Consider the following 60,293-nt stretch of genomic DNA (forward strand, 5'->3'; position numbering starts at 1 on the left):
TTGTGGTAAAATTGCAGGATTCTTGCAGAATTTCATGATAAACCCTTAAAATGCCCCTAAGTGGTTTTGTAACTGATGCATTTCTTTTCAAATTTGTTCATGGGTTATGAGTAGATATAAATGAAACATTGATTCTTTGTAAAATACTTAAGGTTTATATGTATCACAGATATAAGAATGGAGGAAATGTACAGTAGTGAGAAACAGCACATTATGAATAAACAATTAAAACGCATCATTATCAATGATAAATTATGCCGTTAAAATGATGATATAGTTTCCATATTCTGTGGAGCCCATGAATGCTTGTTTTGTCTTAAATTTTGATAAATTCAACATTTCAGATATCTAATGACTCGGGCTGCTAAAAATAAATACAATTTCAGTAACACTAAATAACCCATTGTAATGGATAATTAATATAAAAATTTACTGATTTGTTTCAATATGATATATACATATATACATACATACACACACATATGTATATATATTTATATATATATATACACACACACACACACACATATATATATATATATATATATATATATACACATACATAAACAGAATTGATGCTTATGGCAATACTTATAGCTTAAGGCTTATAACTGTACATATACAAGACAAGTTAAATTATAATCGCTCATTGAAGAGGATAATCGGTTTCTTGGGTAATAGCTGTAACTGGAAATACCAGTGCTTCATGTGTGATTTTTGATTATCTTTTATGTTTTTCCTAGCAGTTAACACATCTGATCAAGATTTTTCTGAAAAACAATGCTCAGGTTTAGATAAAACATCCTTTTCAACTGGGTTTGCCCAGGTTGCTCGTGTATTTCATGTGTTGCTGGGGTAGCTGATAGATTTGGGTTAGGTTTCCCTGTAAGGCTTTGATAATACAAGCTTCAGAGAGGCAAATCTAATACTGAAATCAATGCACTGTGAGACCTCCTTCAGCACAAACAACATTTGAATGTTATTTGATTACGGTCCCGAAGGGCCAGCAGAAAAGAACAATAACCTTTTATGGTTTATCCACCCCTTATTTTAGTTTCATGTCAAAAATAGAGAAAAAAAAATTGTCTATCATCAAACACTCGTTCTCTTCTATAGGAACTACAACATATGCTTTATCAAAGGATTCAGTAGCAGTTTTTTAAAAACCAACTTCTCATTTAAAAAAACAAAAACAAAGTTAAATTTGTTTTTGTCCTGACTTCTGCTGCCCCCGGTCTCACGCGTTGTTTTTTGGGGTGAGCAGGGGCATCCCCTCACAAACATGGAGCCGGGTCTGAGACTCACACTGGCCCCCACGCCTTCCTCACAACACAACACACTGGACTTCCCCTATGAAGGGGCGAATGAACGTCTCCAAGAGCACATGCAAGCCACCCTGTGCGTGATACACAAGCGAGATAGCCCGAGTGCTGAGCTCTGCATGTGTTCGGAGGGAAAGTCCCAGGCGACTGACCTGCACACAGCCGAGTGGCAGACACGTTGCACTTTCCACATTCTGTGCGAACACGCTCGCGCACTCAAATGGAAAATACAGCAGGCCATCTGTGGTGCTCTGTGATGTAATCTCCATAGGTGTCGTTATGTCATGGGTTCCTGCTGTGGGCGGGAAGATGTTTCATGACATCAGAGACCCTTTTTCTTGTGTCTCCTTTAAACACCCACTTCAGATCATTTCCATTTTACTATAAAGACAAAGCTAAAGATAAGTCTTCTTTGATGTCTGAAGATAAGGATGGTGGAGGAGAAACCGTAGTCACTTTAGGTCAGCTTCCCTAGAAGTTTATAGTTAGAAATAATTGTAAATATTTCATAAAAACATTGTGCAAAGACAGTTCCAAGAGTTTGTACACTGTCATTTGAATATTCTCCATATTCAAAGCTGTTTTCCCCACACTTTTAATAACCAACTTGTGGCCTAAATATCTTATTAAAAAAGTACTTTAAACATTAAGCTAAAGATATAGCATTTAGAGGCAAATTACTGAGCAGGTTATTAAGATAGATAACACTTTAAATGGATAGTTCACCCAAAAATTAAAATTCTGTCATGTACTCGCTCTCTTGTTGTTCCAAACCTGTACGACTTTCTTTCTGTCAAACACACAAGACAATACTTTTAACACTTTTTGTCCTTTGAACAAAACAAATAACAGTGGATCAAAAAAATGCTGAGATAATTTTTAGAAATTTAATTTTTTTGTTTCACAGAAGAAAGTAATTGTCACAGGTTTTGAACACATTAGTAAATTGATGAAATAATTTTAATTTGTTGAACTGTCACTTAAATTATATAATATTTGACAGAAATCTAAGCTGATTGAGTAGCTTTGGTCACCGAAAACTGAATTTACCCGCATTTTAAATGGACAACGGTTTTCAGTACTATTTATTTACTTTTGTTTTTATTCATATTTTGATGTTCATTTCATATTTTCAATTTTTTTTATTTTTAGTAATTTAATTTTGTGCTGTTGTCATTTTCATAAATTGAATTAGAAAAATTTTATATATATATATTTTTTTTTTTTTGTAATTTTATTACTTACTGTAAGTGTAGACGTATTTATTACAGAGTATTTCAGTTCATTTCTAATTCACTAGGGTTGCAAAAATGTGGAAACTTTCCCAAAATCCCTGGAATATTCCAAAAAATCCTGGAAAGTTTCCAAAATTTCTGAAATTTACTGGAAATTTTCCAAATTTTTGCAACCCTAGTTAACAATAACAGCACTGAAGGACTGTGGGTCATTTTCAATAATTTCATTCAAGAAATGTAATCACTTTATTTGTCAAAGAAGCCACTTATGAATGCAACAATTCTTCAAATAGTCTTTGAAACGCAGTTTCAATATACACTGAACAAAATTATAAACGCAACACTTTTGTTTTTGCCCCCATTTTTCATGAGCTGACAAAAGTGTTGCGTTTATAATTTTGTTCAGTGTAGTTGCTCATGATTAAAGTAGCAGATGTTGCTGCATGCACTGTTTAGGAGGGTCTGTGAGCCCTGTCAGTGACATTTGGATGATGATGCAGCCCCCAAAACTCTCTTCAAAAAAATTGTTCCTTCACCTGGTCGCTAATACAGCAAGGCACTAATATGGCCCCTTAAGGGGTAGATAAGGTACAAAGATGTACCTTTAAGGAGACCGCCCTATAGTGACAAGCTGTAGCTGTCTTGATGTATACTTTTTACAGTACATTGAGTGCATACTGCCTGTTTACACCACCTGTTGACTTTGGGACATACATAGTTTCGTTATATCGCAAGATCAAATGACTATTGACAAATATTAAGAAAACATGACTGATTAAATCAGGCCTTTTTTAGCAGTTACATCCTTTGTGCAACCTTAGGCTCACTTTCTTGATGTTATCTTAAACCTAAAAACCTTTTTTTAATCTCAGTTTAGTCATCTGAGTCTGCCGCAGTAGAAGGCCATAGCCCAATGTTGGTGGGCAGATGAAGTGCTCACAAGGCATTATTTTGTCTTTATGACATTGCTCCCCAACTTTAGATCATCAGAACAGGAAATCTGGATAAAAATGCACAATCTTTTAGGTCCCACACCTTTAAAGTGATAGTCTGTGCAACATTAAAAATTCTGAGTGAATCATTATTCACCCTCGTGTTATTCCAAACTTTCTTCTGCAGAATGAAAAAGAAGATATTTTGAAGAATGATGGTAACCAAACAATTTTGATTCTATTGACTTCCGATGTACAGACAAACAGAAATCAGTGGGAACTGACACTGTTTGGTAATCATCGTTCCTCAAAATACCTTTGTTACGCAGATAAAAGAGAATCGTTCAACTTTGGAACAGCATGATGGTGACAATATACTTTTTTCGGTGGACTGTCCCTGCCTGTAAGATAATGCTCATTTTATTTAATGTAACACAGGAATAACCTTGTATACTTAACTTGATACTGATTGGGATTATCTTTTAAAATAAGATGAATATTAACTTTTTTTCTTACATTATGCAATATCTTTTAATGTACAGATGTAATGTCACCTAGTAAGTGCAAAAGTAAAAAATAAAAGTGAAAACCGTTTAATGAAACACAAAACAGAACCTTGTAAAATGTTTTTTTAATTTACTTTTCTTTTTTTGGTTTCCTTGTCCCCTCTGAGATGACAGATTTACAAATAATCCCCACCCTTCTAAACCCGACCCCCACATAACCCCGCCCCTGACCACTCCCCCTGGTGGAATGGGATGATATGAGACTAGCGAGTCTGGATCTTAGCGAGTCTGAATTTAAACAAGTCTGATTAAATTAAAAGTCTGGAACGGTACAGTACATGAATACAGATTAATAAGCACATGTAACATACATGTGCAGACACACTCACACGCGCACACACACACACACACACACACACACACACACACACACACTGGGCAGCTCTGTTGAGGACTGGAGTGAAATACCACAGGTTGACTGCAGGTTTGTTCTTTTTTCCCCTCCATGATTCCACTTGCTCGCACTTAAGATCATAATAAACTCAATTTGCTTTCCAACAAAGAGGACCACCAATGTTTTTTCCTACAAAAAAGGGACTTGGGGAGACAAAAACGTAGGGCAAAAAAAAAAAAAAAAAAAATCTTTTTTAATTTAGACTAGACCCACAGAGCACAAACATATTTACAAGCTCCAAAAACAAAAGTAAAAACGCTCCTCTTCATTCCCCACCCCAAAAAAGCTCAGGGGTTCACCTTCTCACTTTTTTTTTAATCTAAAATAAAAATTATGAAAATAGACGTTGCGCAGGCAGCGGCAGTGCCGGGTGGGCACCAGCTGACTTCTGGGTTGGATCTCGATACGGTTGTGACATCACAGCTCGTCCCGGTCCCTGAGGATGGTGTAGCGCGTCTCACTGGGGGCCAATTTCTGGAAGGAACTCTCTGGGGGATTACTGACCAACTCTCCATTCTCGTCCTGCTGGAACACACACACAAACAGGCAAATAAATAATCACAAATCACCTGGATCTGTAAAGTGTCTGTTTACACAGTCATTATTTTGAGAAGCACAGCTAGATGGATGTGTTCCTGTCAACAGATCGCTAAGCACCGAGGCCACCGGGTTCATTCTACTGCATCTCCATTCAAATGTCAGCACGTGCGTTTCATTCAGTCATAGTCTTAATTAATGTATGCCTGCATTAATTAGTCTAGATGAACATGTTCTTTTCAGAGGATTTGGATCAGGAAGTGTCCTGAACTCACAACCTGAGTAAAGTGCCTGTCATAATGGGGTACTTTAATCAGCCGAAAAGTGGACAACACTGATTTTGAGCAAAATGTCATCTCGATATGTACAGGCCAAACAGAAGCTGATTAACTAATATCGCATAATGATGCGGTGTTGTGCGCAATCTGTAATTTGTTAATAATGGAATGTGAAATTACAAGCATTGATACTAAGTGTAGTTTTACACAGTACTATTCAAAAGTTTGAGGTCAGTATTTTTTTAAATTAATAATTAACTTTAATAAGTTTATATATATATATATATATATATATATATATAGCACGCACTTTTCCATAGCTCAAGGATGCTTAAATTAATGCTTTTATTCAGCAAGGATGCATTAAACTGATCTAAAGTGAAGGAAAAGTACTTTAAATTGTTACAAATATTTTCTATTTCACATAAATGTTGTTCTTTTGAACCTTCGATTTATGGAAGAATCCTAAAGAAATGTTTCTTGTGCACCAAATCAGCATATTAAAATAATTTCTGAAGGATTATGTGACACTGAAGACTGGAGTAATGACTGCTGAAAATTCAGCTTTACCATCTCAGGAATAAATCATATTTTAAAGTATAATAAAATAGAAAACAGTGGTTAAAACAGTTGTTGAATTGTTAAAATATTTCACAATATTACTGTTTTTGTCACTTGGTGACCATAAGAGACTTGTTTGCTTGAATACTCAACAGGTCTGAAATTATTTTTTCTGAAATTATTTGTGATTAATCTCACCTAACATTAAAGTTTTTATAAATACTTTTTATATTGCAATAATTTCACATGCAATCTTCAAGTTAATGTTGAAACATAACAGGGATGCAAACGCATCATGGGTGAAAAAGGTGACAAAGACATGCAACCCCCCACAAAAAAAAAACACATTTTTTTAAACACTTATACAATATTTAAAAGCCTTACTATTTTTAACTTTACAGTTGTGCAGTAAAATTCACAAAAAAAAAAAAAAAAAATCACTTTTCATTCATGGAGATGATGAAAAAATGTGCAAAAAAACCTTGTGGAAAACAAAGACTTTTGAGGACGACAATTACATGAAATTACCATTATATCCAGTACATGGCAGCAGAGGATCACTCAACAGCTCAGTTGCCATTTCCATTCCCTAGTTTTCAGGTTTTGATTTTGAATTTATTATAAAATGGTGATTATAACTAATTTTAGTACTGTACTGAAGTAGTATAGCAAGTATAATTAAATAATAATGCATTAAATATTTTTAGATTTATTTTAAAAACAACATTTTTAAAAATATTACCTTAAAAAGGACACATCAAAAAGAGTGTTTTAACTGTAGAAGCTGCTAATTCAGCCAACACAGACTTGTTGCTGTTGTAGTTTTGTTACTCTGAATTTACTCTGCATCACTTAATGCACAGCTCTATTTTTGACATCGGTTTGTCAGATAGATCGTTCCGCCCAGGGCAGTTACAACTGTCAATCATAGCAATGACTGAAGGAACAATTTAGTAGATTCACTCATGTAATTTTTACACTCGCGTTTCTCACTCTTGAAACAGTATACGTGGACGTTCGGTCCTCTTAGACAAACAAAACTTCTTGAAATTGTCAATGGATTGTGTAGAGATTCTAGAGAAACAGCAGGGGCCTGTACCATGAAGCCGGTTTAGCTGGCTAGCCAGGTAAGTTTCAGCTTAGTTTGCACCAACTCTGGGTTTTAGGTACCATGAAAGTGGTTTGGCTTTTAGCAGTGTTCATCGCCATAGTAACTTACACTCCACAGCTAACCTACCTAGAGCAGGTTATGTTCTGGTGTAGAGATCGCAAACCTAAATTTGACCAATCAGCTTCAGGCAAAGTGACACATCTCTGACGCAATACATAGTAAAACATTTTTAAAGATAAAATCATCTGATTTTTAGAGATTTTTTATTATTTATATAATTATTATACCCTTCATCCATTACACAAGCCAGCAGTTTAATAGTAATTATTAAGCTTTTATTTTAAATTAATATAAACATATAGACAATATGCAATATAAATAAGTTTTAGAATCAATAGCTGTAAACATGACTACATATTTGTTTAGATTTTTAAGTGTTGTTATATCTATAAATATATTATAAACTTAACGTTTACTTGCACTTATATGGGTAGATTGTTTCATCTTGCTGTATAAATGTTTAAATTCTTCATATTGTTCAATATTTCAATCTTTGGTAGTGAATCGCACTGACTCTCTCACAAGAAGTGAATCATAGTTTCAAGGCATGTGATTGGCTGCTCATTACTGATGTCACACATCCATGTGCACGCGCTCCATTAACTCAGGATCTAGCCCGAGTTGACAGAGAAAGTTGATGATCAGCTTCATGGTACCAACAAAGCCGAATTGGACTGGTTTGGTTTTGTCAACTCAAAACTAATCCTGTAACCCTGAGTTTGTTCAGCCACCATCATGGTACAGGCCCCAGAGCTCTTATAGCGCAACTGACCGAGCTTACTCATGTGAAAACTCCTGATAAATCAATGACTAACTACACAATCAATCTCTTATCTACATCGTGTGTGTACATTTTGTCTCTCTCATTATATTAGATAAATCTGCAAGCGTCTAGAACTCTGTAAACTTACGAAAACAAAAAATTATTTCAGAGGGGATTCTTCTGATTAACCTACAGAAAACACCTCTGACTGGCCATTGCTTTCAACAGAGATGCATGTGATTGGCTAAAAACTTTTTATGACTGAAGGCAAGTATCACTGATAGCAATACTGATGCCTCTATGAAACTGACCATTGATTATAGCTATTCGACATTAAAGTATAAATGAGAGCTATCAATTTTATAAAGATTTTATAAAGGCACACAATTACAGTGTCCATGATTGATAACAGCCATCACAACCAAGATTTGTGCCTAATTTGATTACAAACTGAAAAAGCATTTTAAAAACGATGGCAGGTCCAACTCAAATCACTCTTATAAATGAAAAGCAATCCCTTGCAGAAGCTGTGGTGAACTCTGACCTGTCCTGGAGTGCTGTCTGTGGGGTCTGGGCCGTGATGGAACTCTCTGTGCAACTTTCCTGAGTGCAGGTCCAAAACAAACTGCCTCAGCTTTCCTGGAACCCTGTTCATACACACAAGGCATCATAAAACAGTCCAAAAAACAAACAACAACACGAGCAGCATCATTGATTTAACGAGTGAACAGATAAGACCTCGAGAGAGCCGACAGTCTCCAAAACCACAGCATTTTAACAAGATAATGACATCATCTGTAATGCCCCAGACGCCACGACCCCCTGGACAATCAGCTGTATCAAAGACTGACGAGAGGCAGGCTGATAAGGCCCTTATTGGATAATAGGATATACAGAGTGCTTAATAAAATAAGGCATGCGCTGAATTATGATGCTTTCTGTCATATACGGCCTCTGGTGTCATAAATAATTATAATGCTGTAATAAAGTAGTAATAACAGTTATAAACCTATGAAAACTAAGCTACTATGTTCACACACATTACAGCTATCATCAGTCAGGTGTTGCTTAATTAACTGGAGTAACAGGCTGAGAGATGAAGCCCAAAGCCGTTCTCTATCACTCTCTCAGTGTGTGTTGCTGTGGCAAAGTCTACAATCGTTGTTTAATGGGTGTCTGGAACAAGAGATAACCTGCAGAAAGGAGGCTGAAGGAATCACTGCAATAAATACACATGGACAAGTCCAATACTTACGCAAGGTCGCTGAATTCTGGGAAGACATACATGTGGCGGAAACTATCGATGGCAATTACAGGGCAGTCGGCAGGGGTCTTCTGAATGTGCAGCAGAGGGTGCCGGAACTTATCGCAATCGGCATGAAGAAAATTGATAGAGCCTGAGAGAAAAGGTAAATTTAGTCTAAAATTTGTGCCTAAAAATGTCTAAACATTATTTTTGGCCATCAAAACTGCATTTGCATCAGGGATGTGAAAAAATTTTAAAAACCGACTTGTTGGTGGGTTAATTATTCAATTTAATAATACATTACAGTTAATTTATTAGTCAATTTTAATGGGTTAGTTCACCCAAAGATGAAAATTCTGTCTGAAAATTAATTACTCACCCTCATGTTATTCTAAACCCGTAAGACCTTCGTTCATCTTTGAAACACAAATTAAGATATTTTTGGTAAAATCCAAGTGCTTTCTAACCCTGCATAGACAGCAACATATCTACCACTTTCAAGGCCCAGAAATATAGCAAGGACACTGTTAAAATAATCCATGTGGCATCAGTGGTTCAATCGTAATTTTATGAAGCTACTAGAATACTTTTTACTTTTACTTATTATTGTTTACTTTGCACACAAAAAAGTATTCTTGTAGCTTCATCAAATTAAGGTTTAACCACATCAGATGGACTATTTTAACAATGTCCTTACTACGTTTCTAGGCCTTGAACGTGGTAGTTCTGTTGCTGTCTATGGAGGGTCAGAAAGTTCCTGGATTTCATCAAAAATACCTTACAAAAAAAATAGTCTTATGGGTTTGGAACAACTTGAGGGTGAGTAATTTTCATTATTGGATGAACTATCCCTTTAAAGGGATTCACTGTCAAGCCATCCCAGATATACATGACTCTTTCTTCAACTGAACACAAATATTTGTATAAAAATAATCCATTTATATATTCCACATAATGGAAGTGTACATGACCTCCGAAGCTGATGCCTTAAAAAAAAAACACATAAAACAAACACAGTGGTAATCCATACGTGATGAATCAATGTTTTTTGAAGTGAAATAAAAGGGTGTGTTTTTAAACTATAAACCATCATTACCGGTCAACTATCTTAAGAGTGTTCACATGATGTAAACAACATTGCATTGTGAAAGTGTTGGTCCTATATGCTTCTTCTCTGTCACTTTCACATCAGCTTACACCATGCTTCACAACATACTGTGGTTATGTCAAGCGAACGGACCTTTGACAGCTGCCCAGAAACCATAGATTGTGGGTTAAAAAGGTCAAACACACTTGTATTATTTAGGCTTACAATACTTTTGGGAGAGGCAGCACTGAACTCAGTACTATAGGGAACTCAGTTCTAGGAACTAGCCAGCATGGTTGTTCCTAGAAAACCAATTTCCCCCTCGGGCCGTTTGCCTGGTTGCATTCACACTGGCAGTCATGACCTAATGGTTAGGGAGTCAGACTTGTAACTCAAAGGTCGAGGGTTCAAGTCAACTGGTGAATGGAGGACGCTGAGATCAGAGCTGTTTTTGTTGTGTGTCTTGGGTTTTGTGATAATCATGGAGATGGAATGTAAATGCACAATTTACACAATTGAAAGAGCATGAAAATCTGACTGAATCTCCTGTGACAACTTAGTCAGTTTAACATATAATTGAGGCTGAGAAAAGAGCGCAATGCTACAGACAACAGGTAGCTAAATGCCATTATCGCCATTTCCCATGTTCGTGGAGTAAATATTTTTAAAAAGGCTGGGGTGTTTCATATGTGTTTGGCCAATCAGCATACACTTACGTCACTGGTAGTTCCTATAGAACTGTTTCACACCCTAGTCTGAAGTATGAGCTAATTAATTTCCACCAAACAGAGCTCCTAGAACTAAATACGTTCCTAGTTCCTGTGCTGCGAACATGCCAAAAAGTGGGTACTTCCGCCAATAGTTCTAGGAACTATGTAAAGGTTCCTCCAGTGAGAAAGCCCCTAATGTCTTGAAAAGCAATGTTGATGGTGTGAGCCGGTAAGAGGAACCCTGCAATACATGACTCTATAGCCAAAGTGAATACATTTAAAGGTGCGAGTTCTATGAGTGGCTTTTATTAATTGTTTTAATTAATAATTTTATTAAAATGATTAAATATTGACCCGCCCATGACCCTTTCCGATCCCTATGCATACCCTTTTCACTGATAAGCTGGCGAGCCACTTCTTGCTGAAATTTCTCCAGACTATTTGTGTCATCCTTCTGATGGAAGAGGATCAGGAACGGGATGCCCTCCTCCGTCAGTTCCTTCACACACACACAAAAACAAATTGTAATCACAGTTGAACACAGACAAGCAGGGCGATACAAACAGTAAAAAGTCCCATTTCTGTTATACAACATATTAGCACTGATGGAACATTGCTCTGATTTGAGGACCAGAAACAAATGCGGTCTAATGAGTTTTGAAAGTGTGTAGGATGTTTGGTTGAAGTGCAGTTAGGCAGAGGTGGGTCAGTGGAGCAGATTGTGGAGAATCTGCTCTATCACCGAGCAACAGAGACCGAAGTTATTCAAAACATGCGGTCAAGTAAATCAAAGAAAAAACCCACACCCACTAAAGGACATGTCATGCAGACGACTTTAAAGCACAAACATACTTGAAACGTACACAGTGAGATGTGCTTGAGTGTGGGAAAAGTACACTGAGGGGGAGGGGACTTTTCTTATGCAAATGATGAATTTGACTGTTAAGATGTACACAAATAACAAATGCGGACAAAAAGTACTCACAAAAAGATATTTTGAGAAAGAAAAGCATACCTCTCCATTTTCAAATGTGATTTCTCGGACTAGCGGCACACACTTGTCCTGTGTCCAGGCGTAGCTGAGGTCAAAATTTGTGAGTGAGCCCATGTAGACCATGTCAGGAGCATTCTCTCCCATTGGCTTATAAATAATATTATCACCACTGAACCGCTCAGGCTTAGAAACTTCCCTGTAAAAAAAGAGAAAGGAATACAAAAACGAGGTAAAATTGAGGTAATCAAGTCGGATTTAAGGCAAGGCAAATATTTTAACTAGTTGACATCACCATATTTCCCCAGTTGACTATTCACAGTACATTAAGAAAACTTTTATATTACAAATTTTCTCTAATGTTATGTGTAAATACGCAAACAATGCATCATCTAATAGAATTTGCATTAATTTGCATAAATCTCAAGTACAAAAATCAGAATCTCAGTGCAGAGGAAAAGATATGTATTGTAACTGAAATCTACATACACAAGTATAGATAAAGTGTACTAAAATTAACACTTAAATGTGTATTTAGGATGTTTTCTTTCCACTAGTCTGAAAGAATACGTGTTATGGAAGCAAAATAGCCCAAAATCTCAAAACTGATCAGTAGTGTCTTGCCATAGAGAAACAGTTCACCCAAAATGAAAATTCTGTCATTATTTATTCTCACACTATACTCAACATTTTTAACCTATATGTTATACAAAAGGACTGACACTATTTAGGAATCATAAAAGTAGTCCATATGATTTTTTGGTCATATTTCAAGTCTTCTGAAGCCATACGGTCACTTACAACTGTACTGTTGATGTATGGAAAAGTGCTGTGTAAAGATTGTTAAAAATGGTCTTTCTGTTCCATTGAAAATATATCTCCACAAAGGTTTGACATAACATGAGGAGGAGTAAATGATGACAGAATCTTTTATATTTTACCACTTTCAAAGCCCAAGGTACTGGGTCGTCCAGTGTTATTTCACTGGAAGTTCGAATTATGACAAATTAATAAAAAATAAAAACATGAACAATTCACCCATGCATATAATAAAATCACTTGAATTATCACGCCATGCTAACTTTAAGTATCTTAAGTGCTTCTCTTACCCAAAAGCTGCCAGGAAAACACAGTCATCTCTCAAGATGTTGGCCACTTTCTCATAAGTATGGTAATTGTCAGAGTCCCTTTTTTCAAAGTAACCAATGATGGTGCGTCTACTCCTCTGAAAGAGAAGGAAGAACATTAAGATGACACAGCGATCATTCTTAGTCACTATACCAAAAAGCACTTTGGATAGACATTTTAAATGTGCTACAAAAATAAAACAGCATTGTGATCGTGAAACACTTACATCTACAGTGCTGATTTCCTCCAGAGTTTCTATTGCTTTTATTGGATCCACTTTCTGCTGGCGGATGAAATCAGCGATGGCGGTCACTGACCTTTGACCTCTGTATTCTCGCTTCATCATCATCCCATTCCTGAACAGTTTCAGTGTGGGGTATTTGCTTATCCTGTAGCGCTGGGATATATCAGCTATCAGTGGAAACATAAAAATAACTCAATAACTCTTTTATATCAGCTAAACTACCATTCAAAGTTTGAGGTTGGTAAGAAGTTTATTAAAGCAGATTCTTATGCTCATATAGTCTGCATCATTTAGTTGATCAGAAATACATTAAAACAGTAATATATTACTATATTTTTACTATTGTAAAAGTGGTTTTCTATTATGATGTATTTTAAAATGTAATTTATTCCTGTGATGGCAAAGCTGAATTTCCAGCAGTCATTACTTCAGTCTTCAGTGTCACACAATCATTCAGAAACCATTATAATATGCTGATTTACTCAAGAAACATTTCTTATTATCAATGCTGAAAACAGAAAAATATTTTTGTGGAAACTGTGGTCGACTTTTCAGGATTATTTGATGAATAGAAAGAACAGCATTTATGTAAAATAGTCTTTACTGTCATTGTTGTTCAATCTAATTCATCACTGATGAGTATTAACAGCTCTAAAAAAAATCTTACTGACCCCATGCTTTTGAATGGTAGTGAACGTTATAGATGGTATTTGAATATCTAAAGGTGTTTTTAAATCTATGAAACCCAACAGAATGAGGTGACATTACATTTTTCCAGTCACACTTAATTCTCTTTGCTTTCTAATACACAGTTTTAGGACCGAAATGTAGAAAAAACTCTTCAACCTTGGAGATGCTTTGCGCTTTGGAGAACAAAATATGGATCGATCCATGAATTTTTTGTTTTTTAGGTTATGAGGGAGAAAGATCAAAAGGTCAGAGGTCGTGGGTAGTCTCATTTTAAAGAGAAAGATGGACTCAAGTCAAAGTACAGAGCCAAAAAAGGGGTTAAGAACTAAAGAAAGTAGAGAAAAAAGAAAGAGAAGGCAAGAAAGAAATGGGGGAGGGACTGAGACATGAAAGTCAATTGATGTGGGGTGGGGGGGTACTCCAAAGCCGATCGGCTGAAATCAGTCATGTGCGGTCTCTCTCGCTCACACACACCCACACTGTGGGGTATCTTTGAGCCGCCTTGACTTCACAGAAGATGCAGTTTTGTCATTAAACCATCAAACACTTTACAAGACATCAATAATTCTGTTTAATTTGCTTTATCTCAAAGGCTAAACCAATGTGTGTGTGTGTATAAACTCACAGTGCTGGTCACAGTCCACCCGGGCAAACACCACCTGTGTAGCGTCTGGATATTCCTCCCGCACTATATTCGATGCCTCCTCAAAGATGGGGTGGAGCATCTGACTGAAACGACACCTGCAGAAAATACACACAAATAAAATGAGCTAAGAACTGGGTACAGATACCTTAAATTATGAGATGCTAGTGCAAGTTTTTCTTTTCTAGATGGATATTTCAGGTCTGTTCAATAAAATGTAATGTAAGCCAGGCATAATATAAACCACTTCATGGTTATATGAGATCCCACTACTTTGCGTTTTGTTTAAAGTGTATATTTCATGAATCCTACAAATGTTTTAGATTTTTATTCACTTTTTGACCATTTTACTCTTTTAAAACAAATACATTTCTTGAAGTTCCATGACATTTACATTTACATTTATTCATTTAGCTGACGCTTTTATCCAAAGCGACTTACAATTGCTATATGTCAGAGGTCGCACGCCTCTGGAGCAACTAGGGGGTTAAGTGTCTTGCTCAGGGACACATTGGTGTCACACAGTGGATTCGAACCTTGGTCTCTCACACCAACGGCATGTGTCTTATCCACTGCACCATCACCACCATGAATAATAATAATAATAATAATATATTACTACTATTATTAAAACTTTAGATCCAATAAATGCTCACGACTTCTTTTAAAAATAGTTTTTGCCATTTTAAATAGTTCTGTTGTATAAAAAATATTAGTAGAAATATATGACCAATAAAGCCATTTAAACAACAATAATAATATTATTATTATTATCTAGGGGTGTAACAAGATATCGTGTCACAATATATCGCAATACAAAAATGCAACAATTGGGTGTTGTTCACCCAAAATTTAATTTTTAATTTTATTTTAGGCTTTTATTCACATATAAACAATGATCCACATATAAAGAGCATATCAAATATTAAATTTGAACTTCCATGTGTATTGAAATTATTATTAATACATTAAAACTAAAATACATTATACAATACAATATCAAGGGCGTAGGTTTGCTTTCGACATTGGTGGGGACATAAACCGACTACTTGTGTATCTTTCCGCGTCTTTCTATCCGTATGTTTTATATAGGGCGCTAATGATAGATAGCGCTTTCTCTTTCCGTTTTCTCTGTTTTGTCAAACAAACACCACTTCATTCTCATCGATGCAACTCAGTTAATTCCTGAAGTGGGCTTTTATATGAACTGTTTTGGACTGCTGTCTTGAATTGGGTGCAATACCTGTGAGTTCTAAACATGGCTGCGCTTCTCGTCTGGTGTGCGACTATATTCCACACATGTATTAAATGTGCGCCCTTGAAAGCGTGCAGTTTTCTAACGTATTTGCTTTAACTTGTTAGGTAATATCAATGATATGACGTTTCAGATGCGTCTGAAATGACAAAAACATATATATATTTTTAATTATTTGATCAAAATATTGCTAGGGACAGTTTGGTAGTGGCTGGATATTGGTAGGGACACGTCCCTAGCGTCCCCCCCTAATTCTACGCCCCCGTACAATATATAAAACATTTTAAATGTATGTAGTCAAGGACAGAATACAAGGATACATTTCTAACAATTCAGTACTTTAGCTAAGCAGAATCAGGAATATTTCTATTTAGGTTAATGAACAGTACTTTTTGCTAGCTCTTTATTATACGTCCTAGAAGTAATAATCCAAACAAAAATAACCCATAACATTTTATTTTTTAACACTATAGTTTTGTAAGTATATTGTATTGTGATATCAGTATTGCGTATCAAACTGAATTGTGTATTGTTAATAACATCATCATCAAAAAGCTTTTTGTTATTTCATCCTCCTCAGGACAAGTCAACTTAGTTAAGTATTGTTGTCATCTACCCATACGGGGAATCAGCACACAAAGAAAATCAACAACTCTCATGACCCTTTCTAACCAACACACATCTGGAACACTCACCAGTCTGCATAGAAGTTGACTAGAGCCACCCCTGCATTGTCTGTGGAGAGAAACGTGTGGTTTAATTTCATCTGATCTACAATGACAAAGCACCATTAGATAACTCACACCCACGTTCATGACACAGGTGCAGCAACTGTCTGATTGAAACCACTGATGAAACAGCCTCTTTCAAACACTCAAAATAAACAGGGTAAGAACTCACTGAGGATGTCATCGATGTTTCCAGCATCCAGACTGGTGATCTCTCCTCGTCCTGGAGTATACAGACCCGTTACCTGCCAACAACACAGGTGGTTCATCGGTAAACTGTTGGTATGTCAGTAATAACAGTAACAATGATAAACCATTATCATTGGACAGTCATACTGATAATCTATAATATCTTTTATACAAAACACCTGCTTTAATGCACGGTCCAAAATGAATACTAGACAAGACTTCAGTTAAGAAATAAATGGAATAAGATGAATTATAAGTGATGTAAGCGATTCCAATATAGATATACAAACTAGGGATGGGCATTTTTGGCAATTTCTTATTTCGATCATCGATAGGTTTCAAAAACGATTAATTGAGTACTCGGGGGGCGGGGCATGGCCGTAATGAAAATATCTGAAGACTGTTATGAAAATGAATGTTAAAAATAAAAATATGACATGAAAACATGAACACGATTAGATGTTAGATTATGATGCAGCAATGTTATTAAAATAGCTGCCTGAGGTGAAGCTGACTTTATGCCAATAAACTGAAACGCATTCTATGACACTTCCTATGATATTAATCAGATAACTTAGATACATAACATAAACATAACATTACAACTTGTATTCTGCACAAAAGGATGCATATGCCAGTGAACTTTAAGTTACGCTCTATAGCGATAGCGCTCCCGCCGTGACGCGCTTTCAACAGCGCGCTGAAACACGGGTAAGGACAGAATTCACTACAGATTTCACATTCTATAAAGTTCTCATTATAATGCTTGTCATAAATGTTTATGGCAGATTTGTGCTATATTTTCATCTACATTATCAAGTGATTCCTAAAATCGCCTGCGTGTTTTCGAAGCCATACGAAGTACGAAAACAATTTTAATGGAAGTATGCCTACTGTTGAACAAATATGACGGAAAAAATCACTGCTGTATTATTATAGGATCAGTATTTTTGAAAAAGAAACATCTAAAAGCAATATGACCGTCTCAAATAACTCAATATCGGGCATTATATTTGAGCATGAAACTAAACACTGGTAATATGCAGCGCATTCAGCTGCATGTAAATAAATGTTAATATCCCAACGCATCCTATTTTAGATTAATCAGATATGTATGTAGCTAACGCAGACATCACTACTTGACTTCAAAGCCAAGCTTCTCTCTCTTCTCTTGAACCGTATGCTCTTGCAAGCTAAACAATCAGAGCTCAGGGTGCCGCCCAAAGTGCTGCTATAACCAATCAGATTATTTTCCCCCCCACGATCATCGTTTTCATGATCGGTCATCGCTGTCACGGCCGAGTACTCGATCGCTGTTGCACATCCCTAATACAAACGGTCTATTAAACATCTAAACATTAATAATCATTATTACCATAACTGTGTTTAGAACGCCTATTTTTGTTCTTTTACAGAACTGTGTGTGGATATTTGAAATATTCCTCGTATCAAGTCAAGTTACAATACGGAGATTTGGGGAACAAAACGTTTTCTCCCTTCACAATTTCTTATATTTTTTGCTTACATGAAAATATATACACATTCTTTAGCCATGTCATATCATTGGTTTGTCTGATATATGTCAATACACAGCATTTTTATACTAAATTAATATTATGACCTTATTTTTGTAATAACACTACTGCATAATGTACTTTAATATTTAGAGCATTTCAGTCATATCTAAACACATATTACTTCGACTTAGAAATGTTACATTCATAATATAGAACTTAGAAATGTTATAACTTAGAAATGTTATATTCATAATATACATATTATATGTTTACAAGTTCAGTTCATAAATGGTGTCTTAAGATATATGTGGATTACGCATGCACTTTAACTGACATGAGTAAAACACACAATAACTTCTTTTATCACAATTAATTGCAGAAAAAGTTCCATAATTGTGACCGACTTGCCTTTCTGTAACATAAAAAAAACAACGTAACAAAATGTAGTTTGGACTTTTGCCATTTTCTTTAGACATGTGATGATAGTCTGGCTGATTCTAGGTGGTATGAATAATCTAGCAAATATATGTTTTGTGTTATTACTCTGAAATGATCATATCACATTCACTGCCAAAGTTCACTGAAGCTAAGTAACGTGGCTATCTAACATATGTGATAAATGGGTTTGATAATGCCACGTGTTAAAGAGGCTGGTTGGATGTGTCTGTTACATTTCACTACATCCTGTTTGACTCACTGTTTCAAAGATAGCCTGAAGACAGGTATAATGCTATACTCTGGACATCTTTCCCCTCCTTAAATAAACATGGTGAGACAGACTAACTTGACAAGCACACTGTGAACAGCAAGACTGACTGCTATGGAATCAATTTAATGCCATATATAGTTGCAAGAGAATTGAAGCATTGCAAAAGAAAATAAAGGTTTGCAAACAAAAATGAAAGTATTGAGAAAAATAAATATGCTTTTTGTAAACAAAAATAATGAATTGCAAAAGAAAATGAAGTATTGCGAAAAAAAAATTAGTTTTGCAACCAAAAATAAAGAATGGCAAAATATAAATGAAACTGAGCAAAAGAATTGATTTTGCAATACATATTTTCCATGGCCATATCCACTAATTTATTTGCAACGCTGCTTTTATTTTGCGTTTCAGTCAAGTTTGAGCTTGCGATACCGTTTTTCCCTTTGCGCTTCACGTTTCTGCGCGTCTCACTTTGTGGCACTGTTTTGACATGGGGGTGGAGTCAAGGGGTGTGTACAACAGGCCTGGGCATGCCTCCCTGGAAGTGACGTCATCGGCCCGAGACACAAATCACAACTGATCCAGGCACTGTCATTGAGCAGAGGCATGCGGGTGGATCGTTTCTTTTTATTCACTAGCTTTAAAACATGCATTTTTCATTTTTATTAACTTTATTAACAAATGTGTGTATTAGCAGCGTTTTCTCAAGCTAAAGAAGTTGTTAATATGAACATCTGCATTATTTTTCTCAATGTGCACACTTTTATAGCATTAAAATGTGTATTGTTTCATTTGGTTAACTAAATGTGTATTAACAGTGCTTGTTTAAAATCTCTTAACCTGTGGGAGGACGTCAGCGCACAGCGTTCTTGTTTACATTAGTTCAGAGTTACTGCTAGTTTTAATGTAAAAGAATGCAGTTAACTTCATAAACTATACATCATTAAAAAGGTCTAAGACTCAAGCTTCATATCGATCTCGACGTTTTTCATTTACATAACTCCCGGCATAAATTAAGAAATGACTGTCACTGGAAGATTCAAAAAACGAAGCTTGAGTCTTTTTGGTTTAGGTGCAAAGGGAAAAACGTATCGCAAGCTCAAACTTGACTGAAACGCAAAATAAAAGCAGCGTTGCAAATAAATTAGTAGATATGGCCATGGAAAATATGTATTGCAAAATCAATGCTTTTGCTCTGTTTCATTTATATTTTGCAATTCTTTATTTTTGTTTGCAAAAAGCATTTTTATTTTTCTCAATACTTTCATTTTCGTTTGCAATGCTTCAATTCTCTTGCAAATATATATGGCATTAAATTGATTCCATAGACTGCAAATTATATGATGCAGAGCTCCTCACACTAGCTGTCTTCAAGTGCATGATCGAATACTAAGACTTATGTAAAAAAAAAAAAAAAAACGCTCAGACTTCAATAATATCAAACACACACTGAGGCATATGTGATCCTCCTCAACAAAACTGGCATCTGCCTAAATTCACTGGCTAATCTCTCAGTGAACTCAAGTCTCCAACTGTCACAACACAGCCACAGAAACAAAACAAACACATGGCTCCACATGGGCTGATCTCAACCGCTCAGATCGCAAAGTACAAAATCACAGCTAGACCCAACATATGGCGTGTTGTCGGTAAACAAATTTGGACACATGCATATCCATTTCTTAACGAGATTCATCACAAAGACTTTCCCAGCTCTAATATAAGGAGTTTCTACTCAGACAAACAAACAGGTTTGATCAGCAGGTTCTATAACTTCTTAACATTTTTTAGAGTCCAGTTCCTGAGTATTTTTCAATTGTATGCTGCAGTCTCAGTTCAAAGGTAAAGCTGCAAGCACAGGGTTGTTGAAAGAATTAAAGTCAATTCAATACAAAGAATGACAGCTACATTAGTGTCCACACCAATAAAATTCAAAGAAAATTTAATACAATTCAGTAATATTATTAATTAGTTAATATAGTTATACCAGTAGTTATCGTCCTTGGTGTGAATATGCCTTTACTTTTATATACGTTTCACCAACGTAAACATTTTGATTGCTGTTATGTAAAAATTACTTTTATTTAGAGATGGCATGAATTGAAAATTCACCCTATTTATTTTCTAAATGCATGTTATAGATGTTTTCTTTTTGATAATCTGTTACACTCCAGTGTACGTCAGAATATGGAAGAAATGATCAAAGTGGTGTTATGTAGCTAGCCGAATGTGCGAGAATGACTTGTAATAGCATTTATTAAAATGGGTGGAAATCCCAAACAAATCAGTAATGCCTCACACTGTTTTTCACCCTTGTCAGGCAAAAGTGGGTTTATGTATTTATTGCTATCATGAAGTCGCTTTGAAACAATATCAGAGTGAGTAATGAACTAAACCAGACGATTATGCACTGTGACAACAAATGAGTTGGGATTACAAGCATTTTAACTCATGTTATTAAAATGGTTAATAAAAGACAGACAGACAGAAGCTCTCAGGGGTCAATCTCGAGCTAACTACCTCTGCTCTGAGGCGATAGATATTCACAAATGAAAAAAAAAGACCAAAAGTCAAAACTTAATCATGAACATGAACCAGTATGTTGGCCCAGCTAAAGTACAATCCAAGAGAAATTAAAAGCTTGTTTAAATGTACCACACTGGCAGCAAATACACCGCTGCTGTGGTTTTCACATCATGCTGTGCAGAGCCGGTCACTTCCGGGTTGACAGCCAATAGGATTCGGCCACAACAGAGTAGTTCACCAACCGGTTTCTTCTCTGCGAAGTCGGATGAAATGAATCCCAAAATATCCCTCTCTTTACTTTAGGACTACAAAGATCACCGTTGACACCTGAAAATTCTATAGTTCCTATTGTAAAGCCGATTTCAAGTGCTTAATTCATTTGTTAAAGGACTTTCCGTGTTGCATAGGCTCACATTAAACGCTGTCTGCGGAACTTCACAATTATGAATGGGAGTAAGATACTGGAAAGCCCCTCAAACATTTGTTCATTCCAACAAGTTACATTTATCATTTAAACCCCGTGTAAAGTGCCTAAACTTGCATTGTTAAAGACGTGGTGCCTTCTTATTCATCAAAAACTCCTTTATTTGTGTCATTATCTACACTTGAGAACAAAACTCTTCTGGCCCTTTCAACACTGTATTTGAAGCTGCTTAAAATAAAGGTTGTATGATTGAATGACTCTTAGTTTGCTTGCAAACACTCGAAATGAATCATATAAATTGGCATGTTTATATGAGAGTGTGGTTGTCCATTAAATGGGAATAGTTGGCCAACAGACTATAAACCCTCAAAACATCCCACACTTGCAGCTGCATCATGACTACAAGTCCGGTAACTCTAGTAGCTGGTTAGCCACATTAGCCAGCTAACCTACATCGATCACAGGCCATTAAACCTATTGACATATTCAGAAGTGACATAGCTAAAGTCGCCCGTTGTTCCAAATCTGGAGACCTTATTATAATAACCTGTTAATTACCGATGTAAATCAAGAGCATCACATCCAAGTCCATAAACCCCTTCCAATAGCTAGCGTTATATGAGCTAGCTATTGCAAGTAAACCTGGAGAAGTGTTTCACTGAAAGAGCGCGGGATTACTCAGCAACATACCAGCAGGAGGGTGAAGTAGTGCAGTTCGGGAGCGGGTATTATTGATGATAATTTCATTGTATAGTGGTGTTGATTGAGGTTGCGATGTTGTTGGATCTTGTCAGTCTCTCGACACCACCTCCTTCTCCTCTGCTGCAGGAAACAGGCGTACCGTACGGCCAGGACTAACTGTGAGTCCGGGTTTTCTGGAATGGTGGGAAATGTAGTTTCATACTGGGACGGGAGTCGTTTACTTACTTACTTTACTTACTTTTGTCATTTAGCAGACGCTTTTGTCCAAAGCGACTTACAAATAAGAAAAAGTAACTAAAACTAAAAAGTTACAACTCTATAAATACTATCTACCCACATATTTAAGAAAATAAAGAAATTGAATAAAATTAACACATGCATATAACAACAACATTTCAATAATAAACATATCAATGAAAAAATTAAATAAAAAGCTACTACTATCCCTGCCCGGTGGAGTCGCACGGTAGAGTCGATGGTCTTTACACTCTTATAGTACTCTTTTACACTCTTTAGTCAACTAGGTTTTGTTTCTTATAAAACTACAAATCCCTTTAATAGCCGAATGGTGAGAATATGGCCTATGGTATTTGTAGTTTTCTTTACATACGTGCCCAGATGTGTTTGCGGTGTCAAGATATTTTGGAGTATCATTGACCAAGAGCGGGACTGAAGTTACGAAAAGTATGAAAAGAGCGATATTACCGCAGTGCGTTGGAAAAGTTTGTGATGTTTAAAGTCAGTGATGGGAATTGTGTTTCACATTGAATGTGGTAAGTTGCATCATCGTTTCCCAACTGTATAACGGGGATTTTATTGTATTTAGCATTCAAGCTACATGCAAACACTTTCAAAATTATACATTATTTATTGTATGAATCACTGACACAGTCATTTGTTGAAGTATTATTACAGCAGTTATGCAACTATGTTTGCATTTGTTAAAACTGTTTAACTATTTGCAGCTTGGACACAAAGTGTTCATGAAGATGCCAGTGATTTCTGCAGCCGATTCATATATTTTACTTTGTTTTAGTGATTTATCTACCAATCCAAACCCACCACATACAAGCTAATTAAGCAAACTGCCAACACCGTTGTTGTTTAGGCACTGTGTATTTTAGTTTGAAAAGGTATATGAGGTGGTAAAATTATAGTTTTTGATTCTGGTAGTTTTAAATATGCATATGAAAGAAAAATCACAAATGAGATCCTAAGAAGACCCAGTAATGTGTCTCATTTAGAGTTTGAAAAAGGATCTCTACAATGAGTTGAATTGATTTGCTAAGGTTTGAGATATCAATGAACTAATACAAATGGCATTGATTTATCCAAACATTTTAATATTTGAGATATTCCAGATTCAGCATCATAATGTTACTTTCTGTCAACAACTGACTCATTTGTGCCTCTTATGATTTCTTCTAGATGATTTTAAAAGAAATATGATATAAAGTTGATATTTAATTGACACACAACAGAGAACTTCCATTTAATTTCAATTAAGTTTTTCAATTAAGGTTTTTAATTATTTACAGCATATATTTCAAACATGGTGTGCACCAACAGACAACCAGGATGTTTCAATAAAAATTAATTGTCACATGAAATTTCTGTTAATCTTATCATATAATATTATGTAGCTGTCAGCTGAGTTGTTAAAAAAAAAAAAAAAAGATTTCAAATGTCAACGTGGGCTTTAGTTTTTTTGCAATTTTACTGTTTCTTGCAAGGCTTCAGTGGTGTTTGACCATTTTATGTCAGTACACTCCTATAAGTCGGCCTTGGCATAGAGCACTGGTAATGTTTGGCACAGTAGGTCAGAGCAGGTGGTTTGTGCTCTGTGTGTGAGTGATCCGCTCTCTCTCCTGCAGAACACTAGATCAGAGCTACCAGGGGGATCTGCAGCTACGCCAAGCCCAGCAAGGCTTCACTTAGCTGGGTAACATCTGCTGAGGCCTCCCCTGCCTCCTGGACTTCACCATGGTAAGAGTCAGAAAGAACTGTGCTGAGATTTAGAAGCGATTATGAGTATTGTATTTAAGAGTTTTAAAAGTATACTTTAAGTTTTTGTCATATAATTATTGACATAACATTAGTTTTTAATTTTATCAATAAGAAACGTTGCTGAGAGTAGAAGCTTGCATATAACTGACGCTGAGATTTCCAAGCTAAAAATAACTCTTTTTGTGTATTTTTTCACATTAACAAGATTTATTTCATACATTAAAATAGCAGGCGTGAAGGTAAAAAGCTGATAATAAAAAGGCATACAAGAACCAGAAGATTTCAGCTTTTAGCAAATTTCATTTATCAGCTATAATTTGTAATTTGGGTATTCTCATTCTAAATCAGATACTGTTCTCACATAAGTTAATATATAGCATTATATATATATACATATGTATACGCCTCCTTTATGGTTGCATGCATTGCTCAGGTGTGGTGTCAAGTGATTGGTTGGGCTATTCTAGCAGCTTTATTTTCTTTCTCTGAAACTAATTGAGAGTTTCCTTGGGGTTTTTTTTTTTGGATCGTTGTTTTGCTGAAATGTCCACCCTCATCTTCATCATCCTGGTACTGTAGGTATTTGGACTGAACCAGCTAATATTAATTAGTATTAATTAATTACTGATAGATTTCAGCTGGTGTCTTGGCTTTCCATGCCTTTTTGCCCCTCCCTTTCTTCATGTGTTCAATATTTTTTCCCTGTGTCATTCCATTTTATTACACATTAATTCATTTCCTAATTTCTATTTATTTATTTTTTCTTTCTATTTATGGATTACTTTGGTCGTTACCGACATCTGGTGAAAATTTCAAGTCACCAGCACTTTTAGAAATATATTTACTGAGAAAAATGGTGACATGTTCAATATTATTCAATACTTATTTTACCCGCGTGTGTGTGTATATAAATATATATTATACATATATTATATTGCGTTTATTCAGACGTCTTTACGAGCACATGAAACTGAACACTTTTCAGACGGGTGCGGAAACGTTACCGGTGACGAGGAGCTTCAGTAGAACATCAGTGAACTGCGGTCAGATGAGATGTTGTCTGGCCATATGTTAGTAAAAACTATTCTTCCTGTCCTGCCAGCCGTTATACTGTGCTCTTAGAGCATGCTCTTCAAGTGCACCACGCACAAATGTGCCGGCGCACACTCTGTTAGGCTATATTAAAGCGCCCAAATGAAACTATGAGTGTGCAATGTCGTCAGTTAAGTCATGAAGTTACAAAAGAAGGCCATTAAAGCTGCCTTAAAACTGTGCATGCAAGTATTTCTTATTTATGATGAGTCACATTCAAAGCAGTGTCAGATCCGCATCAAGTTCAGCAGCGGCAGTTTTTAAAGTAGCAGCCAAAATAACCTAATAACCAGCTGCTGTGATGTCTGTTAATCAAAGAACAAAATTAAAAAGAGCAAATCCATAACTTCTGTAGTTTTACTTTATATTTATTTAATTTAGAATTTAGTGTTTGATAACTTTATTAAATTAGGCTATATTTTTTTTTGCTGAAGGGCACAGGTAGCTATATGACATTTATTATAATGGGGTTATGTGAAGATTGTTTTAAGTTCACTTAAATTAGAAGTTATTTTTTAAAGTCTAATAAATGTTAGATTGATAGCTCTTAATTATACTGTAATGCTGAATGGAAATAGTCAATGGTTAAATATTAGGCAAAAATTCATAGAGACATCAGTTGGTAGCAGTGATACTTGCCTTTAGTCATCAAAAAAGATGGCATTAACCGAATATTAAAAATATACTTTGTTGTTTGTACAATAATTTGAAAATTGAATGTGAAATTATTGCAATATAAAAGTAAAATTAAAAACTTTAATGTAAGGTGGGATTAATCGCGATTAATTTCAGAAAAAAATGTGCGATTTAATTCTTTTTTTTTTTATCAATTGACAGCACTAATATATATATATATATATATATATATATATATATATATATATATATATATATATATATATATATATAAATAAATATATTATAAGATCATATACATTTATATTTATATATACATATTTTTATATTTATATAATCTATAAACGTTATTATATATATAAAAGTATGTTTAAGATACAAAAAAACATAATTACTCTTATCAAACTTATCAAATTACATTTAGAATAGAATAGACACTGTCCTCAGTGGTGGTGACATCTGACAGACTCTGGCCACTTTAGTCTGACCCTTCTGGGCCTTTACCCTCAGCATGTACAGTATGAATCAATGGCCTCCATGTTGAATGTGACCCTTATATTAATATTTAATGAAGTGAATGGTAAGTGAATGTTTCTGAGGGAGGCTTAGCTCTCTCCAGGGTTAAGTGAGCTGTTAATAATTGATGATGTGCTGATTTTTATGGTTCTTTGAGCGTGTTAATAGAATAATGTACTTACTGACTGCACGGATAGAATAATGCAGTTAACTTGTGTGTTTTGTGAATAATGTAATTAGCATGTGTTCAAGGGGTCATTGCTGAGGTAGACAGCACTCAGATACACACATCTACATGAGGGACCGCAGTATGTGTCGGTCATTGCTTTCTAACCTTATAAACACCCAACTGATTCAAATCTTTTCATCTTTTTCATTTCCACTGTCTCTCTCTCTTCTCTTTCCCCCCCTCTCTCACTCTCTCTCATTGATTTTCTGTTTGTTTTTCAATCACATTATTTCCCGCGCACAGCGGTGTAGCCAACGGCTAAATGGCCCCTCTCCTACTAATTGGACGTTTAATTAGATCACAGATTTGGCCCAATTAGTTGCTGTAGGGAGGAGAGGGGATAGCCTGGGGGGCCGTGTGTGCCTTTGCGTGCGTGTTTATGTGAGTAGATGGTGAAGAGAGAAAGCGAGGAACGGAGATACAGAGAAGGGGGAGCAAGAGAGAAAGAATGGGAGGGTGGAAAAGAGATATCTCTGTAGGCTGCCTCATTAGAGATGTCAGAAAGGGTCTGCCATAATACTTCCCCCCTCACTATGAGTCTGGCCCCAAGAGACCTATCAGAGCAACCCAGCCCAAGTGTGCTTCGGGGACTCAGACCGTGCCTTCTCTCAGTCTTAGGTTTAGTTCAAATCACTGCTGTCCTGCCTGACAGAGCCACCACCAGCCTCAGTTTATCAGTGACTAATGCCATACCTTCATGAAAACAGACTAAGGACATTGGGTCTCATTCACGAAACATGCGTACGCACAAATTTTTGCGTGAAATGTGCGTACGGACGTTTTCACGAATAAATCATGATTCATCAAAAACTTTCGTACTAAAATTTATTCTAAATGTACGAAAAAATTCAAGAACAACTTATACCACACGTACGCAATAATCATGTACGCCCAGGGCCTTATAAGCATGTATAAAGAACCCCACATATAATTAGATATGTTATGTACAGGGTGGGTGAAAAGTAACTAGACGTTAAAATTGATTATAAAGTATAATTAGAGGTCCAATTATATAAATATACATATATATAAAATTAGAGGTCCAAACAACAAATCACCTGATCTATCCTTATATAAATTGTGATTATTGTGTCTCACCTTGTGTTTGGAGACATGGCACACTTGGTACTGCTTGAAGACATTGCGGCGCGTGCTCTAAGGAGAGAGCGCGTCTTTAGAGAGCGCACAGCAGGGGCCGTGCCCCCCCCAAACGAGTTACTGTGCCTCCCCACTTTCCATCCTCTCCCCTCCTTGCTGAACGCGATCGATTTTGAAAGTTAAAGTACCGATAAAACAGCACACATAAGAAAGCAATTGAACGCTTTAGCGAGCGTCAGCAACTGCATGCTCTTCACGAAAACACCCCCCCCACACACAACGTTATTTGTGCCCCTCCCCCTAGAAATTTAAATGCCCCCCGATGGAGGTGCCCTGGCGCCGGCTCTGGCGCACAAATATGTTTGCTGAGATTGACGAATGGCTGTTCAGTTGCTTTTAAATAACACATTTTTTCTGGCTTCCACCTCCGACAGCAAAACCTCACGTTCATTATCACGTTCAAGTTATTTTTCTTTGTCTTTTGTTTCGATGCCATAATTGTCTTTCTCTAGACGAGTGCCGCTTTGCGGAAAGCCCTTATATCGAGCTGGTTTGGGCGTGTATTATGCTAATCACTAACCTCGTGCACACGGGCGCTCTTTTAGAAGACTCCAGATTCACTAACAGAAGAACGAGTTTAAGAACAAGCTCATGTACGTACGCACGTGTTGTGAATTAGGTGGAAAGTTTTCGTGAGAAGTTAAAATGTGCGTATAAATACGAAAAACGTACGCACTTATTAGTGAATGAGACCCATTTTCTTTGAGATGGCACTGAACTAAAAGTTAAGTACAAATTATCATGTCAAATATGCAGCATACCATTTGCCTCCCATCAGCTCTTTGTGGTCTCATATATAGAGGTCCTAAAGCAGGGCGTGAATGATAGGGAGTGCCTCCACATCACTGTGATTGGCTGATTACGCTGCCAATTAGAGGATGGCCATGTTTACAACTGGCCTACAAAATGACAGAAATTGCCTGAATAGGTCAAACTGGTAAAAATGAGTAGCAGTTGAACTCATTCAGGGCTGCGTTTCCCAAAAACAACTATGGTCGCAAGTTCCGTCATTACCAATAGAGTTCAAGTCAAGTCAAGTCAACTTTATTTATATAGCTCTTTTAACTATGTAAATTGTGTCAAAGCAAATGCACAATATCAAAAAAGGAAAATAGTGTATCAGTAATGTAAAATTCAAAGATTAAAAAAGATTTTCAATTAAAGGCATTTCATTATTGAATTCAGTGATGTCATCATCCAGCTCAGTTCAGTTTAAATAGTGTCTTTGCAATCAGGTCGACGATATCGCTGGAAATGAAGTGTCCCCAACTAAGCAAGCCAGAGGCGACAGCGGCAAGGAACCAAAACTCCATCGGTGACAGAATGGAGAAAAAAAACCTTGGGAGAAACCAGGCTCAGTCGAGGGACCAGTTCTCCTCTGGCCAAACGAGCCAGCAGTTCAATTCCAACTGCAGCAAAGTCAGATTGTAAGGGCTCAACTGGTTCCAGTGGTCTTTCCCGATGGCTGTCTAAGTGGCGGGGTCCTCACTGGGGATCTGTCTCTGGCGCTCATCTCGGTGTCCTGGTCTCCGCTGACGTTCAGGGCTGTAGAGGTCGTCTCTGGGTGCTGAGCCACCATCTGATCTGGATACGGACTGGATCTGGTGGCTACGGTGACTGGGGATATGTGCCCGGGCACATCCAGGTGTCCGGCCTCCGCCGACGATCAGGGCCACATACATCATCTCCCGGCGCCGATCCACCATCTGATCCGGACACGGACTGAGAAACAGAATAGAAACAGACAAATATTAGCGTAGATGCCATTCTTCTTATGATGTAACAAGTACATAATGTGTTATGGGGAGTGTTCCCGGTTCCAGTTGATCTAATTAATGCGGCCTAACAAACCTTTAACAGATTTGAATAATAGAAGTGTATTAGTGTGTTATGTGTAAGCCAGGTTAAAGAAATGTGTCTTTAATCTAGATTTAAACTGACAGAGTGTGCTCGCTCAAGTACTGAGGAGCTAAGCCATTCGGGGCTTTATGAGTAATTTTAAACAAGATTTTAAAATCTATACGATGTTTGATAGGGAGCCAATGCAGTGTTGACAGAACCGGGCTAATATGGTCGTACTTCCTGGTTCTAGTAAGGACTCTAGCTGCTGCATTTTGGACCAACTGTAATTTGTTGATCAAGCGTGCAGAACAACCACCCAATAAAGCATTACAATAGTCTAACCTTGAGGTCATAACCGCATGAATTAGTATTTCTGCATTTGACGTTGAGAGCATAGGTTGCAATTTAGATGTTTTTGAGATGGAAAAACGCAGTTTTACAGATGCTAGAAACATGTCTTTCAAATGAACGATTGCTATCAAACAGCACACCTAGGTTCCTATCTGATGAAGAAGAATTGACAGAGCAGCCGTCAAGTGTTAGATAGTGTTCTAGGTTATTACATGTGGGGTTTTTAGGTCTGATAATTAACACCTCTGTTTTTTCAGAATTTAGCAGTAAGAAGTTACTCGTCATCCAGTTTTTTATATCGACTATGCATTCCGTTAGTTTCTCAATTTGGTGTGTTTCACTGGGCCGTGAAGAAATATAGAGCGGAATATCATCAGCATAACAGTGAAAGCTAACACCATGTCTCCTGATAATATCTCCCAAGGGTAACATGTAAAGCGTGAAAAGTAACGGCCCTAGTACTGAGCCTTGAGGTACTCCGTACTGCACTTTTGTTCGATATGAAACCTCATCATTCACTGCTACGGACTGATGGCGTTCAGATAAGTATAATTTGAACCATGCTAATGCACTTCCACTAATGCCAACAAAGTGTTCTAGTCTATTTAAAAGAATGTTGTGGTCGATAGTGTCAAACGCAGAGCTAAGATCCAGTAGAACTAATAAAGAGATACAACCACGTTCAGATGATAGAAGCAGGTCATTTGTAACTCTAATGAGAGCAGTCTCCGTACTATGATACGGTCTAAATCCTGACTGGAATTCCTCACAAATACTATTTTTCTCTAAGAAGGAATATAATTGCGAGGATACTACCTTTTCTAGTATCTTTGACAGAAAAGGAAGATTTGAGATCGGTCTGTAATTAACTAAATCTTTGGGGTCAAGTTGTGGTTTTTTAATGAGAGGCTTAATAACAGCCAATTTGAAGGTTTTGGGGACATATCCTAATGACAGTGATGAATTAATAATAGCCAAAAGAGGATCTATGACTTCTGGAAGCAGCTCTTTTAGTAGTTTAGATGGAATAGGGTCTAACATACATGTTGTCGGTTTACATGATTTAACAAATTTATACAATTCTTCCTCTCCTATAGTAGAGAATGAGTGGAATTGTTCCTCAGGGGATCTATAGTGCACTATCTGATGCGATATTGTAGCTGACGGCTGCATGGTTACAATTTTATCTCTGATAGAATCGATCTTGGAAGTAAAGTAGTTCATAAAGTCATTACTGCTGTGCTTTTGGGAAATGCCAACACCTGTTGATGCTTTATTTTTTGTTAATTTAGTGACTGTATTGAATAAATACCGCGGGTTAAGTTTGATTTCTTCTAGAAGAGACGAAAAGTAATCAGATCTAGCAGTTTTAATGCTTTTCTGTAGGATAGGGTATTTTCCCGCCAGGCTATACGAAATACCTCTAGTTTTGTTTTCCTCCATCTGCGCTCCATTTTCAATGGAACTGACCATAGTTAGCTAATGATGCTCTTGGGAAACGCACCCCAGGCCGTCTTTGTCAAAGTAACCTGCTCGGTTGTGACATTACTACTTTTTGTAAACTGTAAAAAATGACCGTGATTTTAACAGTAAAAGACTGTAAAAATGCTACAGTCAAAACCTGTTAATTGGATAACAATTGGATATATACTTCTATCATTTTTTTTTTTTTTTTTACTGTGAATTTAATTAGTCTGTAAAACCTAAAATGTTGAGAGCATGTTTTTTTTTAAATAATATAAATATTATTTAATGTATTTAAACCACTTGATGTGACTTGTTATAACAATACAACAATATAATATAATATAATAATTATGATATAATGCAGATAGGGTTCTTCAAAAGTCCACCACACACCACTGATACAAACTTTAGTTATGAATTGTGATAATACTAATATTGAAAAATAATAATAACACTAGTAATATGTTTTATTTATAAAGTCCTTTTCTGACACTTAAAGCACTGTAGTACAATATAAAAACAATACAAAAAAGTAAACAACTCCAAAAAGATGACAAAAAATAAGTAAATAAATTAAAGTACAATACTAGATAAATGAAATCTAAACAATTATATGTCAAAATCAATGCACGGGAATAAACAAAGTGGATTAATTCTTATATATAATATTAAAATGAGTTTTGAATAATTTCTTGATTTGTACTTATGAATAAGGCAGAAATCTGTTTATGGTACCTGTCTGTACAATAAAACCTATGCAAACCCTATGCAGAGAACTCTTTAATGCACTCACAGCTTTTCACCACTTATTGTCCTGTATTGTGAAGTGTGTTATACGTCTTAGATGTTACATGTTAGACAGTGTATTATTTAATAGTACGTATGTTTTCGTCGTGACTGACACCTTTGGAACTACATAATTGCATTACATCGCCCATTGGAAGCCACACCTCCTTCACCAGAGGGGCTCATTTGTCGCTTGGCATTATGGGAGACCACGGCTAATGAGACACAAGGTGATCATTTCAGTCAAGACACACTACGGATGGCATCCACAGGGATGCTTGCATGCATCCACAGCATGGAGCCCTTTCTCCTTGGAGAAAGTATGGAGGATTTGCCCTCTGGGCATTAGTTGAAAGGACCGATGTCTCTCAGCGAGATACTTAGAAGACATTTGGGGAAAAAAAGCTGTGTTTTTGGAAAGCGAGAGGATGATGTGAATCATACAGATCTGCAATTGCAATGCCAGACACTGCTTTACTGACAAATGTGCACACAGCTCAACTTCTGACCCTGTGGTTTGTTCTTCATTATTCTTTCTTTTTTCTTCTTCTCTGTCTCTCCTTCTCCCTAAACCCTGACTCAGCTGGTTGTTCAATAAGATGCTGGTGGGGAGTTATTTGGCTGGGCTAGACAAGCTGGATGCTTGCCCACACACACACACACATTTAAGATGAAGTGTTCTCCTTTTTGTGCACATTGCATGAATCCTTAATGTGTTCCAGAGTTTCAATGGAAAAATGTGAAAGTCTAAATCAGTGTTATTTTGTATCTCCATAACACATTTATTCACTTTGTCTGAAGCTTTTTTTAAAATTAACAGTTATACAAATTATTTCACTTGGGTATTTCTGTAAGGTATAAAAACAGTTGCTATAATAGATGCTGTATTTTTAAATTATTATTAGTTATTAGTTATATAATTGAATCATTAGGTAGTTGAGTTGAATTTGAAGCTGTAATAATCTACGATAGCAAAGATTAATTAAATTAGTCAAAAATAAGTATGCACCATTCAAATGATCATCAATATAATGCCACTAAAATTTATATTTGATTTCCTCTCCAATTTTTTTAAATTGACTTAAAACCCCACTAATATGTATAAAATGACCAGCTCCTTTTTAACCAAGTCTGAATTTTATTTTGTGTTTGAGAAAAAGTCGTTTGATTTGTATGCCAGGCATTTTTGTTATTAAGCCCCAGTGTGTGTGTTTGCATGTATGTGTGCGTCCTAGTCTGGAGGAATTTGAGGAAAGCTTGTGGTCGATATGAGCGAAGCCTCCATAAAAACCTTCTCTCACGGAAAATGACTTCCCACGCGATCACGTACGCACACACTAACACTCTGTCAGACACAAACACGCTTGAAAGTACATGTACAGATAAAGCTCTTCCCTCATGCGCACACCTTTCTCAAAGGCATCCATCCCCCTGCTGTCTTTTTTCCACATTGTGATTCCAAAAGCAGACTGTGTGTGCGTTTTTTTGTGATGTCTGATTTCCTTCGTTAAACTACGTGGAGTCATATAAAGCTGAATTATAGTGTATCGGAGAGCATTTAAAGGCTTTAATCAGAACATGCACACACACACAAACACACATGCTACTGAAGTAGTTGTAACTCTTAATAGTTTTATGAGTCTGCATTAACTAACCCCAATTACCCTCTCATGAGGTGCGTGAGAACAGAGCGGCTAATTAGTTGTGTGTGTGTGTGAGACAGGAAAGAATGGCAAAGAAAAAGGGAATTGCATGAATGGGTTATAGCGCTCATTGAAAAAGTCATTTCTCTGGTCATAAACACGCTTCACACACATTTATCGTGGATTTGTGTATGTAATTGATTTTTTTTTTTTTTTTTTTATCTCTTGCAATATTGATGAGCATGAATAAGAGATGAGTTGGGCAGGGTGTGTCCCAGTGGGGGATTTGCCCCCTCGCTGCTACTTCCTGTCTAAGGATTACCCAGCATTCCGGCTGAACCACTGCGAGTGGATGTAATGGTTGGTTTGGTCACCATTCAAAGCTCATTTCAGAAAGAGTGAGTTTAGATTCTAGGCCTGTAATCTTGATGTTTGGCCACATTGCATGACTGCTGGTGTGTGTGTATAGGTTTATATTGTTTATGAGGAAATACACAAATGTGTATAATGATGACATAAGTATTACAACGTGAACACGGTTTATGAGGATACTTCCTGTGTGCTCGTAAAACTAATGGCTCAAAAAACAAACTGTGCTGTTCTAAAATTCAAAAATTCCAGAAAGTTGAGGAGTAGGTTTAGGTGTACGGTTAGGGTAAGGGAAAAGAAAATACAGTTTGTTCAGTATAAAACCATGGAGAGTCATACGCCTATGGAGAGTCCCTGTAAACCACATATACAAACATGTTTTTGTGTGTGTGTGTGTGTGTGCACCAGGCAATGCTGATCCCCCAGAATCCATCTCAGGTGCATGCGGCCGCTGTGAATGGAGACAAAAACACCTTACAGAGACTGATCACAGGTATCGCGCATATATCAGTGCTCAAAATACTCTATGCTCTTCACTTTGTATTCCATGTGTGTGATATATCTTAAAAAACACAACACCGTTCAAAAGTTTGTGATCGGTAAGATTTTTTAGTGTTTTAAAAGTTTCTTAAGCTCAAAAAATACCATAGAAACAGTAATACAAATAATAGAAGTAACGCTTGAAATATGTTTACAACTTAAAATAACTGTTTTCGTAACTTTTCTATTTTAATATATTTTAAAATGTAATTTAATTTATTTATTCCTGTGATGGTGAAGCTGAATTTTCAGTAGTGATTCAGAAATGTAGTGTTGTCTATATTCTATATTGTGTTTTTGCTGCTTTGTACATTCTATTTGTATATTATTCTTTATTGTCTGTGTCCTGTCCTGTTGCTGTCTTTCTGTTGTCTTTCTGTCAATTTTACTGTCACTTTTGTTTCATTTAATGCATCCTTTCTGAATAAAAATATACATTTATTATAAAATAACAAAAAACTGACCCCAGACTTTTGAATGGTAGTCTATAAACACATTTTTCATCCTTTTTATGATATTAATATGTGCGTTCACTTTGAAAGGATTTTATTCAACTAAAACAGTCAATGTTGCAAAGTATGCTCAAAATTTTAAATATGAGAATTAAAATATAGTTTAATTTACATTTAAAGATGTTCATTTATACTACACACCATGCTTTTGAAGAATGTGCTGAATTCTTACTGAATATGAAGACCTTATTTGCTGGCCGTTCTTGAATATAAATATATTGCCTGACATGTTACTTCTGCCATGCTGTATTGTCCTCAGACCTGAATGTTTTTTTTTTACCTATGATGTACTAACCATGTAGATAATTTATTTGGGTACCAACAAGTACCATTTAGCAATTTATAGAAAAGAAAACTACAAAAGAACCTACAGTATTCAGCTCACAATTCTTATATTTTCTAATTTAACTCCAATGGCCTTATGGGATAGCAAAGTGGTTCACACAAATTCTTATAGATGCAGTACATCACCTGGGTACTGTAAATAATGGCATTCTTATTAAACGTAAGTACACACAAAAACCCCCCAATTAAAATCATTGCATTGTTGCTTAGTTTTACATCGTGGTAGAAAAATCATCATAAATGTACCATGAATATTCAAGATATCACTCACCCATATTTATTTTTATATTGAAGAGAGATTTCAATAACAGGTTATGGTTGACTGTTTTATGAATGTGTGCTTTGTGTCTGCAGCAGAGTCTCGTCTGCGGGACAGTGAGGATCAGTTTGGCCGGACTCCTCTGATGTATTGTGTGCTGGCTGACCGCTTGGACTGTGCAGAGGTGCTGCTTAAAGCCGGCGCAGCCGTCAACAAGACTGACCACAGTCAGAGGACTGCACTGCACCTTGCAGCACAGAAGGTGACACACACACACACACACATACACACAGCCGTCTGTCTCTGCTTGGTGTCTCTAGGGTTTACTGCCCTCTAGTGTTTATGATGTCCACACATTTCTCCCAGTAATCTGAATATGAGAGCTCTTGTATGTGTCATGTTATTTTGATTTAATAAACGGGACAGTTTGACTGGGACAAGAGAAGAGGATTGGAAAGGAGAGCAGAGTGGAGAGGAAAGGAGATGGCAAGAGTGTGAGTAGAGGAAGACAGGGAGGGATGGGATTGATGGGTAACACTCTGACATCTAGATCAATAAGAGCTGTAGCTCAGGGATTAACACTCTAATTGGGCTGGGAATAGAGACTAAGAACCCTGACACACACACACACACACGAGGGCTCTCCCCGGAATGTTTTACACAGGAGCTAAGGAGGCCTGGGACGATACTTGATGAGAGGGGAGGGCCATTCGCACTCAGAAACATTCAGACCCTTTAGATGGATAAACAGCCGTCTCTACCACAAACCGCGGCCCAAGAATAACGTCCCTGGGCGACACCAAGCACTTTTTCATCATTTTATTTCATTATTTTGCTGGCTTTAGATGCTTTGTCATTTTAGTAAAATGCAAATGAAATATCAGCTGAGAAAACAGGTCAGTCTATTGGCAAGTAGTGCCAGATGTTTTGTTCTGTGTTGTGTTGTACATTCAAGTTAAATAGGTTTTTGATAAAGAAGAATAGTTGGGTGGGGACTTGGTTCTATCCATCAGCTGTTGGTTGGATGGAGGTAGATATGAATGCAAGCTTGAAGTTGAATTTATGATAGGGGCAAGGTTTGATGATTAGAGAAATCCAGTATACGTCATCAGAGAGAGAAATCTGTCATTGCATTGGAAGATTGATATTGCATTTTGATTAAAAATTACGAGGTTTAAAAATGTAGAAAACTAAACGTATGTGTGAATTAGTCATTCACAATAAGACCAATAACATGCATTTAGAGAACAGAGTGAATTTTCATTTCATTTTTACTTTAAAGGTGAAATGTGTAACTTAATTTCTAGAGACCGCAAATGAATTTGCACAAATTTTAAATTTTGGTATCCCAAATAGGAGTAAGTTTTCTTCCATAAGTATTTTTTGTAAAAATACAACTTTTTGTATTTTTTTGTATTTTCTTTTTGAATATATTTAAAAAAAGAATTTTTTTCTTGTGATGGCAAATCTGAATTTTCAGCAGCCATTACTCCAGTCTTCAGAGTCACATTTTCTGGGAAAATGAACTTACAAATGCTACCTTTGCATATTAATATGATATCCCAGATATGAGAACTCATGTGGATATGCATATGTGTCAGATTTTCCACTGGAGTAAAGCTAACCGAACTGAAATGATAGTTTTAGTTGATTTTGGGCCTTGACTGAAGCCAAACATAAATTTTAAATGGTTGTGAGTTTACAGGTGTTGTCCGATTCATGAATGAATGACTCTTATGAGCCGGTTCTTTTAATGCATCAGTCAGATAGACTGGAGAACTTAAAGGTGCAGTAGGAGATCTCGGAAAATGCTAACTTTAGCCTGATAGCACTGAAAGCGAACGTCCCACCCTCCCTGCAATCGCCGTCCAAAGCCACGCCCCCTGAACGCACATACGCTCAAAGAGCAGAATACCAGAGAGACAACATTAAATTACTACAATAGGCTACATCATCTGTTCCCAATTACAGTCCTCGCGCCCTCTCCGCTCTGCACATTTCATATGTATATATCTTATCATGTCTGACGGTTGTTCTGTTCGACCGTAAGTCATAAGTGCCCTGCGAAGTGGACATCACCAGATATTTTGCCATGATTCCAGTTCAAAGCGTATGTTCCATACAAAGGGCATTAAAGTGTGCGAGACGTTAATTTAAATTGTATTTATTTACAGAGGTATATTATGTCACACTTCACACTTCTCTAGTAAGTTTCGTCTGTGTGAAGACGCTGCGCAGCGTAAATCCGTGAATGAATTTTCCGAAGTGAAATAAACTTCAACGGATTTCTTCTTCTCAGGGAGTAGGGAGCAATGAACACTGTATAGGGAGCATGTCAATCGGAACACAGTTCATGCACGTAGCTGGTTATGTGAAACAGGTGTGTTAACTAAGCGAGACATGCAAAATATGCAGAGCGGGGAGCGCGAGGACTGGAATTGGGAACCGCTGGGCTACATCATGTGTCATTCACTGGTGAGAAAACTTTATAGCATAGTTAGTAAAAGTACTACAATACCAGGAAGGAAGATCGGGTTGTTGATGTTTGCCTGCCATTCTTGCTCTATCTGCACAGCTTGCATGAACGTGCTGATGACGTATCGTGTCTGCGCGAACAGGATGCAAATACATATACGTTGACAGGCAGATAGGAAAGACAATTAAAACGCTTGGACCGAGCATTTTGATTGGACGAACATTTCTTGGTCCTACACCTTCCACAGAATATATAAATACAGATAAATACATTTAGACCACTTAACTTAATGATTGCTATCAGGATGTGAAATGACTTTCAACCAGAATAACAAAAAATGTTTCTAAAGACAATCACCTATGGCACCTTTAAGTGTTACTGGTTTCAGTCAGTCTTCACAGCTGCCTTAATGACTTGGCACAGTTCTGACTGAATTATAGTCAAATAGGGCAATAAATTAATTTGAAAACATAAACAAGTAAATGGAATGTTATTCATACTTGGGACTGTGATCTATTAGTCTGTGATCCTCCAATCCTTACAAACAGACAATTGTCAAATTAAAGTTAAAAGTTGTTGATTGTGTTTTTTTGCCTATACACATGCATTTCAGGGCAATGTGCGCTTCATGAAACTCTTACTGTCACGCCATGCCGATTGGCGGTTAAAGGATCTGGAAGAAATGACCCCATTACACCTGGCAACCCGACACTCGAGCTCCAAACCTCTGTCTCTGCTCCTCAAGCACATGGCACCTGGTGAAGTGGACACACAGGACAGGAATAAGGTACCAAATGCACACACATACACACTACACATGCTCACACACTCGGCGGCTCGTCTATAGATGGCTTGGGTGGGGATCAGGGTGAACGTGATGTTAGGTGGTGTGTGTATGTGTGCGTGTGTGTTTGTTGTTGTATATATGCCATAAAGCAGCAGGGGAGCTCTGCACCCTCTGATGTTTCTCTGGAGGATATGACTGTTTAAATTGTCTAATAAAAGATATTTTCTCAGAGTTGCTGAGAGAGCTTGCCAGGCGCCTACAAGGCTCAGGGTCTCATCGCAATGTTAACCTTATGTGTGTGTGTGTGAAGTGACAATCACTCATTCGCTGCATGCCAAAGACGTCTTCCACGAATCGCAGAGAGAATACAAACCAACCCATTTTCACAACAAAGACTATGCATGGAAGCCTGTTTCCACCTCAGAGTAAAAAATAAAGCAGATAGTTGTAAGATAAATCTTAAAATACGAAATATAATCACAATTATGAAAATAAAGTTGCAGTTACAAGAAACAAAGTCGCATTTGTAAGAAATAATCACATTAATGAGAAATATAGTAATAATTGTTTGAAATAAAGTCACAATTATGAAAAAAGTTTTCGATAAAGTTGCAATTGTGAGATATAAAGTTGCATTTACAAGAAATAACATTTGCAACACAGTCAACATACAGTATCTCACGGAAGTGAGTGCACCCCTCACATTTTTGCAAATATTTTATTATATCTCTGCTGGGAAATAATGGTGGCCACACAAAATATTGGTACTTTGGGCCCAATTTGCACATTTTCCCTTAGGGGTGTACTCACTTTTGTGGCCAGCGGTTTAGACATTAATGGCTGTGTGTTGAGTTATTTTGAGGGGACAGCTAATTTACACTGTTATACAAGCTGTACACTCACTACTTTACATTGTAGCAAAGTGTAATTTCTTCAGTGTTGTCACATGAAAAGAGATAATAAAATATTTACAAAAATGTGAGGGGTGTACTCACTTCTGTGTGATACTGTATATAGCTGCATTTATTTGATCAAAAATACAGATAAAACTGTAATATTGTGGAATATTATTTCAATTTAAAGTAACTTTTATCTATGTTAATATGTTTTAAAATATAATGTAATCCTGTTATGGCAAAGCTGAATTTTCAGCATCATTACTCCATCATTCAGTGTCACGTGATCCTTCAGAAATTTGGTCAAGAAACATTTGATCTTATTATCAGTGTTACAACTGATGCTTAATATTTTTGGGGAAACCAAGATTAATTTTTTTGGAGGATTGTTTGACAAGATTCGAAATTACAGGTTTTATTTTTAATATGAAGTTTTTCTAATATTCTGAATGTCTTTGTCACTTTTGATCCTAAAATTAGAAACAAATTAATTGGATAAGAAATAATGTTGTAATAGTGATATATAAGTCACATTGTGAGATTTAAAGTCACAGTGAAACAGGCAGAAATGGACTTTCATGAAACTGGAAAGAGTTTCATAATGGTTGGCAGGGCTGTTGTACTTTACTGTAATATTTGTAACATTACTGTATGAGCTATAATACAAGTAATAGTAACAGCTATAGTACTGTAGCTAGCATTAGTAAACACAGAAGCTTTAGACTAGAGAAGTTGATATGTGCTGGTCACCATAGAGCAAAAGAAGAGTTTGGAGAGATGCGTATGTGGGCCCCGTGCTTTCCTGGGAAACACTGCTTTCAACTGCTCCAGATTATCAGACCACATGCAGCTTTATTCACTTTGGTTCCAATTACTGTAAAAATTCACCCCAGTTTACTTTCCGATGATCTACGCACATACAGCAACTCTTTAGATACGCTGTCATTTAAAATCTCATTCCACAGACAAACTGCTCAAAGCTACTAGGGCTATTAAGGCTCCTGTTTTAAATCATTATTCTGTGTGTGTGTGTGTGTGTGTGTATGGTTGTGATTACGCTAACATGAGTGTGTGCGTGCACTGTGGTTGTATCAGTGCTTCCATTGAGTCGCATAATGGAGTTTTGTTTGCAGGCCTTCATCTGTCTGTTGGTTTTGTAATAATTTGATAAGCAGAATCGTGATTTCTCGTGATGAGGCTTGTTCTGTGGCCAGATGCAGAAAATAACCCATCTAGTGCGTCTTCAGTCTTCACTGTCCACATTGGCTGTTTGGGCGTTTTGGGCTGGGGAAACTTGAGTGATTGATGAAGAGAGAAGGGCGTGTGTGTTTTAGGTAAACATTTTGAATTTGGAATCAAACTGCAGAGCAAACGGTCTTTATGGTTGAGCAAGAATGTTTAACTGGTAAAGCTTGTTAAAGAGCTGGACACCAGCATATATTTACATGTAATAATTAAGCAGACACTTCATCTAACGTGACTCAGAAATGAGGAAAAGCTCAAGCAATTTATCAAACAGAAGCCAAAAATATTAGCTTTAATGACGAGGATGGATTTTGCATGGAGTCTCGAATTGAGAGAGCCAAAGTTGCCTGACACTCATAAAAGCATTGGAAATCTGCAACTGATATAGATAGAGAGACAAATACATCAAAATAGATTTTATGTGCGCATCTAAGATTGCAAACCTACATTAATTCAAATTTTCTTAGGCGCTTGAAAATTCACATTTGCAAAATATATCATTGGAATTACGAGAAAGTTGTATGTATATATATTATATGAGAAAGTGTATGTAATATATAATTAAAAAAAAAAAATTATTTACATGTTTGTTTTAATATATGCATTTAAGTTAACTTAAAATTTTAAGATTAAAATGTTACATTTTAATGTAAAGTTATAATGCATAAAGTTTAAATTCATTTAAATGTAAAATGTTATTCAACTTAAAGTTGTAATGTTTGTTTAAATTTTTATTAAATTTCATTTTTAATTATAATTAATACATTCAAATTAAGTTTCAACTTAAAGTTGCAATATATCATTTTATGTTAAAATTTACATTTTTAATTTTAAAATTAAATGTTGTTTGTTCTACAGCAGACAGCGCTGCACTGGAGCGCATTCTACAATCACCCCGAGCATGTTAAGCTGCTGATCAAGCACGATTCAAACATCGGGATCCCAGACAGCGAGGGCAAGATCCCTTTACACTGGGCGGCACATAACAAACACCCCAATGCTACACGTACAGTACACTGTATCCTGGTGAGTCCACACTTGTTACCTATTTATTTCTCCTCACACATACAAATAATACAATTACAGTATCTTCAGTATTTGTGTATTTTGTAGGAAGCTGCTCCCACTGAATCCCTGCTGAACTGGCAGGACTATGAGGGACGCACCCCTCTACACTTTGCAGTGGCTGATGGAAATGAGGCGGTGGTTGAAGTGCTGACATCATACGAGGGCTGCAGTGTAACAGCCTATGACAACCTGTTCAGGACGCCACTGCACTGGGCGGCACTGCTGGGTACACACATTTATACTCATACACACATGTGGAATTTGACTGCTTAAAGTAATTATTTTTAATTGAAATCATTTGCTAAGTGTAGATGCAAACACTAGTTTGTATGTGACTGCAGGTCATGCAAAGATTGTACACCTTCTGTTGGAGAGGAACAAGTCTGGGATGATCCCATCAGACAGTCAGGGAGCAACACCTCTGCACTATGGAGCTCAGAGCAACTATGCTGTAAGACATAAGACATAACATATCCTGTATGTTTTGTTTCTTTTAATTGGGCTCTATTAGAGCTTTAGAAAAAAATTGTGACAGAACGTCAGTTGAATTGTTGGTTCATTGATTCATTCATTCATTTATTTATATATCCAAACAAATATAGATTTGTTTTTTAATGTGTTGAATCATTCATTGATTTCATTTATACATATGACTAATATGTATAACTTATTGATAACTTATTTCAAAAAGTGAAACTTTCATATATATTTTAGATTCATTACATGTAAAGTAAGACATTTCAAAAGTTTTTTGTTTTAATTTTGATGATTAGAGCTTACAGCTCATGAAAGTCAAAATCCAGTATCTCAAAATATTCGAATATTTCCTAAGATCAATCAAAAAAAGGATTTGCAAATCAGAAAAGTTCAAGTTCTTTAAAGTATGTTCATTTATGCACTTAATACGTTGTCAGTGCTCCTTTGGCACAAACTCCAGCATCAGTGAGGAATGGCATGGAAGCGATCAGCCTGTGGCTCTGTTGAGGCACTATTGAGACTTCAGCTCGTCTGGATTGTTGGATCGACTGTTTCTCATCTTTCTCTTGAAAATATACCATAGATTCCATATGGGGTTCAGGTCAGGCATGTTAGCTGGCCAATCAAGTACAGTAATATCATGGTCAGCAAACCACTTGAAAGTGGTTTTGGCAGTGTGGGCAGGTGCTAAAGTCCTGCTGGAAAAGCAAATCAGCATCTCCATAAAGCTTGTCAGCAGATGGAAGCATAAAGTGCTCCAAAATCTCCTGGTAGATGGCTGCATTGACTCTGGACTTGATAAAACACAATGGACCAACACCAGCAGATGACATGGCAGCCCAAATCATCACTGACTGTGGAAACTTTACACTGGACTTCAAGCAGCTTGGGTTCTGTGCCTCTCCAGTCTTCCTCCAGACTCCAGACCTTAATTTCCAAATGAAAAGCAAAATTTTAATTTATCTGAAAAGAGGACTTTGGACCACTGAGCAACAGTCCAGTTCTTTTTCTCCACAGCCCAGGTAAGATGCTTCTGACGTTGTTTCTGTTTCAGAAGTGGCTTGGTAGCCCTTTTCCTGAAGACGTCTGAGCGTGGAGACTCTTGATGCACTGACTCCAGCTACAGTCCACTCCTTGTGAAGCTCTCCCAAGTGTTTGAATCAGCTTTGCTTGACAGTATTCTCAAGCTTGCGGTCATCCCTGTTGCTTGTGCACCTTTTCCTACCCAATTTCTTCCTTCCAGTCAACTTTGCATTTAATATGCTTTGATACAGCACTCTGTAAACAGCCACACCTTTCAGTAATGACCCTCTGTGACTTACTCCCTTTGTGGAGGGTGTCAATGATTGTCTTCTGGATCATTGCCAAGTCAGCAGTCTTCCCCATTATTGTGTTTTCAAAGAGCAAGATATACCCTGAATTTATACTGTATGGATGGTCGTTTAATGAAACTCAAATATAAATATTCTAATATATTGAGATACTGGATTTTGACTTTCATGAGCTGTAAGCTCTAATCATTAAAATTAAAACAAAAAACTTTTGAAATGTCTTACTTTACATGTTAGGAATGTAAAATATATATGAAAGTTTAACTTTTTTAAATAAGTTACAAAAAAATGAAGTTTTCACAATATTCTAATTTTTTGAGATGTACCTGTATTAGTGCTGTCAAACAATTAATCGCATCCAAAATAAGTTTTTGTTTACATAATGTGTGTGTACTGTGTATATGAAGACACACACATACAGCATATATTTTGAAAATATTTATATTCATATAAATTATATCTTATATATATATATAAATATATTTAATATATAAACGTACATTTTTTTCTTAAATATACGTGTATGTGTGTGTATTTATATATACATAATAATTATGCACCGTACACACAATTTTATATTATGTAAACAAAAAACTTTTATTTTGGATGCAATTAATTGCATTTAATATATTTATATATAAACTACTATATGTATTATTGCTTTATTGAATTGTTTCTGGTGGTTTTGTGTATTTATTATGTTCTCTGTCTGTTAAGGACACAGTCGCAGTGTTCCTGAAACACCCCTCTGTGCGAGATGAGCCCGATCTGGAGGGACGAACAGCATTCATGTGGGCTGCGGGGAAGGGCAGCGATAAAGTCATCAAAATTATGCTGGATTTGAAAAAGGACTTGGATATAAACATGACTGACAAATATGGAGGGACAGGTGTGTGAGAGAGTTACAAAATCACACACACATACACACAGACAGTCATTTTGAACACAATTATCTATTCCTAGCCTAAACTGGTTAGTTTCAGCTCAGGTCAGTGATAATTACATTTTCTGTTCAATCAAGCAATTAACAAGCCATATCCTATGTATGGACCTCCATACAGCTATAACAAGAGTTGACAGTTTGGTCACTGTCTTTATGTGCTCTTTTGTGTGTGTGTGTGTGTGTGTGTGCGTGCGTGCGTGTGTGCGTGCGTGCGTGCGTGCGTGCGTGCCTGTGTGCGTGTGTGTGTGTGTATGTGGTTTATGAGGACACAAATTTGTATAATGACATGGGTATGACAGAGGTATTACAATATGAAGGTGGTTTATGAGGACACTGCCTATGTCCCCGTAATTCAAAAGGCTTAAAAAACATACTAAATGGTGTTTTTTTTGAAAATCTAACAATGCACAAAGTCTCCTGTGAGGGCTAAGTTTAGGTGTAGGGTTGGTGTAGGGCAATAGCACACAGTTTGTTCAGTATAAAAACCATTACGCCTATGGATAGTCCCCATAAACCACAAAAACCAACGTGTGTGTGTGTGTGTAGCGCTTCATGCGGCTGCACTCTCAGGGCATGTGTCAACTGCGCGGTTGTTGCTAGAGCAGGGAGCTATGGTGGACCCGCTGGACGTAATGAAACACACGCCTCTGTTCCGTGCCTGTGAGATGGGCCATCGTGATGTCATTCTAACGCTCATCAAAGGTTTGTAAGTGCACACATGACGCTTTATCCTCCCCATTGGTGCTGTCCAGGGATATTTATTTATTGCATAATATAATTTTTAGACATATATAATTTTTCAGACATTATTTTGCAACTCTGTCTAAAATAAATTACTTTGTTTTTGCATATTCAAAATAATCTATATATCTGAAAATAAATAAATAAATTAACAAATAGAAAATATATAATGCATTTAAATATACTTAAAATATACTAGAATTTGTTATATACAGTAGTATTATGTGTATTATGTGTGTTTGTTTTTGAGACTCTTTTATAATATTATATATGTAATGTTACGTAATACAGTTTTTTAACATTATTTTGCAAGTTTGTCTAAAATAAAATTTTTAATTGTTTTTGCATATTTTTATATATTTTTGAAAATTATTTCATTAACATTGGTGTCATTTATCACATTGATATTATGATTCATTGTCTTTACGCTATCATTAGCTGCTTTTGGTAAGTTATCTAAATATAAAATTCATAGCAATAAATTCACAAACATGTTTTGTAGTTAAAATGTTTTATTTTATACATATTTGGGGGAAAAAAGTAGCTAGAGCCAGCATTGCATTTATTTCTAGGCCACTTTGTTTATCAGAATTGGAGTAATCTAGTTTTGTTAAGCGTCACTAGAGCATGACTGACTTGTTTGCGAAGTTGTGGCACTATGCTGTTTCTGTATAGTGTCAGTAGAGATCTCTGTTTAAAGTACAACAGTTCAAAGAGTGTTCATGGTAAATCTGCATCTTTTATACATTTAGGAGGGGCACGTGTTGATCTGGTAGACATAGACGGTCACTCTGCTCTGCACTGGGCGGCTCTGGGCGGTAATGCGGAGGTGTGCGAGGTGCTAATGGAGAACGGGATCAGTCCTAACCTGCAGGACCACGCAGGACGGTCTCCCCTCCAGTGTGCGGCATATGCTGGCTACATCAACTGCATGGCCTTGCTCATTCAGCATGATGCAGACCCCAATATCCAGGACAAGGAGGTATGATCGTCCTGGATCCAAAGCTAACACTGAGAACATGCACTGGCCTGCTGGATATACAGTATGAACAAGAGAAAGACTGAAGAATAGATTGAAGTTTGACTTTTGTATGTGTTTTGTTTGTTTGTTTGTTTTGTTAAGGGGAGAACCTCACTCCACTGGTCCTGTAATAATGGTTATCTGGATGCTGTGAAGCTGCTTCTGGGGTGTGGGGCCTTTCCCAACCATATGGAGCACACTGAGGAGAGGTAACAAACATTCATGCATGTACATGGTTCGTGAAATATGGCCTAGCATGACTGCAGATCCACATTAAAAACTACGTATATAAACTGTTTGAAAGTTTGGGTTTAGAAAGGTTTTATTTGAAAGAAATTAATACTTTTATTTAGCAAGGATGTTTTATATTGATCAAAAGTAACCAAAAATGTTACAAAAGATTTCTGTTTCATCAAAGCGTCCTGGAAAAACTTTATTACAGTTTTTACAAAAAAATATTAAGCAGCTTGACTATTTTCAACATTGATAATAATGATGAATGTTTCTTTACACCAAATCAGCCTATTAGAATTATTTCTGAAGGATCACGTGACACTGAAAATGTAAATAATGGCTTATAAAAAGTTCAGCTTTGACATCACAGGAGTAAATTACATTTTAAAATATATTCAAATAGAAAACTGTTATTTCACAACCGTAGTAATATTTTACTGCAAGTAAATGCAATCTTGATAAGCATAAGAGACTTCTTTCAAAAACATAAAAATTCTTACAGACTACAGTTTTTTAATAAAAACTTTTATTTGGGGTCATTTGTATCAAAACGTAAAAAAATGGCCTTTGTTAAATGGCTACTGACTATAATCATTGTGTTTAGGTACACTCCTCTAGACTATGCCCTGCTGGGAGAGCATCAGGAACTGACCCAGTTTCTACTGGAGCATGGAGCTCTGTCCATCGCCGCCATCCAGGACATCGCCGCCTCGTCGATCCAGGCTCTTTACAAGGGCTACAAGGTCCGACGGGCCTTCAGAGAGCGCAAGAAGCTCCTCATGAGACACGAACAACTGCGCAAGGATGCTGCAAAGTAAGACTCACGTAAACCCATACCTTCTGCCTTGAAGAGAAAGAGATAAGATAAATGGTGGGGTGCAAATATTCTCTTACCCACAATCCAGTGCTGATTGATGTGGCTAGGCTGATGTGCAGAGCTGACACGGAATGTTTGCATGAATATAATTCCTGTTGTTTAATTATGTGTGTTTGCTCTGAAGCAGCTCATCTATCTACCTGCCTGCTGAGGAATATGAGCATCAATTTCTTGCTGTCAATAATGGAAATAGAGAGAGAGAGAGAGAAAGAGCAAGAGAGATTCACTCATCCTCCCTCCTTTTCTGTTAATTGGGCAATGTTCAGCTGCTCAACAGCTTGACATTTAGAGTCTGTCAGCTCTGAGGATGAATGAATGCACATATATACGCAGCTTAGAATTTGTCCTCTCTTTTCCAGGGTCTGCTTAAACACGTTAACATACATTCATTTAATTGCTTTTAAACTTGTTTGTGTAGTCCGTCACTATATCCTTCTGTCTTTTTTTCAGTGTTATTCTGCCCGCAATCTATACGTCTACTCTTTCTTTTTTGTTTTCCTGCTAGCCAGTGCTAGGTGTTCAAAACATGGAGGGATGTTTAGCAAGTGTCGAACTCCGATATTGACCTGAAATGATTGTACCAACCAAAAGTCAGATTAATTATTTGACTGACTCTAAAAAAATTTATTTAACCTAATGAAAATGGGTTGTACGTATTTTAGCATTAAAAATATTTTTTTATGTTTAAGTCTCTTCTCTTCACTAAGGCTTTAATCAAAATACAGTAAAAACTGGAATTGTGAAATATTTAGGGCTTGAAGTTTTCCAGCACCGTGCCGGCTCTCCAGCGTGAGGCGTTTTGGCTGTGGAAAAAAAAGATAGTCCTACATTTAAAAAAAAAAAATGTATATCACGCTTGATTTCATGAGTTCGTCTACCAACAGTATGAGAGGAATACAGCTTTCACTCTCAACCAAAAGCCTCGTTTTCACTTCTATTTGTATTACTAAAAAATATCAGATTACTCAATTGTCAAAATAATCAGCAATTACTTGATTACCAAAGTAATCATTAGTTATGGCCCTAGATTAGTTAAAACATTTCGAAATACAACTGCATTGTTTTACTTTTTTGTGATTTTGTATTTCTTTAAAATATTATTAAAATATTGTCTAGTTTTAGTGAACCAAGTATTTGTATTTTGACTCATCTCGTGAGCTAAGTGTATTGTCACACCCCTTGTGTCTATGAGCTAGATAAAGCTCATAATTTGTGTATGTGTATGATATAGCTTTCATTCTTCAGGTTAATCATAAGGAATAAGGAAAGCGATAACTTTGCCATAGTATCGTTTCAAATGTTATAGTTGCCACAGTCGTTGCATTCTTTGCATGTGCAGCACTTTATTTGTACCATTTTGTTGTATTAGCTTATTAATTAGAATTTGAAAGATAATGATGTTGTTTGATAAGTGAGTTCTCTGATTTTAGTACTTGAAAACCAAAAAAGTAGTGTTTGAAATGTCCTTTAAAGTCCATAAATTTAATTTTGCAGTATCTGTACGATCCCTGTTACTAGTTCTTGGAGCATTTTAATGTTTTTGTTATTACTAATTGAACTGAACTGTAGTTTTCTGAAGTAAACTGTTTTTATATGTTTCCTATTTTATATTAATTGCTTAGTATTTAATTGACCATTATTTCTTTTGAACAAAACAATTTCAGTAGTCTGAGTCTAGTTAGTAGTTAGTTCAAAGGAAAATCAATCTAATAATGTTCTTTTTTTTTTTTTCCTTTTTTTTTTGCCAAATAACCTTGCGTATATGTCCACCTCTGTAACCCCTGAAAAAAGTCCAGGCTAAGGATTTTTTTGTTTTGTTTTAACCCCTGAATATCATTACAATTAAAATGACTGTTTTTGATTTGAATGTACTGAGTGTACAGCTTGTATAACGGTGTAAATTTGCTGTCCCCTCAAAATAACTCAACACACAGCCATTAATGTCTAAACCGCTGGCCACAAAAGTGAGTACACCCCTAAGTGAAAATGTCCAAATTGGGCCCAATTAGCCATTTTCTCTCCCCGGTGTCATGTGACTCGTTAGTGTTACAAGGTCTCAGGTGTGAATGGGGAGCAGGTGTGTTAAATTTGGTGTTACTCACTCTCTCATACTGGTCACTGGAAGTTCTGAGGATCTGAAAAAAAGAATTGTTCCTCTACATAAAGATGGCATAGGCTATAAGAAGATTGCCAAGACCCTGAAACTGAGCTGCGGCACGATGGCCAAGACCATACAGCGGTTTAACAGGACAGGTTCCACTCAGAACAGGCCTCGCCATAGTCGACCAAAGAAGTTGAGCGCACCTGCTCAGTGTCATATCCAGAGGTTGTGTTTGGGAAACAGACGTATGAGTGCTACCAGCATTGCTGCAAAGGTTGAAAGGGTGGGGTGCTCAGACCATACGCCGCACACTGCATCAAATTGGTCTGCATGGCTGTCGTCCCAGAAGGAAGCCTCTTCTAAAGATGATGCACAAGAAAGCCCGCAAACAGTTTGCTGAAGGCAAGCAGACTAAGGACATGGATTACTGGAACCATGTTCTGTGGTCTGAGGAGACCAAGATAAACTTATTTGGTTCAGATGGTGTCAAGCGTGTGTGGCGGCAACCAAGTGAGGACTACAAAGACAAGTGTGTCTTGCCTACAGTCAAGCATGGCGGTGGGAGTGTCATGGTCTGGGGCTGCATGAGTGCTGCCGGCACTGGGGAGCTACAGTTCATTGAGGGAGCCATGAATTCCAACATGTACTGTGACATACTGAAGCAGAGACTGGGCCGCAGGGCAGTATTCCAACATGATAATGACCCCAAACACACCTCCAAGACGACCACTGCCTTGCTAAAGAAGCTGAGGGTAAAGGAGCGCAAGGCCTCTAACATCCACCAGCTCCGTGATGTCATCATGGAGGAGTGGAAGAGGACTCCAGGGGCAACATGTGAGGCTCTGGTGAACTCTATGCCCAAGAGGGTTAAGGCAATGCTGGAAAATAATGGTGGCCACACAAAATATTGACACTTTGGGCCCAATTTGGACATTTTCACTTAGGGGTGTACTCACTTTTGTGGCCAGCGGTTTAGACATTAATGGCTGTGTTGAGTTATTTTTGAGGGGACAGCAAATTTACACTGTTATACAAGCTGTACACTCACTACTTTACATTGTAGCAGAGTGTAAGTTCTTCAGTGTGGTCACATGAAAAGAGATAATAAAATATTTACAAAAATGTGAGGGGTGCACTCACTTCTGTGAGATACTGTAATTATTGTTATGGTAAAGCTGAATTTTCAACAGCCATTACTCCAGTCTTCAGTGTCACAACATCCTTCAGAAATCATTCTAATATGCTGATTTGATGCTCAAGAAACATTTCTTATTATTATGAATGTTGAACATATTTGTGCTGCTTCATATTTTTGTGGAAAACGTGATACATTTTTCAGGATCCTGTGACGAATAGAAAGTTGAAAGAACAGCATTTATTTGAAATAGAAATCTTAAACAAACTTAACCTTATAAATGTACTTACTGTGTCCTTGATTAATAAAAGTATTAATTTCTTTAAAAATCTAACTGAAACCTTTGAAAACTAGTTTAAGTATATCTGAATATCCGCTATGGCAACCATAAGAAGATACTTTACTAGTTGTCAACTGAAAGATGAAAATAAATGATCCAGGACAGTCATAGTTACCAGGATAAATGTATGTGTGAACTGTGAAGTAAATGAATGTGTGTTGTGTGTGCTTTTTGCTTCTTTAGGAAGAGAGAAGAGGAGCGCAGACGTGAGGCGGAGCAGCAGCTCTCATTGGCTGCAGCCAGAGTGGAAAAACTCTCACTGGATGAAACAGAGCAGAGTGTTAAAGATCCAGTGGTGGCGAAAGGACACAAACACAAAAAGTCCCTCAGCACTCATAACATCCAATCACAGAGCAGGAGAGAGAAAAAACATAGAACTGGTGAGTTTATGAACTAGAAAGTACGGAATACATGACATAGCGTTACACTTCAGTGCACATTAAAGGGGGGAAAGGGAAAGGGAAGTGGTGTGTGGCCAAGAATGGTGACCCATACTCGGAATTTGTGCTCTGCATTTAACCCATCCAAGTGTACACACAGTAGTGAACATACACCTGGAGCAGTGGGCAGCCAATGCTGCGGCGCCTGGGGAGCAGTTGGGGGTTCAGTGCCTTGCTCAAGGGTCTCACTTCAGTCGTGGTATTGAGGGTGAAGAGAGTGTTGGTTATTCACTCCCCCACCTACAATCCCTGCCGGACCTGAGACTCGAACCCACAACCTTCAGGTTACAAGTCCAACTCTCTATCTATTAGGCCACAACTGCCCCACTAAATTAAATTATTAATTTAATTTGTCACTAAATTAAATTATTATTATTATATTTATTACCAATAATTATTTTCACCTTATGGCCTATAAATGACCAAAAATAAAAATTAAGTAATATTACTATAAAATTCATAATTTATTTTTTATACCTTTTTTTTTTTTTTTTTTTTTTTTTTTTTTACTTCAAATAAAACACCAAAATCTACAATCAATCAAAATGCATCACAAAGTGAATTTAGGCAGTGTATGTATGAATGTACAGTATGAAAAATAGATATGAATTTTGAGGTTGCTAAAGATTACAGTTAACAGTGTTATTACATTTTAGCTGTGTTGCATCATTTTTGGGATGCAACAAAGCCCAAAATATGGCCATCTCCATCCTAAAATTTAAAAGGCAACTATATAAGCTTATCAATAATAAATATATTATAAATATGTGCAATATATTAATTTAAAATTATTTTAACTTATTATAGTACTTTACTATTAAATAGATTTTACTATTAAATTCATTTATTGTAAATAGATGTATTAATTCATTTTTCATTTTTATATTTTATATATTTTTTTTATCTATTAGTTTTTTATTTTTTTTTATTTTAACTTTTTTTTTTCATACTTTTTTTACCGATCCGCTAGCACTCTCTTTCATGCCACTGTCCTGCCACTTAGTGTTAATGCACTTCTCTAACCAATTCTTTTGTTTCTCCATCAGAGCGCAGAACGAGAGAAGCTGAAATACCAGAGGCTTCTCTCCCCCCAGCAGCCTCTGGTCTCAGAGTGACCCCCCTGAGGACCAGGAAGTGTTCAGGCACCATAGAGGAGGTGTGTGTGACGGAAACTTGTGGCCCAGACACATCCATATCTGTGGAATGTGGGTCCACATATGAGCGCCGATCCCCCGCTGGGTCCAGCCGACCAGGCAGTGCCAAACCTGTCAACGCAGGGGCCCATGTAACACCAGGACACATGGAAACCACCACAACACCCAAACCAGCAATACATAACAGACCAAATACTACATGGACCCACTCAAAACAAGTGGCCCAGGCTACACCACGATCCACAGAGACACAGACAGACAGCATTTGTAGATCAGCGTCCAAGGGGAACAAGCCACCATCACCGCACAAATCTACAGGAACTCAGCCATCTAACATCTCCAACACTCCCTCTGTCACACGACAAAAAGAGAGACGGACAGAAAGAGAGATGCATAGAGATAAGGATAACAGATCAAGGACTGAGGGGGATAAACAGACTGGCAGAGAGAAACAGAAATGTACAGTGATGGAAAGAGACAAAGAGAGATGGATGGGCAGAGCAAGAAAAAAACTAGTTGACAAAGAGAAAGAAAAGAGGAGAGACAGCGTCCAATGTAAAAACCAGGCGGCTATTGTGATACAGAGAGCATGGAGGAGGTACTGTTGTCTCTTCCACTGTAGAATTCTGCCTACTTTTTTAGCAGCATTGGTTTCAAGTATTTAAAAAGCCCATTGAGTAACAACCTCAGAGCTCAAAACAGTTAAGTTATTGTTAAAAAATCAGTTTCCTATGGAGAAAATAAATTTTTCACTTCAGGAACCCAACTGTTAGATTTCTCTACATCGAGAGATACTTGATACTGATTGGCCAATTACAGCATTCTGCAGTGAAATATTTTGTTTAATGATGGTTAAACTACACTAGCTAAACCTGCTCTAGAATGAATCCAATCCAATTCAATTTACTCCTTTAAATCAAAATTTCATTCAGATCAAGCTCAATCTGAGGGGCGTTTCCCAAAAGCAGCTATGGTCACAAGTTTTGTTGTTACCAATATAGTTCAATGGAACTAACGACCATAGTTAGCTAACGATACTTTTAAGAATCGCACCCCTGATCAGTTAAGGTGTTTACATGAAGGTGTTTACAGTTCGATTGAGCCATCAATTAGATTTCTTGAGTGCATATAAATTTTGCTACTATCTCTCATGTCACTCTGAGGCTTCATTCATTTTACGTTCCAAAAATTGATTTCAAGTTTATTTATTTGTTAATAAATGGACAATAAATGATGGCAGATCTTCCACCATTTATTAAAACACATTTACCTTTTAAATCCATTTTTCCTGCAAATTAGAACAGAAAATGCAAGAAAAGTCTACAGATTCCATCAGTGTCTGCTCATATGTTGTCCACATGTTCCTTATTTGAGTTGTGGCATGGCATTTTGCCCACCGGCACATCAACACCTCCGAGGGCAGGTCACCAGAATAGGCCACTTGTTTACTTGTGTGCGTAGGGAATGTAATGGAGGCCCATGAGAGCACTTTTTTTTAATGGCTTTACTAAAATAATTGGATTCAGAGCACAAATAATAAGGTATATGCACATTCTTGAAGTCCCTCTTTGTGAACAGTAATGTGGTTTGCTTGTTTGATATGTTTAATATGCTGTTGCTACTTTTGTTGTTGCACATTAAAGCATAACTTTTTTTTATTCAGGTCTTGTATTCGCGGTTGTCTTCGTAAGGTACTGTGCAAGACTGGAAAAGGGGCGGAGTCTGCTGAAGTCACAGCCCTGTTGATTCAGCTGTTATGGGAGTGGCCTATTTCTCATGACCACACCCACCATAAAACTTCTGACATTCAAGCTCCTCCCACCAGAAATGTAGGGAAAAAGTGTTCTGTGCTGCAAAATATATATGGTGAGTGATACATGGTGTTCTGGAACTGTCTAGGAATATATATATATATATATATATACTATACTGAGAACATATATTATGCCAAGAATACATATGAAGTCATGAATACACAAAAAAATCATGTTTTTTCCTTGTGCATTCCAATTAATCTCAATCAAACTGCAGTTGGGTTATTTTGACTGGGTTAAAATATATCTAAAAAAACAGCTAACTAACACAATAAAACAGGATAACATAATAAAAAAACATGATTTTTGAAAATGTATTTATTACAGTTATCTGTTCTTGCAAATAAACTCTTCATATAGGCTATTCTATATATATTATTATTCTTATACATAATTTACATAGTTAAGCTAAAGTTTTATACATCAGAGTTTATTTAAATTTATTTATACACACACACACACACATTATTATTTATTATTATTATGTTGGCTTTAAAGCCACACACCCCAAACTCAGCAGAGACCTGGGCCCTGATGTCTAGTTCGTTGCTATATCTTTTCAGACTTATCAGACTTACAGTTTTTTTATAATTAATTATTAAAAATGAAAAATTTCCCATAGACTTACATTGGTTGAGAAAAATTGCGCCCCTATAGAAGCAATTCCCCTCGGGCGGAGCTGAATGACTCGATCATTTTACATTCTTTTACATTTCACTTTTACATTGGTTAAAAATACAAATAAATACATCAATTTCATTCACACTGACAAGCTAAACCAACATATCTGATTATAACCGGATGAGGGTGTTTGTGAGCTGATTTGTGTGAAACTGAAGTCAGTCTGTGTCGATCGCTCCCGGAGCGCGGACATCGCGAGCTCACTGCAGCGTCCTCTTAAACTTGTTTCTTTGCAATTGCTTCAGCCTTTTAAGTTAATGCACACCAGCGACTGATCATAAAAAAATGTAGAAGAACATAGTGCAAAGCTAAATTGAGTGCATGCGAGCTGTTTTTTCATGTTTTACTGACATGCACGTCACAATCGCGGCAGCTGCTCTCCGCGTTTGAAAGGAGAAATACTTACAACAAACTACATGATTTCCATGTGTTTTACAGCCTTATAAATCAAAACATTCTGCGATCGAACATAGTACATATAGAAGAACATAATAAAATGAGTGCTTATGAGTGGTTGTGAGATTTCTTTTCTCTAACTGCAGAGCAACGCGCAGCTCGGACGCTCGCGCTCCGGACCACATTCATCCTCACTTCTCTTGGACACAGAAAAGATTAATTCAAAATACATGATATCTAAACATTTCATTTATAGAGCTATAACACACAAAACAGAATTAGGACATGAAGCAAAGCAAAAAAAAAAAACAGAGGTTGCAGTCCTGTTATGTTTTAGCTCGTAACTTCAAGAAACTTTTATCATTTAGATAAATATTTAGCACCGATCAACGAGTGCAGTCCCAACGTGCTGTAAGCAACATGCATAGATCTTGAAAAACTGTACAGCATTATTTTCAGAAAATTCTGATTAAAAAGAGACCAAATTTGCCATATTCCGTCGATCAGATCTAAAGATTTCATTCATAGAGCTGTCACACATTATACCAGACAGCTATGCTTCACATTGCGTTTTTATTTGTAACTTCACAAAATTTGCATGGATTATTTTGCATCCAGCGAGCCAACTCTGTTGAAGCTGTTGTCATAGCCTAGGCTTTTTATTAGAATAGAAAATAGCAAGGGACCATAGAAAAATACTGCAGCGGGGCAGCTCAAGAATGCTGGACACAAAAGTACTCTGGCTCTTTTGCCCCAGGGTTGCAGAGGCCAAGCCAACATCAAAGTTAGTTCACTAACTTTAGCATCTAGTTATTATTATTATTGTTGATTTGTTTGGGGTTAGTAAAATTGTTTCAGTAATACCAATGTGAAATGCGTAAAATGATTCAAACATGACAGGAAATGTATTTATAGAGTTACAAAAGATTTCTAGTTTAAAGAAATTTTCCTCAAAAATATGAAGCAGCACAACTGTTTTCAACATTTATTGAGTGCTAAATCAGCTTATTAGAATGATTTCTGAAGGATCATGTATACATTTTAAATATATTAAAAAATGAAAATGGATATTTGAAATTGTAATAGTTCACAATATTACTGTTTTTGTTTTTAGGGTATTTTTAATCAAATAAATGCAGCCTTGGTGAACATTAATAGACTTATTTCAAAAACATTAATCGAACAATCTAATCTTGTCAAATCCCAAACTTTTGAGCAGTATTTTATATATTTTTCCAAATATCTGATGCAAAAAATATTAATTTATTATTACTAAATCATATGTCTGATCACTTTTATAAGCTATAGGAGACGTTTCATTATCTATCCACGTGACCTAAGTTTTTGATTCATGTCAGTAGCATAAGCAGCCAGATACAAAGTAGGACAAGCATCGCTAATAATATTATTAAAGAGGGATGTTATGTTTTTATGTGACGTTCCAATACAGACACACACCGTCACCCCTCCCTCTTTCATATCATTTGATAAGGTGGAGTTTCGACCCAGTTAACGCAACTGACCTTCAGCAGACATGAACAGGTGATGATGGCTGAGCAGGCCAGAGACACTCTCGTTCTCAAACGCACACGTACACACACGGACACTTGTTCCCCTCCCCGCTCCTCCCTGACAGTCCCGACGTTTTGAAAAGTTCATTGCTGTCAGATGGAATGTCGAGCTGTCTCCTCTCACTCACACACACCGACCTCCCTCCCCTCGCCCTGTCCGCCCCTGCCAGATGGACACTCGCTCACACACACCTGCACGTTTGAAACCGAACTGTCTGAATCTTGTTATTTTAACAACTCTAGTATCAGCTGTGACGTTAACACAGAGATATCGATCCATTCAAGTAAAAAATGTGCATGTGACTGCGTCCAAACCAATAAACACTGTTATTTTTTTGGTCTAGGTGGTGCCCCTTCCAAAAGAGGGCAGTCTTTGTGGGCCGCAGTGCTTAAACCGCAGAGCCAAAGTCAAGTGCTGCTGGATCTGTCACTTAAAACAAACAAACAGTGTGAGTACTTGAGTTCAAAATCACTGCTTGTGTTCTTTTGCGTTGTATGTTACATCTTATGAGTGTGTGTGTCTGTGTGTGTGTGTTTTATCCCTAGTGAGCGCTGTCGAGTGTGTGAGCCTGGTAGATACTTTAAGTCAGGCGAAGCAATACTCTTACCATCTACGGCCGTCCAGTGCTGGTAGTCAAAGCGGACAGAGCAGAACTAAGAACTGAGACACAAACATGCTTGGATTTCTAGGAATTAAATCTTTGGGGATGATGCACAAACTCATTTGATGTTTATTTAAACTATTGTATAAGGTACAGTAAACTCACTTGGTCTGGATCAAGTTTACATATTAAATCTGCAGTATCGCCTTTATTGCAGAGGTTAGAGGTTAAAACCACAAACACAACAAATATATTAGATAACCTTTCATTCTGTCAACAGGTCATATACCTGTCATAAGGGACTTACATAAGACCACCTGCATGGGAGACCACGGTGTTAATATGCTACAGTCAAGACGTCACAAGGCAGTTTTCAGCCTATTTCTGATATTGTCACGGACCTTGACATTGTATTCTTATACTCTATCGCCACACCCCTGTTTATTGAGTGGGTTGGATTATTAGTGTTTTATATATCACTATAAATCAGTGTACACTTATTATTAATGTATTTTGAAATATATTGTTTTGTAAAAGTGACGATGCCTCTGTTTGTATGTTAAAAAGGAAAGAATTTGTTGCCAATCTTGCCAGAGTTGCAGCTCATGTTACTGAACAGACTTGGTCTTCTATTCTGAAAGAGTAATAATTTTTTAAACTGGTGAAACATACACTAACATTCAAAAGATTGGGATTGGTAAGATATTTGTTTTTGAAACTCATTCTCACCAAGGCTGCATTTGAACAAAAATACAGTAAAAACAGTAATGTGAAAAAGTATTACAATTTAACTTTATATCTTAATGCATTTTAAAAATGTAAATGTTCCTGTAATTGAAAGCTAAATCGTTGTGAAAAAAAACAAAAAACCTGTAACCTGTTGATTTTTTCAGAAACTTTAAAGGGGTCATCGGATGCACTCAAGTTCAATTCACTTCAAGTTGTTTGAACATAAATGTGTGTTGGAAGTGTGTGTACACATCCATCCTATAATGATAAAAATTTCTTTTTTAAATCTCCATTTTAAAATCCCCTTTCTCAAATCAGGCTGTTCTGAGGTTCCTGTCAGAATGACGTAGTTCTGTACAGGCCACTCCCACGGTAGTTGATTGACAAGGCCGTCTTACCTTATACCCGCCCTGAACAGTCGATCCAACAATACAGACGAGCTGAAGTCTCAATAGTGCCTCAACAGAGCCACAGGCTGATCGCTTCCATGCCATTCCTCACTGATGCTGGAGTTTGTGCTAAAGGAGCCCCGACCAAGTATTGAGTGCATAAATGAACATACTTTAAGGAACTTGGAACTTTTCTGCTTTGCAAATCCTTTTTTTGATTGATCTTAGGAAATATTCTAATATATTGAGATACTGGATTTTGACTTTCATGAGCTGTAAGCTCTAATCATCAAAATTAAAACAAAAAAACGTTTGAAATGTCTTACTTTACATGTTAGGAATGTAAAATATATATGAAAGTTTCACTTTTTTAAATATGTTACAAAAAAATGAAATTTTTCACGATATTCTAATTTTTTGAGATGTACCTGTACTCCCGACATCTGAGCCGCTGAAGACGCAGAGGATTAATGTTACTTTCATTTTGAAGTGAATGCGCCGATCCCTGATCTACATAAATGCATCTATGTTCGCCCGAATCATTCGTG

General features: G+C 36.7%; 3 protein-coding genes across 5 annotated transcripts in view; 2 read left to right on the forward strand and 1 right to left on the reverse strand.

The window, feature by feature from the left end:
* Positions 1-393, forward strand: part of LOC306877844 (syntaxin-17-like) — a 13,721-nt gene extending 13,328 nt beyond the window's left edge. Inside the window, exon 8 of one of the 2 annotated variants that reach the window (XM_079429836.1) lies at positions 1-393. This exon is cut by the window's left edge and continues 647 nt beyond it. The gene's annotated coding sequence lies outside the window, so the exon portion shown is untranslated. The other variant, XM_079429835.1, reaches the window with a different exon arrangement.
* A 3,610-nt stretch (positions 394-4,003) lies between these two features.
* Positions 4,004-22,699, reverse strand: LOC306878185 (endoplasmic reticulum resident protein 44-like). Of its 2 annotated transcripts, none has more exons than XM_079430370.1 (11): positions 22,534-22,699; positions 16,654-16,726; positions 16,449-16,488; positions 14,481-14,596; positions 13,148-13,332; positions 12,903-13,018; positions 11,818-11,992; positions 11,190-11,301; positions 9,015-9,156; positions 8,304-8,406; positions 4,004-4,974 (listed from the first exon to the last, which is right to left on the reverse strand). In XM_079430370.1, exons 1-11 carry the CDS (start codon positions 22,588-22,590, stop codon positions 4,867-4,869), a joined length of 1,227 nt encoding a protein of 408 aa, XP_079286496.1. In that variant the 5' UTR covers positions 22,591-22,699; the 3' UTR covers positions 4,004-4,866. The 2 variants fall into 2 exon arrangements, with proteins under 2 accessions (XP_079286496.1, XP_079286497.1); XM_079430371.1 differs by having other exon boundaries at positions 4,004-4,971; positions 22,534-22,676.
* A 462-nt stretch (positions 22,700-23,161) lies between these two features.
* On the forward strand, positions 23,162-59,166 carry LOC306877915 (inversin-like). Its single transcript, XM_079429954.1, has 18 exons — positions 23,162-23,318; positions 24,420-24,531; positions 35,050-35,134; positions 36,393-36,559; positions 39,387-39,560; positions 42,560-42,727; positions 42,815-42,995; positions 43,111-43,220; positions 45,295-45,466; positions 46,067-46,222; positions 47,014-47,243; positions 47,385-47,491; positions 48,121-48,330; positions 52,153-52,349; positions 53,456-54,161; positions 55,227-55,429; positions 58,370-58,474; positions 58,572-59,166. The coding sequence occupies exons 2-18, from the start codon at positions 24,529-24,531 to the stop codon at positions 58,688-58,690; spliced, it is 3,093 nt and encodes a 1,030-aa protein (XP_079286080.1). The 5' UTR covers positions 23,162-23,318; positions 24,420-24,528; the 3' UTR covers positions 58,691-59,166.
* Positions 59,167-60,293: the final 1,127 nt, after the last annotated feature.

This window comes from Barbus barbus (genome assembly GCF_936440315.1).
Source record: "Barbus barbus genome assembly, chromosome: 12".
NCBI lineage: Eukaryota > Metazoa > Chordata > Actinopteri > Cypriniformes > Cyprinidae > Barbus > Barbus barbus.

Bases quoted from the DNA above. Each gene is read 5' to 3' on its own strand.
- LOC306878185 (XM_079430370.1), bottom strand. From the start codon at position 22,590: ATGAAATTATCATCAATAATACCCGCTCCCGAACTGCACTACTTCACC. The intron at 16,489-16,653 runs GTGAGTTCTTAC...TTCTCTCCACAG, and splicing joins AAACATCGATGACATCCTCA to ACAATGCAGGGGTGGCTCTA. The intron at 11,993-12,902 runs GTAAGAGAAGCA...CTTTTTTTACAG, and splicing joins GTTTTCCTGGCAGCTTTTGG to GGAAGTTTCTAAGCCTGAGC.
- LOC306877915 (XM_079429954.1), top strand. The intron at 45,467-46,066 runs GTGTGTGAGAGA...GTGTGTGTGTAG, and splicing joins TGACAAATATGGAGGGACAG to CGCTTCATGCGGCTGCACTC. The intron at 54,162-55,226 runs GTACTGTTGTCT...TTTTTTATTCAG, and splicing joins ATACAGAGAGCATGGAGGAG to GTCTTGTATTCGCGGTTGTC.